Source organism: Denticeps clupeoides, chromosome 7 (genome assembly GCF_900700375.1).
Source record: "Denticeps clupeoides chromosome 7, fDenClu1.1, whole genome shotgun sequence".
In the NCBI taxonomy this organism is placed as follows: Eukaryota; Metazoa; Chordata; class Actinopteri; order Clupeiformes; family Denticipitidae; genus Denticeps; species Denticeps clupeoides.
This window is the reverse complement of record NC_041713.1, coordinates 3,571,560-3,642,962: the sequence shown is the minus strand read 5'-3', so window position 1 is coordinate 3,642,962 and position 71,403 is coordinate 3,571,560. Positions and strand designations below refer to the sequence as shown.

The 71,403-nt window shown below is 45.7% G+C and overlaps 3 protein-coding genes across 9 annotated transcripts in view; 2 read left to right on the top strand and 1 right to left on the bottom strand.

Moving 5' to 3' along the window:
- The window catches only part of lrrc4ba (leucine rich repeat containing 4Ba), a 28,182-nt gene extending 18,660 nt beyond the window's left edge, over nt 1-9,522 (top strand). The window contains exons 3-4 of the mRNA XM_028986638.1: nt 4,955-5,476; nt 6,543-9,522. Coding sequence (XP_028842471.1) covers nt 5,090-5,476; nt 6,543-8,525 — 2,370 coding nt within the window. The 5' untranslated portion in view covers nt 4,955-5,089 and the 3' untranslated portion in view covers nt 8,526-9,522. The remainder of the gene's footprint in view (nt 1-4,954; nt 5,477-6,542) is intronic.
- A 26,897-nt stretch (nt 9,523-36,419) lies between these two features.
- On the bottom strand, nt 36,420-64,920 carry mybpc2a (myosin binding protein Ca). 6 transcript variants are annotated; one of them, XM_028985391.1, is made up of 33 exons: nt 64,797-64,920; nt 56,335-56,367; nt 56,195-56,203; nt 54,109-54,132; nt 53,884-53,901; nt 52,885-52,899; nt 51,736-51,819; nt 50,750-50,898; nt 50,561-50,678; nt 50,424-50,472; nt 50,243-50,260; nt 48,081-48,137; nt 47,073-47,242; nt 46,879-47,011; nt 46,668-46,792; nt 46,459-46,564; nt 46,109-46,272; nt 45,431-45,596; nt 45,169-45,275; nt 45,059-45,088; nt 44,822-44,964; nt 44,340-44,499; nt 44,128-44,232; nt 43,338-43,526; nt 43,015-43,149; nt 41,882-42,049; nt 41,706-41,794; nt 41,353-41,548; nt 39,803-39,942; nt 38,763-38,922; nt 37,013-37,149; nt 36,719-36,905; nt 36,420-36,535 (listed from the first exon to the last, which is right to left on the bottom strand). In XM_028985391.1, exons 1-33 carry the CDS (start codon nt 64,816-64,818, stop codon nt 36,507-36,509), a joined length of 3,435 nt encoding a protein of 1,144 aa, XP_028841224.1. In that variant the 5' UTR covers nt 64,819-64,920; the 3' UTR covers nt 36,420-36,506. The 6 variants fall into 6 exon arrangements, with proteins under 6 accessions (XP_028841224.1, XP_028841225.1, XP_028841226.1 ...); XM_028985392.1 differs by lacking the exon at nt 50,243-50,260; XM_028985393.1 differs by lacking the exon at nt 53,884-53,901.
- Nucleotides 64,921-67,037: 2,117 nt separating this feature from the next.
- Nucleotides 67,038-70,705, top strand: emc10 (ER membrane protein complex subunit 10). 2 transcript variants are annotated; one of them, XM_028986985.1, is made up of 8 exons: nt 67,038-67,172; nt 67,552-67,609; nt 67,782-67,894; nt 68,061-68,174; nt 68,334-68,518; nt 68,925-69,018; nt 69,461-69,553; nt 70,431-70,552. In XM_028986985.1, exons 1-7 carry the CDS (start codon nt 67,083-67,085, stop codon nt 69,545-69,547), a joined length of 741 nt encoding a protein of 246 aa, XP_028842818.1. In that variant the 5' UTR covers nt 67,038-67,082; the 3' UTR covers nt 69,548-69,553; nt 70,431-70,552. The 2 variants fall into 2 exon arrangements, with proteins under 2 accessions (XP_028842818.1, XP_028842817.1); XM_028986984.1 differs by lacking the exon at nt 69,461-69,553 and having other exon boundaries at nt 70,431-70,705.
- Nucleotides 70,706-71,403: the final 698 nt, after the last annotated feature.

The window sequence follows — 71,403 nt, the reverse complement described above, 5'->3', positions numbered from 1 at the left end:
TGGCACCACGGCAGCGGGTGAATCTTTAAAAAAATGCTGGGGCAATTATAGGTTTATAATTTTTCATAATAACTTCAATGTTAGTAGGAATGTTGAATTCTTTTTTCTAATCAGTGAAGGGTAAATGTATTATTATATTACTAACTTGCCCAACGGGACGTGAAAGAGGGCATGAATTCTGATTTGATCTGTATTTAAGACCATCTTCAGGAATGTAGACTGTGCAAAGAATTCTCAACTGTGTCGCATTAAGGCAAAAAATCTGACTCAAGTCACCTCAGCCTGGCAGGGTGAACACACACAGGGCACAATCTCAATCAGCCTCATGTTTTATCTCCTAAATCGATCGCCGCAAGTTCTACGTTTCCCGGCTCCACCTTTCAAGCAGCCTGCCGGCTGGCTGCCTGGGGTCTGATGGATCCTCAGTGAGCGTGAGCGCTGCCACCTTGATGTCGCCTTCGAAATCGGAGCTGGGGAGCCAGTCCGGCCTTCCGTAGTTCTGGCAGACCCTCGGACGTAACGACCAGGGATCTGATGTGCACCCGTCTGAAGCGTGCACACACGTATGGACCTCTGGATCCAGAGCAAACATCAGGTTATGGATGTCTGTGTGTGCAACTACAAGGCCAGAACCATTTCTTTCTGGTTAGAGGGGTCAGGTCCTTGCAAGGATATAAAAACTAGTGTGTCTATGTGTGATCGTGTGTTAAAGAGGGATGAAGGGGGATGGTTGCATGTGAGGAAACCAGCTGTAGAAGGAGAGAGAGGAACGAAGGGAGGTGTACGGAAAGAGGGAAGAGTTTTTTTTTTTTGCAAAGGTAGCCATGGAAACGCCTCTCGTCGCTAAGATTTGAATTGAGGCAGAGGGAGGTGTGTTGAGGAGGGATGGTGGATCGGGGAGTCCTCGACTCTCGCCACCGTCCCTCCTCCTTGTGTGAAATGCTGGGCCGGGGGTTGGGGGTTAATATGTGTCAGTGGAGCAGGTTAATCTTTCATCAAACGGAGGGGTCACAGCCGTGCACACACACCAACATGATACTCTTGCAAACACACACACACCCGCACGCACACTCACACTCACACTCACCAGTTCACATGTGTACCCAACCGCCACAATAAAACAGACATATTCCTTCTCTCTGTACCCTTGTGCTATATGTATACATTTTATTTGTAATATGCAGATTTTTCTAAGTTGAAATATTACGAAATGTAAATTCTGAATATAGTCTATGCTGACATGTATTTATTTTCTGAAGGCCTAATTTTTTTTTTTTAAGAGTTTTCAAGGTTTATTTTCTGTATTTTTATTGCTTGAACTTTGAACCCTGACTGGTTGAGACAAGAACGAGAAAGAGCGTGATGGGTGATGAGCAGATGGTTAGTGCAAGCTCACATCTAGCAAGGTCTACAATATTAGTGACGGTGTATGTTGAGAGTTGCCAAGGTAATTCAGGAAGACGTCCTGGCCGCCATTTTAGTTACGTTGGCGAGACGCGCAGTTTCGGCCTGCACTGTTAAAGACGGTGAACGTGACTTTCATCTGGACGAGGTGGTTGGTCTGAATTCTCAGGCACCTGCTCCGTTTTGTTTGCCCAGTGAGTGAAGCAACCGCACCAGATTTTGGGTCTCACCGCGCCCAAGCATCGGAATCAGGCCCATCAGGTATTTTATTTAGTAACATGTCAACATAGGGGTTTAAAATGCTGGTTTGAGTTTAGAATTACTAAACTGAGTTTAAATGCAAACAAATATACAAAGAATAACAGATTTTCATAAATATCTTATTTTGTGGTGTCTGTATATAGTTTTATTCTAATTCAGTGCTGCGTGAAGTTGATTCATTTAATAAAACATCCAGTCCGGTGAGAGAGCACGTAAACTGCTTGATGAACACGTATGATTGTATGAACACAGGACACTCCGTAGTGATGATAATTCTGTTGCAAGCCTGTTCCAGTGGCATGGGGGGGGGGCGCTACATCTCTCTCTCTCTCTCAAACGCTCATACATTCAGACATGGGCTGACCCTGATTGGCTGAAGTCAGGGATGGTGCTACAAGATGCTGGAAGAAGGTGGATGGTTAAGAGGAATTGGTTTGACGGGGTGCTGGGGATGGAAAAGGAATGCAATGCACATTTTCCATCAGCCTCGTGGTCGATTCTGTTCGTCATCAGCATCATTTGATTGCCAATTGACACAGGGTGTCTCTCAAAGTCAAGAAAGGACCCTTAATAGGATGCATTTCAAGGCGCCAAGTCATCAAATCCCACCAGTCAAGTGTTCCAATGTCACTCAGGGAACTTTTCAAGGACGCACAAGTGTGGATGCAACCACAGTCCAGTACACACACAAGGGGCCTATTACCTGACACTAGGTTTGAAGGACCCATTTTGGAAGTACCTCTCCTACCCATCCTGGACACTGAGAATTACCATTTGCATTTACAGCATTTACATCAGACGCCCTTATCCATAGCGCCTTACAATCAGTAGTTACTGGAGACAAAGGAGACACTGCAGAACAGCACACGGTGCACGCAACGAAATTGGGGAGCTGTGGGCAGCCATGAAAGGCACCCGGTATGGCACTTGGCTCAGTGGCACCTCAGTGGCAACCTTGCCATTTTGATGCTGCTTCCTTCCAGACTTACATGAGAAATCTTGCATGAGTTCCTCCTTTTCAAAAAGGCAAGCAATATGATTATGGGGTTTGAACCAGGGTCTTCTGGTAAATTGGCGAGTGAGTTACACACTAGGCTACAAGGACGTCTCTTGGACATCTGTGATATGTCAGGTGGGATGAGGTGGTTTGAATTTGTGATAATAGATTTGTGGGATAATTAACACATGCTGCTCCTCAACCTGGACTGATGAAGGAGACATGAAGGTAATAAATCTGGTCATCGGCCAACTGGACAACAGGATAAATATGATAAATGGTTAAATATGAATATAATATTAACGCAGCCTGAGTTTGGTTGCAATGCAGTCTAATTTAATTGTGGTCAGAGCTGGCCTCTCATATCCTCAATAACAGTATTTATCATTGTCTAGATCATATTCATCAAATACTGTGCGATGCTAATGTGTAGAAAGTGATGAGAATAACAACTAACTGCACCATGAAATGATGGGGCAGAAACTGGGCTAAAATACACTGTCTACAGTACAATTTAATCAAAGCGGTGATGACATGATGTTTTGTTGAGCAGCCCCATCGTTGAAATCCACAACTTGGTTTCCCCCAGGTCCTGGCCTCTGCAGCTGTTCTGCACATCTGTAAACAGGAACGCTGCCCGGGCGGGATTGCAGAATCATCGCTTTGTCCTCTGCACTCAGACGAGTTCCAGCACATTTGTGGTTAAAGCGAAAGTAACAAGAGATTATGTGTTGCAGAAATGCAACGTTTGCAGTGACAGCTATCAAAACACAGGCGTGTGTGTGTGTGCGTGTGTGTGCATGTGCACACAAACGCATGCAGGCGGGTATTTTTTGCAGCTTACGCTGCAGATCTGATACGGCCCGGTGTCCTTGCGTGTGTGTTTTAATGTCATTGCACCGTGCATGTGCACCGCTGATCAATCTCACCTCTTCGTTCCGCTGTCCCTCCCTCCATCCCTCCTCCGTCCCTTTACCACTCGCCACGGCGTCCGTCTGCTTTATATGCATCTCTGTGTTGTCATCTCTCCTCCTTCCATCTTTCTGCTTTATATTCGACTCTGTGTCAAGCCTACCCCTCCTTCCTTTTCTATCTTTTTCTTCCCCCCTCTCTCACTCTTTAGATGGAATTATTAATATTTATGTTTCTGTCTCTACTTCTCCCTTTATCTCTTTCTTCTCTTTCTGTCTACAACCTGTCTTCCTGCCTATCAGATGCTGTCTACATTTTCTCCTCCCTGCTTTATTCCGTTCACCCCGTCTCTCTCTCTCTCTCTGCAGCTGTTATGTATTCATCTATTAGTGTTGATAATTCCATCCTCTCCCTGCAGCTGTACAGTCATCTATCAGTTTAATAATTCCACCCTTCCTTCCCTCCCTTTCGCTCGGTCTTTCACAGAGTGCCGGCGTGTGTGCGTCGGATGAGTTTCGCGTGCGTCGCGGCATCATCATCATTAATAACCAGGCCGCCTCCCTTGCGTAAGGTTAGCCAGGTCTAAATACCCTGCAGCGGGAGGAGAGGGTTTCTCTCCGGGGGTGGGGGCCGTCGGAGTTAGCCATCCATCAGCCTTCACGCAATGCACCATTCACTGCCATACTAGCCCCCGAGGGCTACCAATTATGGCATGGTATGGACATAAGGATTAACGCAGTGGTCCAAGTAGGAGTGTTGTTCTAGTGCACACTCGGGGATTAGTTTTGTAATCCCAGCACTGATAATTTATGGCCTTGAGGAAAAATATGGACCATTGCTTGCTCCGATATGGGGAGCCATGCATCAGCAATATGAGCAACGTGTTCTAGTTCTGTTGTCTATGTCCTATGTTCGTGAACAATGTTAACTTTGGGGGGATTATGCATTATTTTTTTTCCCATGTAAATGTTGCTTGCATAATGTTAGATACTAATTTACCACACCAGAGCAAACTGCCGTCTGTATGGGGCCGAGACCCACTTGCACAGACGCAAGAAATACTGTGGTTAAGTGACACACACACAGCTTTTTATTAGCCAATTTTGGCTAGATTGGGATCTTTGGGATAGCACTGCACTCTTAAATGCAGTTTAAGGAATCTACAGCACAGCGAGCCTTTGAAAAGCAGTGCAATATAAAAGTCCCATAAGCCGTGATGCAGTTATCATGTCGGGATTTTCAAGTGAACTTGATCGTTATCGTTTGAAGTGCTGCAGTATTTGCAATAGGCGCCCACTGAGAGCTGCTCTGCAAAGTCTGCGTTTAGCTTTGCTAATCTATATTCTTTTTATTTCTTTCTTTCTTTCTTTCTTTCCACAGTAACACATCCAGTCCTCTGAAAGATCCACTCAAATCCACCCAAGGGATGCGCAGAGTACACTAATGCAATTCTCGAAGAGAAAATAAATAAGGACGAAAATAACAAAAGGAAGATAGAACGCTAGGCTACAGTCAATGGGAAAAAAGAGAACCCATGGATGGTTGAACAGGAGCCTGCATTTAAAAGAACAAGACAAGAAAAGGGCCAGCATCCCTCTTTCTGAAGTCGCCTTATCAACACTCAAGGAAAAGGGGCAGGGTCATGACCCAGTTGCCATGCGCATCACCACGGTGACCGGCCTTCCCAGCCCCACTCCCCTCCTCCTATTGGCCCAGCTGCTTTTGTGGGTCCTCCCCTCAGGACGAGAGACGGCAGGGGCCGCCTTGACGACCTGCCCCTCCCCTTGCACCTGCTCCAATCAGGCGAGCAGGGTGATCTGCACAAGGCGGAGCCTGGATGAGATCCCCGAGAGCATATCGGTCAACACGCGATACCTCAACTTGCAGGAGAATTCGATACAGGTAAATATTGACTAGTCTACTTATCTTGGTGTGTGTGTGTCAACAGCTTTGTGGCTTAAATTGATGCTGTTATAAAGGGGCCAAACAGTGAGAGCAAGCAAATGGCGCTGTGAAAAAATAAGATTATTGTTTATTCACGCAAATCTTCGCTTTGCTCTTATAGTTGTTGACAAAAAAAGCTGCATATTAAAACTGCTCATTAAAAAAAAAAATAAAGCTATTAATCATGCTTCCCTCTTAGCGTTAAAAATTCTGATTCGTTTTGCTGTATCCTCGAGCCCCACTTGAAATGATTAAAAATCTAAAAATGTTTTAACACCTGAAGGCATCCGAGATTCTCTGGCAGCTTTTTCTCCCTCCCTTCGCAACGCGCCCAGAGCGTACAGCTTTGACAGACCGCCACCACCCCCCCCCCCCCCCCCCCCGAGTCCAACACCCCCACCCCTCCATTTAACACCCCGCCCAACCCCCACCCCACCCGACAACACTCTTCGTGTTCCATATACAGGGAGGACACTGTGGCGTCATGCCAGATGAACACCACCCAAGGAATAGAGCCGTGGCCACTTGAATTGCGCTGAACATGTAGTTCCTTGTGGCGCTTCGTATGTGTGAAATGTCTTTTGCTATTTAGGTCTTATATGGCCTGATCTCGTCTTCTCTCCCCTAAACGGCTCGTTTTAATTACTCCCGTGAGGGAACTGCGTTGAGACTGTCTTGTGTAGCATGTCTGTGGAAACTGCTTTAATCCCTCATGTTCTAGTTCTATCTTTTTTTAGGCCTTTTTGTGCTCTGTAAATATTTTTTTCTTCTTGCTCTCTCTGGTACTATATCAGCATTAGAGTAACATCACACACCTGCTTGGCTCCATTGCTTTACATAGAAACAAGTGTGCACACATTAGCTCACACTGCCATAACCAGTTCAAGAGCGAACGTTAACCTTGTCCTCCTCAATTACCTTCCAGCATCTGATGGAATACGCCTAGATTGCCTTGTGTCTGTGTTGTCTCATGCATAACAAGGTGGAAAAGCTAACAAACAAATCCCGTTTCTTATGCTCTCAGGTGATCAAATCGGACACGTTCAAGCACCTGAGGCATCTGGAGATCCTTCAGCTCTCTAAAAACCAGATTCGACAAATTGAGGTGGGCGCTTTCAATGGCCTCCCAAACCTCAACACACTGGAGCTGTTTGACAACCGCCTCACCCAGGTGCCATCAGGGGCCTTCGAGTACCTTAGCAAGCTACGTGAGCTCTGGCTTCGCAACAACCCCATTGAGACCCTCCCAGGCTATGTCTTCAACCGTGTGCCCTCACTCCGGCGCCTTGACCTGGGCGAACTCAAGAAGCTTGGCTTCATTTCTGATGCCGCATTTGTGGGCCTGGTCAACCTCCGCTACCTGAACCTGGGCATGTGTGGTCTGAAGGAGATTCCCAACCTGACACCACTGGTGAGACTGGAGGAATTGGAGCTGTCAGGCAATCGGCTGAAGACCATTCGCCCGGGGTCTTTCCAGGGTCTGGTGTCCCTTCGCAAGCTTTGGCTGATGCACTCGCAGATGTTGGTGATTGAACGCAACGCCTTCGATGATCTCAAGAACTTGGAGGAGCTGAACCTGTCACACAACTCACTGAACTCGCTTCCTCATGACCTGTTCACGCCGCTTCACCAGCTTGAGCGGGTGCACCTTAACCACAACCCCTGGTTCTGCAACTGTGATGTCCTGTGGCTCAGTTGGTGGCTGAAGGAGACAGTGCCAAACAACACAACCTGTTGTGCCCGCTGCCATGCTCCTCCAGGCCTGCGGGGACGCTACATTGGAGAGCTGGATCAGAGCCACTTCACCTGCTACGCACCTGTTATTGTTGAGCCACCCACTGACCTGAATGTGACGGAAGGCATGGCAGCCGAACTCAAGTGTCGCACCGGCACATCGATGACCTCAGTCAACTGGATCACCCCCAATGGCACGCTTATGACCCATGGCTCCTACAGGGTGCGCATCTCCGTTCTGCATGATGGCACGCTCAACTTCACCAACGTCACACTCCGTGACACGGGCCAGTACACTTGCATGGTGACCAACTCAGCTGGCAACACTACTGCAACAGCCGTGCTCAACGTCACCGCAGCTGATGTCAGTGTCAACTACACTTACTTCACCACTGTCACTGTGGAAACGGTCGACCCTAAGGAAGAAGATGGAACCCTGGCTTCGCCGATCTCCCCAGTCCACCGTGGCTTCAATGAGACTATCATCCGAATTCCAGGGCCCACTCCATTCGGCGTGTCTGACATAATGCCCACCACAGCCTCCTCACTCTCAGGTGCATGGTCTTCGTCATCACCCCATTCCACCAGACCAACCTTCACCGTACCAATCACGATGGACCCTAGTTACAAGGGTCTTGATGATGTGATGAAAACCACCAAGATTATTATTGGCTGCTTTGTGGCCATAACCTTCATGGCAGCCGTGATGCTTGTGGTGTTCTACAAGCTGAGGAAGCAGCACCAGCTGCACAAACACCACGGCCCTGCCCGTGCCATCGAGATCATCAACGTGGAGGATGAATTGGGACCCGGGGCCAGTGTCAGAGGCAGTGGCATCTCCGGAGGTTCCACTGTGACCCAGAGTGGAGGGAGCAGCGGAGGCAGCCAGAGCCTGAGGCTGCACCACCCGGAGATAGTCAACCTTCCCAACCTGGCCCGAGCAGAGCATCTCAACCAGTACTACAAGGCTCACCACTTCAACAACAACATGATGGGCCTGGGGCTCGGAGGAGGCTCTGGAATTGGCCTCAACAACAACAACAACCCCTTGCCCTGTTCACAGTCCACCACCCCCATCTCCTGCACCCAGGTCCCTGTATCTGTGGGTGGTGGCACGTCCATGCCAATTTCTCTGCCCTCCCCGGTTCCTCTGCCCCAACTGGGCATCCATGGTTCACTTAAGGGCCTCATTGGGAAAGGGCAGAACCCTCAGATTGAGCCTCTGCTCTTCAAGAGTGGCTCCAAGGAGAACGTCCAAGAGACTCAGATCTAAGAGTGAGAGCGAGCGAGAGAAAGAGGGAGAGGGAGAAGGAGAGAGTTACGAGATTGAAGAAAAAAATTGCAGGTAGTGTTTGATGGATTCAGGTTGTGCACTTGACCCCTGTGGGCAGATTTGAGAAATCTTTGCGGTGGATGACCCCATCATGGTGTGAATTGTTATGTACAGTATGTGGTGGAGAGACGCTGGTAAGACACACCATAAGCCGCCGTGGTGAACAGCCATAAAGCCTGCGTTCACTGAGGAAGGGAGCGAAGTGCCAGTGCAAACACACCGCTGGTGAAACATGCAGCATTGACCAGCACTTTTCAAAATGTACACAAGATCAGATTGAGCGTAAACGTGCCAAATCTGCACCAACCTGTGCCAAAGTAGAGCCATTATGCCGCAATGTACATCAGCATACCCGGAACAAACCAGAATAACCAGAAAAAACGTGGATGTATCTCTGGATGTATCCAATTATGCTCATGCTCCATGCTCGGAGATACTTTAAAAAGACAAGAAATTCTCGACTGTAAGAATTCCTCCTGTACGCACAGTGGTGCAGAAGCATAAGAGTACGTATTTACAACCGAGTCACTTGGAACCAGACATATCAGAGTTTATACAGGAGCTTGCGGCATAATAGAGTTCATAATGTCTCAGATCAGCTTGCAGCCGTCCGCAGGGCTGATCTACCTGGCCAGAGAGGAACTGAGACAGGTGCAGAGCAGGATATCGGAAAAGGGGGAATAGTGGATACGGCTCAATCGGCTACGCTCCTCCTCTTGTAGGTTCCTTAACGGGTGGACTAGAAGGGACCTGTTTTCAAATCAAGGAACACAATAAATGGCAAAAACAAACAGTGGAATATATATGAATATATAAAATAATAATAAACAGCAAAAAAAAAAAAAGAAAATTCACAATATATAAATATATTTTCATTCAAAAGAAATAAATTATGGAAAGCCACGGTGTTTTGAAGATTATAGGAAATGCTGTTGTAGCGTTTATCCCTATGATAAACTCTGGCTTTAAGACGAAAAAAGAAAGGGAAACATACGACTCTTCTCTATTCCCCGTGGAACTGTGGGCCAACATCAGAAAGGGGAATAATAAACTCTGTGTTTTAATTCAAGTTTGGCTTAGATATTTTTTGCAAGTGACAAGCATTCCCTTTCCTGTCACATTTACATAATCAGGGTTATCGGTGCGTAATATTTGACATTCCCCCATTTATTGCAGTTAAATGTAATTAGCATAAAATGCCTTGCAACAACACCCAATAATAATAATAATAAATGGTCAAACCATAAAAACTTGCAGTTATAATAAGAAAGCATTTTATACTTTATGATGATGTTGATGATGATCTATTATTATTATTATTGTTGTTGTTGAAATGCACACCGAGGGGGAGTATGTCATGTATATGTTCTATAATATATATTTCTATATTATAGGCATTTCTATATATTTCTGTTTTATGTCCACTTGAAAGTGCTGTTTGTATTCCATTGTGTGAGAGGTGGTTGTCTTCTCCGCCAGTGGCCATAGACGCCATGCAACCCCAACCCCCAAAACAAAATGTCCACCCCTGTCTGCAACTGAACGTCGGCTGGAATGGCGTTAACAGCCCTGAAACCACCTCGCCCACCCCAAAAGAACGGGGTGGGAGAATGTCTCTCCGCCCTTCTACCCATCTCTGTTTTGTGGAAGAAACTTGGCCAGCCAGGACCCCAGTGTTGCTTTATTTTCCATAAATGTCTGCAGCGGATGTTCCGGAAAACAGCACACGGTGGATTATATAGCGACTCAGACTCCGAGTTTGTGCTCAAAGCGCTGAAGGAACTTGACAGAGTGGAGATACTCTACCGAGTGCAATGGAGGGGCTCTCCAAGCTTTTCACAGGTAAGGAACTCTCAGTGGGAGGCAAACAAGAGAATCTAGATTGAAATACTGTTTGTCAAGTCTTTTTTATGAAAAAAAAAGGACAAATAAATAAAGAATATAGAAACTTATAGAGCTCTTTTAAAAATGGAAAAAATATGAATAAGTGTCTTTCATTTTTGCTTTTCTCTAGTTTATTATTTTTTTTCTTTTTTTAAAATCAAGTGTTACCTTAATTGTAATATTGTTATTGTTATTATAATTAGCTAATATTACACTCGTTATTATCATGACAAATGTTCTGTTAGAAAAAAATCACTTCGAAAAATTAAAACATGGCACACAAAATGGCGGTTGAAGTGTGTGAAGCCTGCTGCCGTTTGGACTGTGTTTTTTGGGGTCGAGACGGTTGGTGGTCGGGGTCGCTCCTCTCGGTCCTCGCCCTCCTGGCGCTTCGTAGAATGTCGGCAATTAGCAGTGCCGGGAAGTGCGACTGCGCCACGTCAACACCCCTGTCGCCTTCGGAATGGCCGCACCAAACGGCGCCGGAGATGCTGGGGTGCATCCTCGCGGTTCCTGACGCCGGGCCCCCGGCCCACTCCCCCTCACACACACCTCCTCACAGCGAATCAGCTGTGCGCCCTGAACGCACACGCGCACACTCCGTCCGTATGCGATAGGAGCTAACGGGCCGACTCGGCGTCCCCGCAGGTTCCTGCCGTGTGGTTTCCCTGGCAACTGTTGCTGCTGCGACAGTGCCTCATCACGGCACTCAGGTTTTCTGATGCAAATCGGAAAGCGGAGCCGGTGAAGAACGGCTCCTGCGATGCCGTGCGGCATACCTGTGGCCCCCGGTTCACTCTTACCCCTCAGTGTGCTTGTGCATGATTCATATTCATGTCACATATTCACACACACACACACACCAGCCAAAGCTACGCCTGTGATCAGGTCTCCACCATTGATCTGAAAACATGAATATGCATGGCGCCTCCAGTCATTTAAATATTCTTTTTCCTAACGGTGTCGATTTACATATCCCCATATGTTTCCGGATTAATTGGTGTGTACAGTACATGTTTGTGTGTGTGTGTCGATTTAGTCGTTTCTGCGACCCGCGAAGGGTTAAAAGCTCATAAATAAGTGAGCAAGGCTCCAGCTGCAGTGATTGTTTATGAGGAAGGTGAGATTATAGGCGGCTGAACGCGCTCGGCCCCCCAACACTGCAGCGACTGAGTCCCCGGCGGGGAAACACCCCACCAGACGTGCAGACTCCGCCCCAAAACGTCGCTGTAGGTGTGCGTTTCGCAACCTGCAGGCCCACAAACGTCAATCTGCGTTTGCATTTCCAACGCCTTCGTTCCCTCTTATCGCACGGAGAATTTGTGGGCCCGTAACTGTCATCGCATGTTTGTTCTTCCTCTGTTTCGCTCCCCTCTTTCATCTCCTCATGTGTGCACGCCAACGTTTATGTGTGTGTTGGTGCTGGGGGTAGGAGCAGGGGGGGGGGCACTGAGACATCCATTTTAAATCCCCATTTGAAATCAGTTCAGACCATTTCCCACCGCTCCGGGCTGCCGGATGATCCTCTCACTGATGTCCTTACCCTGAGTTTCGTTATAAAAAAAAATATATATATATAAAAACTGGGATTTGGTTGGCACTGCGGGGTTTTCTTAATACCCTGCCAAAGCGGCAACTTGCTGCTTCTCACTTCGAGATTCCCTCGCATGCCGGGAAGGCCCGCCCGATCCGGGCCCCGATGAAGAGCCGCTTTCCTTTTGTCTCTCCCTGGCAATCCCGGCAGGCCTCAGTGGATCAGAGGACCCGTCACGCGTCCTATCTGCTGCGGAGACGCCGCGTTTAGTTGTGTACGCCATTCTGAAATGAATTAATTGAAATCATTAGTATTCCAGATGCTCTGCTTTTAAAGCTAGCGGCGTCGTGTTAGTTTAGCAGGCTAACGCCCGACTCAAATTCCCAAGACAGCCGCGTCAACGGGGTCTCAAACCCCAAGCAGAAATCTTCTGGTTCCTTCTGTTCTTTGAATTGTCAACTGCCTCCTTTTCTCATCCAGTCCCACAAAGGAATGAGAATCAAACATTTTGGCAAACGCTGCGCTTACAGACAGGGCCAAATTCTCCACACCTCAGTATGTCTGAGTCAGTCAGTGTGTTTGTAAGATTTTCCTCTTGGATCAGATTCCTTTCACACAAATCTCAGGAGAATTTGTTGGTCTGCTTATTGGTCAGATGTGTTGCCACAGGGAAGTAGATCTTCTGCTGTGGACTTCTACAAGTTTGTGAGAAATTGCGTCTACACAGTCATCAGACTACATGTCTATGAGGCACTGCACCTCCTCACAACTCCAAGTTTGTCCGTAATATCATCTTTACATGATGTTAAGTGTACGAACGAAACAAGCACACTGAAATTTACCCATAATTCACTGTTCTCAAATCATGTGATTCGAGATCAGCTTTTCAGAGTCAAGTGTGGGGGGTGTCAACTGTAGGGCCTATCAAAGCCCATTGAGACATGCTGTATGTGATTTTGGGCTATATAAGAAATAAATTTTGTTTTTGTTGTTGCTTTTTTGTGGGTTGTGGGTGATGCAGTTGCTTTGATGCGCACCCAAGTCTGATTACGGTCTTCACACTGAACGAAATGTGTCCTCTGCTTTTAACCATCACCCTTGGTGAGCAGTGGGCGGCCATGACAGGCATGTGGGGACGGTGCTTTGCTCAGTGGCTCCTCAGTGGCACCTTGGCAAATCCGGATTCGAACCATCAACTTTCTGATTACGGGGCCGCTTCTTTAACTGCTAGGCCACCACTGTCCAAGGAGCCTGAGTTTGAATCAAATGGACTAAAGCCTGTAGGTGTGAAATTCAAACATTATGAGGCGCTGAAAAAAAAAAGTGAACATTGGAGAAACTTTTAAAGTGTAATGAATCTGTCACACCTAATATTTTAGAATTGACATAATGTTAATAGACCAATTGAACATGATTTCTGCACATTAATTATGCTATTGCTAAACTATTAGGCAGGACAGATTAGTTTAGCCCGTGTTAACTTTTTATAGTGTCACTGAACTAGCGAATGTGTCATTGGCGAACATTCCCGATGCACTACATTTTATAGCGATATTGTGTATGCTTTATGTATTGTGGGCCATTTTTGATGATGTGGGGGTCCTACAGGCTCTCTGTAATTTTGATAGTCATCCACAACTTTTTTTTTTCGGTTCTGCTCCTCACCCTGGGATGTAAAAATAGCTGTGGAACAGCAGTGGGGCACGATGCATTATTGATATATGCGGTCAGTGATGCATGTGATAGTGGGACAGGACTAATTTTATTCCCGTCCTGTTCTGGAGGACTTTTTTTTTTTAACCAAGCTCAGACAGCGGAAACCGCTGTTGATTTTGTTCTTGGGAACCACAATTCTTGATTAATTCCCATCAAATTTGCATCGTGTCTCAAAGATACTCCTAGAATGTGCTTCTTCCAAATCCAGGGCTTGGTTTCAGTCCTCCCGGAACTAGGTTAATGATGCCATTTAAGCCTTCATAACATTTGTAGAACACTTTTGTAATTATATTAAGTGTTATTGGGTTAGATTAGATTCACCTTTATTATCGCTGTAGAAGTGTAGCGAAGTGCAGTTTTACACCTTAGCAGAAGTGCAAAAAGTCCAATAAAGTGCAGATAATGATATGTCCAGGAGGTAATATATGCACTATTAGAATTTATACAATTCATATAGGGGTTAGAGGTTATAAGGCTATATTAACTAGAAATATGCACAGATGATTAGTGTGCCCAGACAAAGCATTAATTAAATCAGATATGATTAAAGATTAGAGGGAAGAATGTTACATACGGGTCAAGACAGTTGACTCCTGTATGTTATTGTCATCATCATCATCATCATCATCTTCAGACCTAGAAATTGTGAGAATGGGTTTGATGGCCGCAGGTCACAGTGAAGTAGGCAGAGAGAAAACATTCACAGCATGTGTGTGTGATCAGGTGGCTGGCTTGCGTCATAGGTGTGAAGCCATACAAAAGGCCAGAGCATTTTGTCACACACTGATTAGCCTCGAAGACCCAGACACACAGACACACGTGCGTCACTTCACTGCTGTGTATTTATGCCGCAGTTTGGAAATCTAACGTGATTAGCCGGGCCTGCGTGCTGCCGGGTGTTTTACTGCCTGTTAATCCGAAGGAGGGAAAAAATAGTTAACGGCCTATCAAGGTGTAAACAGAGGATTTACACACCCGCGCTGACGCCGACAGATGCTGCCTCTTATTGCCACGGTGTGTATTAATATCCCCCTGTATTCAATTCCCCCTCTTTAGCCGAGAACGGATCTGCGGTTCTCCGACAGTTCTTGCGGATCGCCGCTGTTTGATGGGGTCCGGCCACCTCGGTTGTCACGGTGCTGATGTGCCAGGGTGGTACGCTGGCACGTGGCGTTCGGGACGAGCACCCATGAGTCACCCCTCGCTGTCCCGGACTGGCAGTTGTTTGAGGTCAGGCTGCGCGTGGAGGAATCTATTCTGGGGGAAGACGTGCCGGAAGAAACATGAAAATATTATCTTGTTTTCATACCCCAGAAAAGTAAAAAAAAAAAAAAAAAATCCAAAATCAACACAACAGAAGCAACAACACACAAATTGCCAACTTAGTCATAATGAATCAGTGACGCCAGAATGCATTTGCGTTAATCTGCCGCATTTCCTGGAAAGGTTTCATTGAACGTCGTTGCCCTCCGCTGATGTGAAATTCTGTAACGTTAAATTTAAAAGAGATGGTTTATTGAGCACAATACAGAAATAAACACATTTTGTGATGGAGAGCTTCAAACGTCAAGTCCTAAAGGTCATCAAAGTAAATTAATTAGTGTTTCGTCAAAGGGTGGAGCTTCTGGGGAACACCAGTGATGACTAGGGGTGTTGAAATTTATCGTACAATCGATGCAGAACACAATCGATTTTATCATAATGACGTTGCTTGGTGATTTTCTGGCGCCGGCATAAAAACTCTGGTTAAAAAGTAGGTCCGCTAGTTTCTTTGGCACCCGGTGACCTTGTTCTCGGTCATTTTTGAACTTTGAACGTTGACCGCGCAATGACGCATTTTCGTGCAACCAATAGAATCTAAGTGGGCGAGTTTGCTTTATGCCACTTCGAAACGCAGGAAGCAGGAATTTAGAAAAGACTGATCTTTCTCTGGGTGTCCCGAGATCTACAACGCAACATTAACGTCTCACCGAAAAACACGCAAAACCAGGCATTTTTCTGGGGAGTGCGGACTGAACACAGACCATTTTTCTGCTCATTGTAGCAAACCCTAGCATCCACACAGGGGTACGAGACCTTAACTGTTGTATTTGATAATGTAGACAATTTCGTAATGCATCGATATTGAGACATTTGTCATCGTAATCGATATGGAATCGTGACAGTGTTCAATTCAACGTTTCACTGGCTGAACCGTAACTACTGAAGCAGGTAACAAACCTATAACTCCACAGCAACAAATTGAACAGTCAACCGTAGGGAAACAGGCGCTCTGGTCTCCTAACCATACCTGTCTCATACCGGCCATTATGTTTTCGTGCCCAGCTTGGTTGAGTTATAGCTGTGGTTATGTACAGCGTGGGACAGGAATCGATCGAGGTATCAATGTCCGACTGCACTACATGATTTTGTTTTGCACTTATTCTGGTGAATAGACGAGAAGAAAACAATAAGTAAACAGTAAAGCTCTGTAAATCAGCAAATCTGTCCAAATATAGACAGGTTTGGCTTTCAGTCTCTGTGCAGTTCAGAGAAAGTGACTTCTTCTGTCAATTCCTGCCAAAGACAGGGAATTGCAGAACATGCGCTAGAATGTCCATAGGCCAATTTGGCTCCATCACTGTGAGCTCTCTGACATGGTGCAACCTGTGGGTCCCTCATACATCAGTGTCACCCAGCTCTCCCAACCAACCTGAAACTTGACAGCAACAACAAATTGCCCATCTCAGTGCAGTTGGCTTCCCAGTGCCGATCTTCCTAAATCCCAGGCGATCACAGATCCCATTGTTGGCCTCAGATCAGGTACCTGAGAAACTGTTCCCTTCTCTCTGGAGTTTCTCGCCAATTCATAATTAGCCAACAAATCGTTGCAGATTATTAATAGGGGCAGTGGTGGCCTAGCGGTTATGGAAGGGGCCACGTAATCAGAAGGTTGCCGGGTCGAATCCCGATCCGCCAAGGTGCCACTGAGCAAAGCACCGTCCCCACACACTGCTCCCCGGGCGCCTGTCATGGCCGCCCACTGATGGGTTAAATGCAGAGGACAAATTTCACTGTGTGCACCGTGTGCTGTGCTGCTGTGTATCACATGTGCCAATCACTTCACTTTCTTTCTATTTTGTTCGGTGCTAACGTAGTCAATGCGATCTCACTTCAACACAGATCATTCCAGGAGCACTCTTGTCTGCTCCCATTTGGAACTTTCTGGAACACTTACATGTACTGTTGTGACGGGTCGTGTTCCACACTGCAGCGTCAGATCACTGGACGCACTGCAGGAGAGCGGTGCATGATACGGCAGTGCCGTTTACTCGACACATTTCTTAAACGTCCTGTCTGTCGGGGTCGGGCGCCTGGCGGAACGACGCGTCTGTGGGGACCAACGCTCCGCGGCGCGCGACGTTGTGCAACAGTGGGAGAAGCTGCCGGAAGAGCCGGGCTCTATTAAATATTGTGCTGAGCCAGCGGTCATGTTTCCCCTCACCAGAGCACCGGGGACCCTCCCCTCTCTCTCGGCGCGGCTCTTTTCCCCCCTCATCCCTGCCGCCCATCCTGTCCCTGCGCCGTTCCGGGACACTTCTGATGTGGACGTTGGGGACGGTGAGGTGAGACCACCGCGGCCTCAGCTGGCCAGTTAGCTCAGAGCGACTCTCCGGCCCGGGAGTCGAGGACTCGGTGGAGTCTGAGGAGGAGGAGAGGGAGGCCGTACGTTGACCCAGATACGATGGAACACACACACACACACACTAAACCTGGAAACGGAGATGTATAAGGTCCTATTGAAGCCGATGACTTCATCCCTCGGCTCTTCCGTATTTATTCCCTTTCTGTGGGAAGACATCATGAGAAACACAGATTGTGAAAAACAAACCAAAACAAAGGTTTCGTTTCGTTTGCTGCTGCTGTTAAATCTGTTGATCAGAGCTCTTTGTCATGCAGATGGTTTATTATGGAGTCACCACTTCGCAACAGAGTAGAGAACGAGGCGCAGCAGCACAGGGAAGGAGGACGAGAGAGAGAGAGAGAGAAAGTGAGCGAGCAGGCTGGCTGTCAGAGGACACTCGGAGATGTCCTGTCACTTTACATCCCGTCTCGCTGAGAATGTATGTGTGTGTAGTAACGTTGCTTTCGTGTGCGCGTTGCGTTGGTGTTATGTGTTTGAGTGTGTGCTCTGTGTGGGTGTGTGTGAATATTCATCCTGTGTGTAATGCGTATTTATGCATGACTGTGTCATGTGTGAATATGCATGCGTGGTTGTTATGGCATTGCATGTGTGTGTGTGTGTGTGGTATTAGTGTGTGACGCTGACATGTGTACCTGTTTTGTGTGCTGCGCATGTGTGTGTGTGTGTGTGTGTGTGTGTGTGTCAATGTTTGCTGGATGATGGCTTTGCCGTTGACCGGCAGGAGTGACAAGAACACGGCTGACTTCCCAAAACACACATACACACCCCAAAACACTCCGCCCACTCCACGCCCCTCCCTCACACTCAGAAATGTATGTAAGGCTCAGGACCCACGCCTGTCACAGCGCCATTCATTAGCCTGACTCACCTACACACACACACACACACACACACAATGCCTCCTCCGCTGTACCTTTTTACCTTCCTCAAAGGCCCTTACCACTTTTATTCATTTATTCGTCCTGACGTGACTCGTTTCCACACTCGCCGTGATCTCGCCCCTGTTTCATTTCTGATTGGACAAAAACAACGTGTAAAAGTGAGAAAGAAAAAAAAACACAATACAAACAGCACATGAGAGATTCACACCCCGGCGTTCAATAAAACATGGCAGCCATCTGTTCCACTGGTTCACTGAGGATCTTCTGAAAAATTCAAATGGATGGAATAGGGGGAGTTTAATTCTGACTGTTTTAACCATGGGAGCGTGTGTGTGTGTGTGTGTGTGTGTACTCATGCTGATGAGGAGGGCAGATTTGTTCTGTCTAAAAGGTTCTGTGTGTGCCAATTTTTCTCCCCGACCGTCATTCGATCTCTGTTCATGTGCCATACTGAGGAATTTATGGAATACATTTTTTTCCACAAAAAATGAAACAGACCTGAAATGTGGGTGTTATTCTGGATGCATTTAAAAGCCATGGCTGGATGATCCTGACAGAGTGTGTCAAGTGTGTGTGCGTGTGTGTGTTTGCACTCAGAATGTGGGTGCATGGATAAATGGATGTATTTGTGTGGGTTTGATTCAGTGGGAAAATTTCAAGTAAATGTGTCTTTCTATGTGTATGTGTGTGTGCAGGCCGTGAAGTAGGTGTTAAAATATCTCTGTGTTGCGAAAACTTGTGCTGTGTAAGTTTGTGCACTACTGCGCTTTAACGTTTTATTTTTTCTTTTGTTCACTAATTGATTTCTGTGCATTTATTTTCAGACACCAATACATCTATGTGTGTGTGTTTGTTAGTGTGTTCACATTCAAATTTCTTAACAAAATAGGAAATTATTCATTTTCAGTAAAGCCATTGGTCACATATGACATTTTTTTTTATTTTTACAGACCAATATCAACATGAAAAATAATAACATGTTAACAGATGTTAAATTTAAATTTAGAATAGGCTAGAATAGGCAATTAAACTGTTTCTGTTTTATTACTCAGCAATTACATAGATACTATGGTCCAATCCAGGCAAGGACAAGCAGTCATGTTTGGAACAAAATACCAGGAAGCAGTTCATTTAGTCACTAAATATTTTTCGATTTTTTTCCAACATGAAAAATGCAATGCAGAATTTTAAGGCCAAAAAAATAATTAGTGGATCCTGAGCTAAATTATTCACAATTTTCAAAGTCTTGTTTTCCTTATATTTTTTACTATTTTATTTTTCAAGAAATGTTTCTGTGAACGGTATTCAATTGCACAACGTGCAATCGTGTAAAAAAGTTTCAAAAAGCATCCTAGTTTCTGCTGCCAGGGGACACGTGCAGCCATTACTGCAGCGCCTCACCAGTGTACACCAGTCCACTGACCAGTGGGTCTGACCATCAACTTTCCATCAACACTGGACAAAGCGCCAGTCTGTTGCTGTAACTCCCATTTAGTTGTGTGTGTGTGTGGCAGTGTGTCAGTGTGCTAGAGTGACTGTGAACCATCATCAGGGTGGATAGATTCTCCCTGATGGCTAATTTGGGTCTGTGTGTGTGTGTGTTTGTGTGTTGATGGTCACTGCGCCTACTGCCATTGTGGCTGTTTCCCAGTGCTGCAGGCTTGGAGTAACAATCATTGTCCAACCCAAGGGTGTGTGTGTGTGTGTGTGTGTGTGTGTGTGCATTTTTGTCATCCTTAGCAAAGCAGAAACTGTCATTAGCTAAAGTCATACAAAAAAATATAAAACAGCTTATCTCATTCATCTCAAGACGTCACATTATTCTGGAATAAAAGTTTTAATTTGAACCCATGGACTCTTCACACTCACTGTCTGAGCGAGACTGAGTCAGTGAGTTTACTGGGCTGCATCCTGTTCACCATTCTACATACACATTACACCCTACTCCCTGCTCGCTGTTCACCGATTGGCTTCTGGGCACTCTGTGAAGCGCGGTGACTAATTCTTCGACTTTCGTCAAAGTGACGAACCACCGTGCAGCCCGAATGCCCTCCAGTTCTTTACAGAGTACAGGCATCTTGTCTGTTTTTACTGGTGGGGAAACAGTAATGCTGGGTCTTGGGCCTTCTGGGCTTCTTTCTTGCTTGTTTTTTTGCAAGTATTTCTGTGTGTGACTGAATTTTGTGTTTTATGTGTTTTATGCTTTTTTCATGTTTTTTTTTCCACATCTGCACAATTCCTAAAAATATTTGGGTTGAGAACATGCTGGTGTTAGAATATGCTAACACTAGAACTCACACATATCAGTCGTATGATATGAACTGGCAGATGTTATTTAAGTAATGTGATTCATATTTACTGTGTGTTTCAAAGCTTTACAATGTTGTGAGCATTTGTTGTTTTTTTTTTGGCATTTTTTGCATTGTTTCAAATTTGAGTACAATGCTGATATGCAGTGATTTGATTGGCCTGTGTCCTGACTGGAGAAACAGAAGATGCTGAAAAGATGTTGGTTCAAAATATTCACTCATCGATTGCCCGGTGGTGATTGATCTTGTATTGCCCATCTATTCACCATGAGAAAATTGACCATGTTGAGCCAACACTGCACTTGGCCACAGGTGAGTGATCATTCATCTAATGCAAAAATGTGGTTTTGTGCTGCACACTGAAACAACATTGACTCAGTGACGCAGGCCTAATTGGGTTAACGGAGCAAAACTCATTGGACCAGCTTTGATCAGATATCAGCTACGGCGTGAACAAAAACACACACAGTGGGGACCGTTTAGCGCCACTAATTAATCAAAGGAAGCAACGGCTCATCTGGTCCGCCAGGAAGAAAAACTGAAGGGATGTCATGAAATATCCATCTGTCACATATTGACTCGATGTTATTCGTGAATGTAATTTTGATGTATTTTATTGTAGTCTGTAGTCTGTAAATAGGCCTTCTGAACTAAATGATCCTACTCATGTGACAAGTCATTTTAAACTTTAGACATCATCTGGCTCGGTCCAGTGTTGACATAAAATAACCCTTTGCAACTTGGGGTACAATTTTCAATATGGCACTAAGCACAGCACTAGGCGTGGGGCTACCTCAGTACCTCAGGGTCATAGGCATTCTCGAGATTTACATAAATAGCAGAAACAAGAAAGGGCATCTTGAATAAGATGAACTAAGAACACACTGTGTTGGTGTGTAATTATTTCTGTCAACCAGATTTTTCATGCTGCTTTATGAACACACCTAAAAATGGGAGGAGCCTGATGACTGACAGTTCTCAGTTACTTCCTCATTCTGGATGATTTGAACCTGCGCAAACATCATTATAGATTTAGATTTATTTGTGCCTTGGACCTTACACCAGCTTGCAAGCTCCACATTTAACGCATATTGCTGTACTTAGCGTCAGTATGGAAGTAATGGCCTTGGAGTCACGATCCATATTTGTGTCTTTTAACCCAATAATTACCTTCATTGTTGCTCTATTATTATGAAATGTGTCCTCTGCTTTTACCCATCACCCTTGGTGAGCAGTGGGCAGCCATGACAGGCATCCGGGGAGCAGCGTGTGGGGACGGTGCCTTGACCAAGGGTACCTCAGTTGTACCTTGGCGGTTTGGTATTCAAAACGGCAACCTTCCGATTACGGGTCCGCTTCCAAACCTGCTTGGCCACCACTGCCCCTTATTATTTACTTGCTTTCTGACTGCCTGCCTTGACTGTGTCCCAACCCGAATCACAAGGTGAGTACAGGACCTGGGCGTGCTTAGTCGATGCAAATTTATTTGTTGGCCATTGTTAATTCCATAAATGGCCAATCCCATGTGTAACATCAATAGCAAATCGACAGAGGATCTTTTAGTCAGATTCCTAATCAATTTTCCTAATCAATTTTCTTCAGCCCCATCCAAAAACCATTCTTATTGAAGCCCTGATATCAGCATTGACTATCACCTTCCCAGTGAATAACTTGCCATACATCAATCCGTTCTGGTTCAGTGTCGATGTCGCAGCGGCGTCATAAATCAATCCCTTTGACCGTAATCACTTTAGAATCAATTCCACTCTGCTGTCTGGGGAGTCGATGGCTACGTGGAATGCAGTTGGCTTAATTTAAAAGGCTGCATACAAGCTCCGTCAAGCCCCTCCCCCGCCTGGAAGATGACCGCCGGTGTAAGACGAGCCCTGCCAGCGTGGGGAAAACGAGCAGCGAGTGAGGAACAGGTCTGCAATGGATGCGCACCACCGTGGGCACATGCCCTTCAGGGTGCTGATGCAAGCCAGCACTTACCCAGGGTGCCTTTCTGCGCTCTCTCCCGCGCTGAATACATTATGCAAACGGATAAACAATCCTCATTCGCACCTCGCCGGGAGCAGCCGCCGATGCAGAGCGGCAGCAGCGACAGCTGGATACGTGACCAGGATTAGCACCTCCTGGTTAGACTCGTCTTCTAGCCACGAGCCAGGGCCGCAAGTGAACCTGTGCTAAACACTAACCGCCCATCCATCTGTTGACCTTTAAACTGTTAAACTGTTCACAAACAAACACATACACTCTGGCAACGACGAGAGACTAACACGCTACCATGCCATAAACCAAGCAGTTGTGGCAAATTAGAATGCACTTACATTTACAGCATTTACCAGACGCCCTTATCCAGAGCGACTTACAATCAGTAGTTACAGGGACAGTCCCCCCCCTGGAGACACTCAGGGTTAAGTGTCCTGCTCAGGGACACGATGGTAGTAAGTGGGGTTTGAACCTGGGTCTTCTGGTTCACAGGTGAGTGTGTTACCACACTAGGCTACTACCACCCACTTAATTCTACAACGATGTCCCCTTGATGTTTCCATTTCATAGATTGTGGGATGTGGTGTGATGAATAAATAAGACTTCACGAAAGCAACACAACTGGAGAATCTGGAGAGACTTCACGGGGGCTCCGATCCCAATCGGCTCTGTTCTCCTTCGTTGTCCTTGGCTGGTGGAACAACTTGCCCGGCTCCATTCGAATAGCTGAGACCACCACCACCTTTAAGAAGCAGTTAAAAATTCACTTGTTTAAAAAGTATTTCAGACGAGTCCAACACACACACACACACACACACTAAATAAATAAATAAATAATCATCTAACACCTTAACAGTTCCCCTGCACGTTCTATTCATGACAAGTTGGGCCTTATCGGGGCTCTCAGTTTTGTAACTCACAATCTATAGAAACCGAATGAGAATTGCTGGTGTCTCCCTCTTGTAAGTCGCTTTGGATAAAAGCGTCTGCATTTACATTTACATTTACAGCGTTTACCAGACGCCCTTATCCAGAGCGACTTACAATCTGTAGTTACAGGGACAGTCCCCCTGGAGCAACTTAGGGTTAAGTGTCTTGCTCAGGGACACAATGGAAGTAAGTGGGATTCGAACCCGGGTCTTCTGGTTCACAGGCGAGTGTGTTACCCACTGGGCTACTACCACCCAGGCCTCTGCGTCTGCAGAGTAAAGTAAAGTAAAGAATCACTGACAAAGAAAGTCCACCAGAAAACAGAAAAGCTCTTTTACTTCCCCTCCATCATCTCTCACCACTTCCAAAAAGGTCACATCATGCGCTTGGCCGGAGTCATTTTCTCGCCGTTTTGCAGCCTGTCACATGTCACTCTTGTTTCTCTTCATCTGCCCCTCCGGTCCACCCTTTGTCCTTCCCGCTTGGTCTGGCCTGGACTCTGGACGTGGAGGTGAGGTCTCTCTCCTGTCTGGAGGTCATGGTCAGGTTCAGCCTCTTAACGCTGGGCGCGCTTGATGAACTGCTTAGCCCTCTAATCTCTCTCTCGCTGCTCGTCTCTGGTCCTCCACCCGCTTTGCTGTATTCCACTCATCTGTCTCCTCTCCCCCGTCTCCTTTCGCCTTCCTTTGTTTGTCCTGCAGAAGGACGTTTGTTTTCCTGTGGGGATGAGAGAAATCGACGTGGAGAGATGAGTTATTGATTCGGAGGCGCGGGGAGGGGGCGAGAATGACGGGCCGACGCACTCTGCCTGATGGCCACGCTTTCGCGCGTTCATACTGTACACGGCTCACGCACCGGCACGCGGCCGCGCGAAGACGCGTGTCCGTGTAAGCTAATGACGGACGCGGGTACGGCCTGGGCACATGGCCTCTCGGGCTTCTTGCATGGCCGCTGGTGGTGATGCATTCATGCTTTGCCGAAATAGAAAGGTTGTAATACAAATATTGGGCAGCCTGGCCGGCTCAGGACATGCTGGCACAGCACTGGCCAGCCACTGTTACCATGTCTGTCCATAAGAAGTGACCAAGCAATTGTTTTCCCATGAATTAACTCAGCAATTGACAAGTAGTTGTATGAAAAATGTGAAGTGATTGACACTTGTGATGCACACGGTGAAATTTGTCCTCTGCATTTGACCCATCCCCCTTGGTGAGCAGTGGGCAGCCATGACAGGCGCCCGGGGAGCAGTGTGTGGGGACGGTGCTTTGCTCAGCGACACCTCAGTGGCACCTTGGCGGATCGGGATTCGAACCGGCAACCTTCTGATTACGGGGCCGCTTCCTTAACCGCTAGGCCACCACTGGCCCAAAAAAGCCTTAATTCACCAAAATGAAGGGGATATCCAGGGTGGCAAACCTGCAAGCTAACCCCAGTACAGCAGTATTGAGTACATGCTTGCCTGTAGTTGCTCCAGTCCATCATAATCTGTCGTTTTTGGGTTCATGTTACTGGACATTTGATTCCCACAATGTCTGGCTACCCTCGAGTCAGGCTGGAAGTCAGGGCCTCTTGAAGCTGAAGCATGAAATTAGCTTCAGACAATTAATACTGGTAGATGATGATGATGCCACAGGGAGCTGTAGCTCAGTGGTGGAGCTCATGCTCTGCAGGTCCCCAATATTCAATCCCTTTACAGGGTGGTAGTAGCCTAGTGGGTAACACACTTGCCCATGAACCATAAGTGGGTTCAAAACCCACTTAATACCATTGTGTCCCAGAGCAAGACACTCCAGGGGGGGACTGTCCCTGTAACTACTGATTCTAAGTCGCTCTGGATAAGGGCGTCTGGTAAATGCTCTAAATGTAAATGATGCCAAATACATCTTGAAAAAAGGGGGTGTCCTCCACATTCAGGCCAATAATGAAGAAGCGGCCACTTCTTGGGTCCCGTCCACACGAGAACGTTTTTCTATTAGATGGTTTTTAGGTTTCGAAAAACACTGGCGACGCAGAGAATCTTAATTCCCGTGGAGTTCTCTCTAGTTCTAAACTGCCAGAACATGTCCTTCTTCTCCAACCTCGGCGGGAGGATTTCTTGCCACAGCCACTGCAGCAGAACCCTGAACGTGTTGTCCACGTGTCAGGTCGGGCTAATACGTCTGTGCTGTGCTCCGAAACTCATTGTTTTCTATGGCCCTTGTGCATGCTGCGCGGTCAAAGTTGAAAATTGTTGGAAGGTCAAAGTTCATGCCTATCTGTAATATCTTTTTGCACTGAGCGCATGCCACGTTAGGTCTGAAGGCGGCTTTACTCCATACAGCCGAGCTGGTTCGAGATGTTAATACGGTTTCGCGTTCCGCCTTCCCAGGGCGTCCTCCGGTGAGTTACGTGACACCGATACGCCAGCGTTTTCAGAAATGTTTTTTTTTTTACCCTTTTGGAGAATAAGGTTCTCGTGTGGTCATGTCCTCTCAACTCCAGACAATCTGCAGATCTGATAATCTGAAAAATCTGCTTTTCGGCTTTATGTGTTTATGTATAAGGTGGCCACTTGTACCGTTCGTCCACACGACCTCATTAAGACCCGTTATACTTCACCTGATCTGAACACCGTAACACTGCGGTAAACTGATGACATAAACTCGTGACATTATTTTAAATATGACATTTTGTTTGTCATTGTGAAACTTGTGTTGAGAACCTCGTCATGGCAGATTAGCTCAGTGCATTCCGTTTACATTTACGGCATTTACCAGACGCCCTTATCCAGAGCGACTTACAATCAGTAGTTACAGGGACAGTCCCCCCCTGGAGACATGCAGGGTTAAGTGTCTTGCTCAGGGACATGATGGTTGTAAGTAGGATTTGAACCTGGGTCTTCTGGTTCATAGGCTAATACCACCCTTGTAATGCATTTTATGTTTTGATGGGCGATTCAAGCGGCCAGTATACAGCGTGTAAAACCACACACATGCATACACGCTCACAGATTACGAAGGTTGAAGGAAAAGGCTCCGGCCGTGTTATACTCATGCATTCTGAGCTGCTCTGGACAAGCAGGCTTCCAGCTGGACGTCACCGATGGCGGGTGCTTGTGACACCTCTGGGATATGGGCAGAGGAAAAATATCCATCCAATTTGCCGGACTGTCAAGGAATACCGGTGGACGCAACAGGTCCCCCAGGGGTCCCCGGAGTGAATGTGCATGCAACAGGTGTGTGTAGTGCATCTCACACACACACACACACACACACACACACACACACACACACACACACCTGTAGGTAACCTGACTGTTTTTCCAAATGCAGCTTGTTAAATAAGTTAATGCTGAAGTTGTGCGTGTGAGCGTGAATTTAATCAGCTGTTTGGCTGTGGACACACACACACACACACACACACACACACACACAGGCCACGTTCACACAGATCGCCGCACTCAATCAGGGTGAGGTGAAGGCTCTAATGAGGCTGCATTATTTATAGATCAATCTGACAGCACGACTCCGCCATTAGACTGATAATGAGCGCTTTGGATATTGATGAATGGCCGCCTATGTCTATCGCGAAATGGCACACAACTGGCGATCAGTGCGCGTCGCATTAGCATTGTTCGCGCGTCCCCTCCCTTCCTCCCGCGGCCTGGCTGCAGCGTTGCCATGGCGACCGGGAAACGTGGGAATACCGGCGTCCTTCAGAGAGGGAGCGCGGCGCGACGTTAAAAGGCGTCGTCTGATGCGATGTCGCCAAAAGAAAAGAGATCTCGGTGAGTCAGGCGGGACGTCGCTGGACGCTTACTACCCTCCATCCTCGGCCAGGCCACCGTTACTATGACAACCGGCGGACCAAAATAGTCGGACTCGCACCCTCCGCTCTTCCTCGGCCTGCGTGGACGTCCACGGTCCCCGCGTCGCCCGAGATCCCGTCCAAATTCTCTTTTATTGGCAGCTTGTGTTTCCATGGAAACGCCTTGCAACCATGGCAACTGTTTGAACTGAGCCAAGCAGCTCTTTCAGAACTGCTACACTGGTGCCCTTTCTGCGTCCCTCCCTTTCCTGCTGGCCGTCCCTCTACGTCCCAGTTTAGAGGTGTGTGTGTGTGTGTGTGTGTAAGATTGTTCCCATGTGCATCTGTGTACTGTATGCAGCTTCTATCAATACCTTGGACCTGAGGTCACCACAGGCAAAAACGATTATGCCTCCTCATTTACGATTAAGATCTCCGTTTTGGAAAAGAAACGTGCGGCGGCGTCTGACATTTACTTTGTACGAATAAAATGATCTGTATTCAGGGAGGATTCAACTCGTGCTGAAAAGAGCACTTGCTGAAGCTGCACTTTCGCTCTGCAAGGCCCAGCTTCCAAAAAAAAAGCAGAACGCACCGAAATATGCCACCCTTTTGTTTCTTTTCTTTTCACCCCTTCTTAACCTGTTTGCTGAAGTAGTTTCGTTTGGCCAGGAATATCACTGCTCAGTCTGTTTCTACGTGCCAGTCTTACGGTGACTTGTGTCATCAATTCGTTTCAAAAGGGTCCAATGGATGCTGTTCATGTCTCTGTGTTGCCAGATATTTTACTGTCTCAGCCCATTATCGTCGGAAAATGCACTAAAACCCCCCCAGACCTGCCAGACCTGCATGTGTGATAAGTGTTTAACTGCAGTGAGTACTTAAACTAGTACTGGGTTCCACCGCAAATACTAACCAGATGATTATATTCAAGACCCTTCAATCTGGCAATAACAAAGCAGCCTGAAAGTACTGAGCTGAACATTTCTCTGTACGTTATGATTGAATACATATATGCATTTAATAACATGTTCTGTAAATTATTTTTTAAGTATGATAAAATACAATCAAAAACACTTTAATCAAGATTCAATAGAGGTCTTGAAATGCTGCTTCACACAGATCCTCCATAGTGCAATTAGTGAAATGAAAGTGATTGTCATTTATTAAACACTGCAGCACAGCACATGGTGAATCTGTGAAATTTGTCCTCTGTATTTAACCATCACACTTGGTGAGCAGTGGGCAGCCATGACAGGCGCCCGGGGAGCAGTGTGTGGGGACGGTGCTTTTGCTCAGTGGCACCTCAGTGGCACCTTGGCGGCTCGGCATTCGAACCGGCAACCTTCTGATTACGGGGTCGCTTCCTTAACCAGTGGGCCACCACTGCCCCAATATATTATATATTATAAATATGTACACATATTTATAATATATTGTCACTGTGTCATTGTGAGAATGTGTCCTCCGCTTTTAACCGTCACCCTTGGTGAGCAGTGGGCAGCCATGACAGGCGCCCGGGGAGCAGTGTGTGTGGTCGGTACTTAGATCAGTGGCATCTTGGCAGTTCGGGATCCGATCCGCAACATGTACAAACAGTACGACCGTCTGTCTTGCTGGACCAAAATGTCCTGGAGCCCGTCCGTCAACCTCCACCCCTACAGTGTCCAAGTTGCTGCAGGACGAGAGGAAGTTGTCAGGGGGGTGCGGTCGTGTCGGTCATGTAGTGACAGAGGATGGAGGGCTCGGCAGATTGCTCATTTTCAGCAGCGCCGAGCCGTCGCAGAAATAGTTTGCACTTCACAGTGGGATCGTATTTATATCTCTGTGTGCGATGAATTCCAAATAAGGAGAACTGGTGCTTTGGAAACGCACTCTCCTCCTCCTCCTCCTCCTCCTATGGCGACTGGTACTACTCAAAAGCAAATTACGTAAAAAACAGATGCAGGCATCGTATAGCCCGGATTTATCCGCAGATTCCACCCAGACACATCAGACGTTCCAGCTCTACAGGAATGAAGCCAGCAGGGACCAGTTGCATAAAACCCCACAGAGCTTCATTTCCATCAGGTTTATCCTGAAGTCTCCATTTACCTTTTTTTTTTTTTTTTTTTTTTTTTTAATAAATCTTACGCAAAGTTTAATGGTTGCTTTGAGTGAAATAATCATAAGCCTTTACGTTTTTAAACCCCATAAGGATTTGGCTTTTCCTTAAGCGCTTTAGCTGACATTTCTCCATTTCCCTCCTCCAACCAGATCTTCCAACCTGAACTCGTCCAGGGGGAAATGGAGAAATGTCATTTTCTTTATTCCTCCGTCACGTCCCTCATCATTTAACACCTTTTCATGCCTTTCATCCAATTTTTAAAAATTTATTTCTGGAATTAACAGTATGAAACAAGCTCTACATTTCAACCAACTCCATTTAATTTAGATTTTTTTTCCCACACTCATATATTTGTCTTGTTAGCTGTTTAATTTTAAATGCCAATTAAAACAGTTTTTTTGCTGCCGTTAATCTTTAATCTTTATCTTCCCTCACCTGTGCTCAGGTACGAGTAAAAGCACAAAAAAAAGGCTGCTTTACACATTGTAGAGGCTCCTCACCTTATATAACATGGCAAAGCTGCACACCTTGTTTGAACCGTGCAGAAATGTCAGGACTGTCTTAAAAAAAACGCCTTTTGAATCGGAAGACGTAATTTCATCTTTGAAGACATTATTTCTTTCTTTGGAAAAAGCCGCGATGTGCTGTGGTGGAGAACAGACAGCAGCAGCTGCGAAACGACAAACCGATCCTTCATACGTAACCTTACCTGACCACGGCAGCGGCAATCAGGCTCCTCTTCAGAAGCAAGAGTACATTCCATAAATATCCACAGTGTGAAAAGAACACACTTCGCTGCAACACTTCCTGGCAAATTAACGATACTCAGTAATAAAATAAAACAAACATTTCATTTAGAGTTTCAAACACACACTGAAAAGACAAAAAAATGGATTTTTAATAAGACCAGACAGTATCAATTCCGTTTGTCATGCCACATGGTGAAAAAGGAGGCGCAAACGCTCACCCCGTATAAAGAAGAACATATTTAAGAAGGATAACGAAGACACCATCACGATGGCCAAAAACCATCAGTAAACCCACACTGAACGAGCAGCAGATGGGGGGGGGTCAGAACCCTCGCGTGCACCCGGCTCGTCCAGGGCTGCCTTGCCATCCCATTCATATCGGATTACACGGTGCTATAATGTCTAAGCAATTACTTCACCTTTGCTTTTGGACCTTATCAGCATTATGTCTGGGGTGATAGACGATTTCTAAAATAGTCCTACTTTCATCAGAATTAATATTGTAACCCCTAAACCCCTAGGCGGCGGTGGCCTCGATGCGGACAATTTAGCCCCCACGCCAGTACGGGGCAGTTACTGGGCGGTGGCGGCCTAGCAGGTAAGGAATCACCAACACACACTGCCCCCCGGGCGTCTTGAATAGGCTGCCCACCCCTCACTAAGGTGATGGTTCGAACCGTGTGCTGTGCTGCAGTGTTTCACAGTGACAATCACTTCACTTTCAAATAAAAATTTGCTTCCTTGATGTTGCATGATATCTTACGCTAATAATAAGCAGACTCTCCTCAAATGTAATAATGTGTGTAATTACAATATATAATTTAATAATATTTTTATGAACACAGCCTGTAGGCATGATTGACAGCTCACTACGTCCTCATTCTGGTCAATTTAAGCCCCCCTCCTGCCAATACTTCACACGTCACACGATACGTCCACCTTGTACACTGGGGATGTTAAAAAACGTGACCACGCCCACTACCAACACCAACATGCAGATTATCAGCACTTCTGATTGGTGAATAACTGAGGTGCATGCTGGATCAGGCCCATCTGGTCCGGTTCTGAGGGGTGCACCGTTGCCTGGACGATGGCAACCGGCAGTTGGTCCGGGGGCAGGGCCGCCCGGGGGCCTTGATGAGGGGCGGACTTCCAGCCGCCGCTGAGGTCCTGTTGCACAGCACGGGGGGCTGTGGGCGGAGGACACATCTGCGTGCACCATGAAAGGGTTCTCACACGCCGCCTGGGTATCTGAGTGCCTCTCGGCCGCCCTCGCTCGCCACAGCCCTGTGTTGGCATTCAGGTTTATTTGCTCCGGCAAATCAAAAGTTTCCCTTTGCCCGTGTCATGAGCAGAGAGAGAGTTGCGGGATAAAAATACGGACAATTTCTTCCGGCCCACTTCAGACCAAGTCCCCCAAGGCACCCGCCGCTGAGACGCTTTCACTCGTTTCAATCGGGCTTGAACCATCGCCGGTCACGCGAGTTTCTAATATCCGCTCGTTAAACAGGGCGTTTAAAAAATGAACAGATATCCTCAAAAATTCATGAAAAATTCCGCCCCCTGGGAGCCGGCGGGAAGGGAGGAACACTCCCCTCCTCGCTGTAATCCCGCGTTTACGCTTTCTTCATTCCATCCATTTTCCACCCCCCTTTGTTTTTCTCCACCCTCCTCCCTCTTTGTCTTAAAACAAAAGCGACCCCCCCCCCCGCGTCCACTACGCCGCAATTAGCATAATTCTTTTAATTAAAAGGCCGCGAGGCATTTCCCCCGCAGTCTGCGGCAGCAGATGAGCCCGTGCACCTAACGCGGACACGTCACCGACGATTAGCCTAATGGTCCAATCGGCAATTTCCGTTCTGGCCGGGCTCAGCCAAGACCTGCGCTGTGGCCGCAAGGCTCTCACGCACCAGGAAGATGTTCCTCTTCACTGTCGTTTTGTGTTCCGTGGCCTGATTTCGTCCAAAAAATGTCCAGGCGCGAGAAGGACGGCAGTCAAGGACAGGCAAAGATGGAATCAAGCCGTCACCCCTTCTGTCCAGGCACCGTTTCACTCTCACTGGAACACGCTGCGTTTGGAGGGCGTGTTGCATTCCAGCCTGCAGGAAATAACACATCAATGCAGGTGTTGAGGAGCAGTGAGGACATTGCTGAACTGCCGCCTCACGCAACGATGTGTTTCACGTGGGACGTTTCACAGATACACGTAGACGTTACATGGTTGGTAGGGTGGTAGTAGCCTAGTGGGTAACACACTCGCCTACGATCCAGAAGACCCAGGTTCAAACCCCACTTACTACCATCGTGTCCCTGAGCAAGACACTTAACCCTGAGTGTCTCCAGGGGGGGACTGTCCCTGTAACTACTGATTGTAAGTCGCTCTGGATAAGGGCGTCTGGTAAATGCTGTAAATATAAATGTAAATGTAAATGTTACAAGCGTGTGGACTCAACAGCCAACTAGAGACCTCGCTGTCGGTAATGAAGGGTTGAAAAACAGGATCACGCCAGCTTCGTCATCGGCGCCTGGACAAGGACGCTTGTTTAGAAACCATCTTAGCCTTGTACGTCACCAAGGTTTAAAGTGAGATACAGTTGTTTTCTGGTGAAACACGTGGCGTGTCGGGGCCTACAGGTTCTTTCTTCTACACGCGTGCGAGCGAAGGCGCCCTGAAAGACGTCCTCTACGACGTTGTGGTGTGTCGGGGGAGCGGTGACCAGCCTGCGCCCATGAATGTTTGTTGAAGCATGTTTGCCAGTTGATTGCTGCCCACTGAACACATACTCAAGCATGCAACTCATAAGTGCCGTGTGTGAACATGAGTGAGTCCCTGTGTGTGTGTGTGTGTGTGTGTGTGTGAACATGTGTGAGTCCCCATGTGTGTGTGTGTGTGTGTGTGTGTGTGTGAACATGTGTGAGTCCCCGGGTGTGTGTGTGTGTGTGTGTGAACATGTGTGAGTCCCCGTGTGTGTGTGTGTGTGTGTGTGTGTGTGTGTGTGTGTGTGTGTGTGTGAACATGTGTGAGTCACCGTGTGTGTGTGTGTGTGTGTGTGTGTGTGTGTGTGTGTGTGTGTGTGTGAACATGTGTGAGTCCCCGTGTGTGTGTGTGAGCCACCGTGTGTGTGTGTGTGTGTGTGTGTGTGAACATGTGTGAGTCCCCGTGTGTGTGTGTGAACATGTGTGAGTCTCCGTGTGTGTGTGTGTGTGTGTGTGTGTGTGTGTGAGACCACGCTCTGGCCTTCCCATCTGACAGACACGTTTGTCTCGTTGCACAACTCAGCGCAGCTCCCGGACTTTAATTAATGAGCAGGCAGAAAAAGTCACACTGTCACCTCTTCAGGATCGCAGCAAACATCGCGTGCACACGTGTGTTAATAGATGTGGACACAATGCGCATTTTTACACAGAGCCGGAAATCCTTCAGAGGGACAAGACATCCACAGTCCCCTGCCAATGTGCACATTCCTATTTAACAAATGTAAAAAAACGCAATAAAACCCCAAAAAAACTGCCAGAGGTGATTTCAGAGCAGTGTTAGCAGGCGGTAGCAGGTAACACAGTCACCTATGAACCAGAAGGCCCAGGTTCAAACCCCACTTACTACCATTGTGTCCCTGAGCAAGACACTTAACCCTGAGTGTATCCTGGGGGGGACTGTCGCTCTGGATAAGGACGTCTGATAAATGCTGTAAATGTAAATGTTACTTATTTATCCTACCAGGCAAGATGACATGCAATATCTGTTATTGTTCAGAATTACATAGAAGAATCGTTATTAACATTATTTGTAAAATACATAATTAATTAAATTATATTTATTATTATAAAGTATTCTACAGTGCAGTCTAACCCCATCAGAAACATGGAACCATAAAAAAGCAGATCAGATATGGTCATAATGACATCATACCAGATCGGGCAATATCTATGTCAGAAATAAAAACACATTAAAATACATTAATTTTAGATATATGTTTTTTTACAGCGATTAAAGAAGCTGACTTGCAGGTTCAAATCCCGAGCCACCAAGATGCCACCAAGGTCTCCTTGATCAAGGTTCCGTCCCCACACGCTTCTTCCCGGGCGCCTTTCATGGCTGCCCGCTGCTCACCAAGGTCATGGGTTAAGGGGTAAGGGTGATGGGGAAGTGCAGCCTGACTGACCCCGGTTAAACCGGGAGCTGTGGAACCTTCATTAGGGGTATACTTTCTTTTAATAAGTTATAAAAAATGGATGCGTTCGAATGTCCTGAAAGCAACCCTCTAGCACTGCTGCTGGCATGAAGATGATGTATCACTGAGCTCAATACTGCATTTTGTGTGTGTGTGTGTGTGTGTGTGTGTGGACATGAGTGTGCAAATGAAAGTGCAGGTTTGTTTATAGGACGTGTGTGTGCGACGGACGGTGTGTGTTAAATTGGTGTTAAATGGAGACCGGCTGGATTTGAGGGATGTCTGTGCTCTGATTTTCTGTCGCGGAACTGCTGGAGCAGTTTGGGCATGAGAGCTCTGTGTTTTCTCCGTCTCCGTGTCTCATTTGGTCCTTATACTGTAATTACACGACTCAGGCTCCCTTCCATTTCTCTCTCCTTCCCTCTCTGGCTTTCTGAATTCATCTATAATTACTTGCATAATTACAGTTCTCTCCATCCCACTGTCGCAGGAGTTTTGTCTCTGTCTGTCTCTCCTGAGCTTGCCCCATCTCTCTCCCTCCCCCTGTCTGAGGAAGTGCACGACCAACGCAGGCGAGCGATCTGTAGGTGTCAGGCCCAAGGGACGCGCTTGCATGCGGTGGGCGTGGCTCTTTTCACGCCCCTTCCCCTCGCCAGGCCGTTCCTGAACGCGAGCCATTTCAGGTGCGATCACTCCGACCGCGGCTGAGGCCAACCCCGCCGACCACCATTTATCGCCTTGGCCGTGAAGCGCTTGCGCGCTGTGTGAAAACGTGTCACCCTCTTATATAGAAGATTTGTGTAAATAGACATTTTTTTGGTCAGAGCGCAGCATTGTTTGATTTTAGCACATATTCTCAGTCCAAAGTTGCACTAATTTTTGCGGATTCTTGCTGGGGTTAAGTTCGGGATTCGACCCAGAAGAGCTTCTGACCTACTGATGGATGTTGTTGTATTCATGTAGTCTGAATCCCAGATCGTAATAGGTTTGTACAGTAGACACTACTCATGATGGGTGCGCCACTTCACTCCCACTCTGGAACAGGGTAAATCGGGACTCATGACCAATGCTCCCGAGCCCAAACAATGCTCTTGTGCCTCCAAACATAAATGGATTAGCATCACTTTCATATGGCCACACGGCTGTTAAGTCCCAATCCGCTAATGCTTGTTTCTTCCTATTTGCTCATTTAATCCAGGTGGGGACTTTTTTTAATATACTAGGAAGTAAATAATAAATAACAATATTAAAAATTAAAAATTCCTTTTGGCCATGGCAAAGATAGTGGTTTAAATAGATTATGTCAGGCCCTTGAAATATTTAAAGTGCATGGCTCTGACCTAATCATCTGCATAATAAACGTCCCTTCGCATCACATCATTTTTGCCGTGAATACAGTATGAAGAAGTCGCGGGATTTCTGCTGGTTTTGCATTTAAAAAAAAAAAAACGTGCATATGCCTATGGCCCAAATTCCCAGCGTGCATTGCTGACAGTTAACAGCTTTAATTGATGTTTGCCGAAGGAGGAGCGGGCGCTGCAGCTCCCTGCCTCCCTCTGGTGGCCGCGGTTGGTCACTGCAGCGCCACCAACTCTGAATTATTAATCATCCAGTGACCCGGGGAGTGTTGTGTGGGGTTGTGGGGCCTCTGCTGGTCGGGCTTCTGCTGGTGTTCACCGTTGTCCCGGTGCAAGTAGGCTATAAGCCGGGGAGTCGCCGCAGACTCTCCTGGCGGAGAAGCGCGTGTTTGTTTTGCGGGTGTGTAAATTAGCCGTAATTCGTTTGCTCAGTAATGACGTGGGAGCGCCTAATTAGGGCAGTGTTGATGGGTGCGTTAATTAGTCTCCAGTGTCTTATGCTAATGAGACCCTGATTCAGCGTGCCCACCGATCCCTCTATGTGTGTGTGTGTGTGTGTGTGTGTGTTATAATCTGGAACGGTGGTTATAATGCTCAGGAAACGGGAGGAGATGACACAGACGGGGCCCCCTTTACGCTTAGGGTCACCGGGGGTCACCGGCCTGACCCTAGAGGGCGCTAGTTTACAGCATGGGAAGATCTGAGCTTCGAGATGGAGAAAGGCCACGACATCACCACATCCAATCATATTTATTGTTTAGGCTCCTGTTGAGCTTCATTCGAATTCAAGTTGTTCCTTCGTCCTCCCGCATCCTGGTTCACTTCGTTTCTTCTTTTTCTGTTACAACTGAAGAAAGGAGAGTTAAAAATGCTGCCATAATAATTTTATGTGGATTGCTGAGTTGTATTTATTAACTACATATGGTATGTTTAGCCTTATGGCAAGTGTAGCCTTAGTTGTGTCTTCTGAATTTATCTTAATTTGCTGTACGGCTGACACTGCGGCATTGTGGGAAATGTTGTCCCGTACCTCGGACCTCCAGCTTGCACTCCACCACATCCTCGCCAAGGTCATTGATGGCCTTGCAGGAGTACATCCCCCCGTCAAACAGGCTGGGCTTACGGATGTTCAGAGTCAGGACGCCCTGGTTGTTCTGCATGAGGAACTTGGGGTCCTCGCTGATGATGATCTTATTCTTCATCCAGATGATCTTGGGCTTTTGGAGAGAGCGAGAGAGAGTCGGGGGGCAGTAGGACCGACACACCAGTACGTGTGCAGAGTATGTAGAATCATCATATGGATTGATATGGACATTGCACATACCTTGGGGAAGCCCCGCACAGCACAGCTAATGGCGGCGCTGTAGCCTGCAATCACACACCTGTCCACCAGGGGCGTGGTGAACTTCGGAGAGCGGTTCATTTCCATCTCCTTATAGTGCACTGGGTTATAACGCAGGCCTGAAAATGAGATAACACTAACATCCATTCATGATATTCAGAAAAGCCTGAAGAAGTATGTCTGGGGAAGCGCAAAGCCGCATGAAACAGAGTTGGAACGATCGGTAAGCAAAAGCTATTACGCAAAGAGGTTTTGCTTACCGACCGTTCCAACTCTATTTCATTTGGCGAGAGGACAGCCTTGAATTTGAACTTAAATACAGCGGATACAAGGAAAAAAAAAAAAGAGTAAAGAAAGAAAGCTCCTGCGCACATTAAATTATGGACATTATGCGGAGGACTGCCAGCATCTGGCAGCTGCGTTAAAGGCTTTATGAAATTGATTCCGTAATTAAGTGGTGGGCTGCACCTCTCTCGGGAACGGCGGACCCATTGAGTGCGGACACTATAGAAAATGCATGTGGAACATTTGTGCTGTACAGATACAGTCTGTTGTGTAACGCGGTGCAGTAATATCCTGGAGATGGAAATAAGTCATTGACCCTCTGAGAACCACTCGGCACACAGATCCATCAAGGATCCATCAAGGATACACAAAGGACCCATTGAGCTGATAATCGATACTATGTAATATTATGGACATTCTTTCCATATCGTACTCCATATTCATACAGTAAAATCTGCTATTCATATTTTTATTGGCACCGACAGGTTTTCATTGGTTCAGAATGACAGTATGGAATGTTGAATTTATTAAAAATGGCTTCACAGATAGCCCTAAACAAAGTTGAGTGGTAATGAATGATACTTGATATTGTGTTGTAATTATATTTGGGATACATTATCATGATTATCAACAAATACCCTATTTTATCACATAATAAATATTAATAAGTAGGTGCAAATAAGTTGCTTAGCCAAATGGACTGTTATATGGAAGCAACACCAGATGGGGCTGTGCGGTGCTGCCGCATGCGTTGTGTGCTATGAGCACATGAATAAGAGGGAAAGGAAATGAGCGGGTTAGATGTAAATAGTTCAATGTTGCATAATGAGATGTGGGTTACATGGGGGCTAAACACGTTCTCATTAGTCAGTTAAAGTGGGTGTGTTGTACTGTTGACTCCGCCTACCAGTTTATACAAAAAAAAAAAAAAAAAAAGGCCAGAATGAGAGCAGAGGATTTCTTCCTCTCGCCACATTATTCGATTGTGGACACACACAGCATGTTTGCCTTGTGTCAAGAATGAGTCATGTATAAATTTTATTTATTCAAGGTAAAAAATCTTCCACACCTCAGGTGCAACCGAAATATAATCTCCAGAAACTAGCCTCCATTTCACCACCTCAGCATCCACTTTCACGTCTTTCTTGAGCTAATCAAAATGCATCACTTGAGCAGGGTGGATGCTAGCAAAAATTCCAATAGTGTGGCTGGGCAACCGATCCACTAGTGCGAATGGAAGTGAACAGGCGGGTAGGACGGCCACGCCGTGATGAATGTTTATTCAGCTCAAAAACCCGGACAAATTCTAAAATCTTATTATACAAAACATTATATAAAATATTATTTGCCTTTATAGTGGAATCATTAAAAAAGTATAGCATATGTAAATAATGCCCTGCTCCTCTTTCGGTCCTATTTTCGGTAAATGAACGATGTGACACAGTACCTGTTTTGGCGATGGCGGCCGTGTTCTTGCTGAGCCCAGCCTCCTCGCTCAGGCCGCAGATGTTTTCACTAAACACGCGGAAGCTGTAGTCGTTCCCCATAACCAGGTCAGACACCGTGCAGCTGGGCCTGCGGTTGTGCTCATACACTGTGAACCACTCCTGCAGAGCAGAGCACAGGAGAAGAACTCTTCATCTTCTGCCCCTTCGCCTGCTCCGTCTCTCCTGTCTGCTGAATGCTTCAACGGCGTATATGTCTGCCCTCGGCCTTTAAATGGTCTTTGGCAGGTGAATTAATTCTAATTTAATTCTAACAGGGTATTTACTACCACACACCAGTGCTTATATGGGTTCCAACTCACAATCACGCCCTATAATTACTAAAATCCTTCAGATATCCGAGATTGTTAGTAGTTTGTGCACATTAAGCATCTCTGGCGTTTTTAGCAAATAAAATAAATAGGGAACAAATAAATAGGGAACAAATATAGCAGCCTACATAGTAGTGGTAGTAGCCTAGTCGGTAACACACTCGCCTATGAACCAGAAGACCCAGGATCAAACCCCACTTACTACCATTGTGTCCCTGAGCAAGACACTTAACCCTGAGTTGCTCCAGGGTGGGGACTGTCCCTATAACTACTGATTGTAAGTCGCTCTGGATAAGGGCGTCTGGTAAATGCCGTAAATGTAAACGTATATCTACCATGCTAACCTATGAACACTTGGACAGTTTATTCCTATCTTTGTACAAATGCCTGTACAGTTTATTTTTTAGGAGTTTGCTATGGACCATGTTTCTATGTCATACATTTTTTAAATATGACTTTGTTTTACCATTCATGTTTTTGGAAGTTGTATTTATGAAATTACATAGTTGTTCATTTTGTTTCCTCATGGCCTGGGATGGTGCAAAAAATATGTGGAATACTCCAACTGATTCTTAAAGGACTATTCAATACAACTTTTTGGTTTTGTTCTGCTTAAGGTGTTAATATAAATACTTTTTATAAAAAACATTTTCTATTGTATGATTGAGGACCTTGGTCTTTTTATCGGCCTTCTGGATTGTGTAGCCGGAGATCTCGCAGTTGCCATTGTCTTTGGGCGGCTTCCACTCCAGGGCAGCATTGAAGCCCCACACATCAGTCACCATCACAGACAGGGGAGGTCCAGGCTTCTCTGTGCATCACCGTGGATATTGAGCATCAGAGCAATAAGGGAAAGAAAGAAAAAATTTATTTTTGCATTTTACAAGTAAAAATGCCAGTTTTAAGCATTATAAAGGAAAAGCCACAACTGTTAAGAATATTGTATGTGCAGCCCTGTGTCGAATTTATGCTTTTATTTATTCTACTTGCATAGCCCTGTCACTTAACATTTGTGATATGCCGTATTTTTTTGCTTCAGAATATATTATATTACTGAAATTGTAATATAATGTAAGATGTCATTTATACCACAATATTTTCTAACAATACAAATTATGCGTCAAAATCTACTGAACTAATTTTTCTATTTTTTTGGTGGATATCTAATTCACAATAGATTTTGGGACACAAGCTATTTATGATTCCGCTGATATTTCAGTGCTAAGGGAAAAAAACAGCAATGAGAGAAACAAAGAGACATAAAGATGAACGATAGATAGTCTGGAAGGCTGCAAACATTTGGCATTAATCCTGGACTGGCTGTAAGCATGCTGCAGTGCATGCTGGGAGAGTCGCTGTGTGCCAGACTCATGTGAATGGCTCGGCTCCCTCATTACCTCACCTCTCAGCAGGAGAGCCAGGCAAGGGTGCCCTAATCCCTGGGCTAATTTCATTCCGCACACAAGCTAATCTCAGCAGGAACCTGCCCAATAAGTGCCGACCTGACCAATCATCATCGTAAACGTTGCTTCCACCTCAAAGACCTCATCACGAATGCTTCAAACATCACAGCAGGAGGGAAACACCTGAGGGGGTTCACACGTGAGCAGGTGTAAGCGGTACAGAATGGTGATGGCTGCGATTCTGAGCATGTTCCAGGTGGGAACCATGAACCAGAACAAGCTCCATCTCATCATTCTCCATTTCTAAACACAGTGGTGAAGATACAGCTTCCACTGGGACAGACTTGGCACTTAACTCTCTTTGATGTGAGACAGAAGCACTGACCATCTGCTTTGGTTTTTACTGAAATAAATGACATCCGGCGACCTGTGTTTTTTTTTTTTTTTCCCATTCGTGTTTCCCGCCTTTGTGAACATGACAGACTTGCTTCAGATTTGGTACAAACGTTCCCTTGAAGATATGAACTGCCTTTCTGGGGCAGCGGTGGCCCTGCGGGTAAGAAAACGGGTCCATAATGAGAACGTTGCCAGACACCGAGGTAACCTTGAGCAAGGTACCGTCCCCATACACTGCTCCCCGGGTGCCTGTCATGGCTGCCCACTGCTCGCCAAGGGTGATGGTAAAATGCAGAGGACACATTTCGCTGTGTCACCGTGTGCTGTGCTGTGTATCACAATGACAATCACTTCACTTTCACTTATTGTTAAGGAAATGCTGCACTGGAATGGACTGTGACCTCCCATAGCACAGTACTGACCCACAATCTGGATCTCCACTGTGACTTTGTCCTCCATGTTCTCGATCTGCACAGACAGCACATACTTCCCAGAATGTGCCCGCTCTGCAGAGCGGATGAACAGGATGGTGTCAACATCACTGGTGCGAAAGTTCACCGCCTTGGGGTCGAGGGGCTCGCCGTCTTTCGTCCAGGTCACCACAGGCCGAGGCTTGCCCTGATTAAGGAAAATTGAGTTCTTCACTGAATACCAGATGGTATCCCCTTGGTGATAGACCCAACTTGGCAACAAAAGCAAAGATTCTCGTAATCAGGCACCACGCGTTTGGACAGCGGAACACAGATTATGTGTGTTGAGCATCTTGATCTCTGACCTGGAAGGGGATGACAAGGTTGACCTTCTCGCCAACCTTCTTGATGTATTTGGTTCTCAGCTGCCGAGGTAGGCGGATCTTAGGACGTTCTAAGAGAAAAGGAGAAAAGGATGTTCAGTCAACAGGGTCTAGAGTACGAATCAGAACACAAATCAAGCGAGCTGTGCTGTCCTCACCCATGATCTCTCTGATGGTGACTGCTTGCTGCAGGGTTGTAGGTGGGCTTCGGCCGGCGATGTTTATAGCCATCACCCTGAAGAGCATCTTCTCTCCGACAGGCAGACCTCTGACTTTGTAGGTGTTCTTTTCTACTGGTGCCTCATTGGCCTGCACCCATTCGGTTCCTACATGAGGTGTACATCACATTTCTCTCTGTCAAGGTGGGCCATTTGGAAAGGTTGCATACTATGCTGTTATAAAGTGGATCGGAATGGTTTCATGTTAATATACATTATATATATTGGTGTAAAAAATGTTTGCCCCACTCTGATTTCTAGCTTTTTTCCATGTTGGTCACATTTAAATGTTTCATATCATCAACAATGATCCTGGACATCATACTGAGATCCAAAGAAATTCAGGAACAATCCAGTCTGGAAATGGTTATAAAGCCATTTCTAAAGTTTTGGGACTCAAGCAAGCCACAGTGAGGTCCTTTTTCCACAAATGGCAAAACATGGAACACTGGTGAACCCTCCCAGGAGTGGCCGGTCAACCAAAAGACACCACAACAACATCAAAAGATCTTCAGGCCTCACTTGCCTCAGTTGCAGTAGTTTTAGGGTTCATGACGAATTCCGCTGTCTACCAAAAACAACCTGAAGGAGAAGGTCCAGTCATCTGTTGGTGACCTCAAGCTGAAACAAACTTTGGTTCTGCAGCTGGACAAAGATCCAAAACACACTAACAAGTCCACCACTGATTGGCTGAAGAAAAACAGAATGACTTTGGAGTGGCCTAGTTAAAACCCTGACCTGAATCCTATTGAGATGCTGTGGCATGACCTCTAAAAGGTGGCTCATGCTTAAAAGTTAGAATGAACAATTCTGCGAAGATGATGGGACAAAATTCCTCCACAGCGCTGTAAAAGGCTCAATGCAATGTAAGAAATCAGAGAGGGGGGCAAACACTTTTTTTACACCACGACATGTTAAATATTGACTAATTAGTATTAATTAGTAGGTCTGTAATTGCAAATGTATGAAATTACAAATACAGTTGTAAGTACTAGTGTTTGAGACTTGTTTCTGACTGTCCTCCGCACTTGATAGGAACCCATTGCACTGTGATAATGCAGCTCAAGTCTTACCGCCCTCCTTGCAGTACTCGATGATGTATCCGTCAATGCCTCCGGCCCCGATTCTCTCCGGTGGGCGCCACTTCAGCTCACACGTGCTGTCGGTGACGTCTTCCACTGTCAGATGGGTGGGCTCACTAGTGGGGGCTTTGGAAGAGTAACGCGAGAGGAGTGAGACAGGAGTCGCCAAATTCTCACGACACGAGTGAATAGGCACTAATGTCTTTTAAATGAACTGTAATGAATGTTTTCAGTTGAAGGGAGTGGGCCTGAGAAGCCGCACGTGGACCGGCAGGGAGGGTGAGGTGAGGAACGAGGAAGAGCGGGAGACCCACCGATAGGCATGAAGGGTTTGGAGTTGGCGCTGGGCTGGGAGATGCCGATGCCGTTGACCGCGAACACTCTCATCTCATAGAGCACGCCCTCGATCATCTTTTTTGCCTCATAGGTGGTCGATTCATAGACATCAAAGTTCAGCTTGGTCCACCTGGAAGAGCCTTTCTTCTTCCTTTCCATCAGGTAACCTGCAAATGAAAGTGATTGTCTTTGTGAAACACTGCAGCACAGCACAGGGTGACACAACGAAAAGTGTCCTCATCTTTTAAGCATCACTTTCTGGGGAGCAGTGTGTGGGGATAGTTCTTTGCTCAGTGGAACCTCAGTGCCACCTTGGTGGTGTGGGATTTGAACAAGGAACGAGAAAAGGAATCACTTCTTTACCCACTAGCCCACCACTGCCCCTCAAAGAGGGCAAAGAGGTCACACAAAGGGCACTTTTTGCCCTAACAAGAACATCATGTAAACTCATTTAGCAGCCGCTTCTATTCAGTCCTTTCAGAGTGTATTCTACCATAAGACCACCACAGACAAGAACATCCTAGACTGGGATTGCCTTGTGAATAGGGTTGCCAATAAATTTCAATAATTTGCATGCATTAGTTGATCTATTAAAACATTTTCAGCATTTATCAGACGCCCTTATCCAGAGTCACTTACAATCAGTAGAGACAGGGACAGTCCCCCTGGAGATACTCGGGGTTAAGTGTCTTGCTCAGGGACATAATAACCTCATAGGCACAGAGGCCAATAAAGCTGCATAGAGTGTCATAGGTTAATGGGATTTACCTTTAACTGGTGCACCGCCATCAAATTTTGGTGGTTCCCAGATAATCGTTGCAGTGTCCTCTCCCACCCCAGTGCACTTTACATTCTCAGGAGGATCAGGTACATCTAGGAGGAGAAGCGAAAGACATTTATAAAGTAACATTTTTCTAGAAGAAATGATAAATGTTGTGTCATAGATCCATGTTTGGGAAAAAGGGGCTCTTCTCACTGACCCACGATTTTAACAAAGATCTCAGCCTTGTCTTCCCCGGCAGGGTTGGTGACGGTGATGAAGTACTTCCCCTCATCGCTCCTCTCTGCGCCCTCGATGACGAAGCTGCTCAGGGTCTTCCTGTTGTCCACTCTTACCCTGCCCTCCGCATTGGTGATCTCCTGCTCAACATGCACAAGTCACGAGGGAGGGAGGAAAGATCTCCAGCAAATGTGAACATGTTCAATATATGCTTGTGATGTTTTTGGAAAATAAAGAATTATTCCATTTCACAGATGATGCAGTAGATGGATGGATGCTAAAAATGCTGAATGGTTGTACTGGGAACAGAATTACACGTTACTCATGTTTTAATCATAATTCCCGTGTCATGAGATACTGTATTTCATCGTTACCAATTAATATCAGTACAACGTGTTGATATTGTTGTTTTTTATACTCCTAACACAGGGAGAGCTTTGAATTGGGCGGGGTTGTTCTTACAGTGTCCCCTTTCTTCCAGCAGACAGTGGGGGCTGGGTCTCCTGTGATTTCCACGTCAAGACGAAGCTTGTTGCCAGCGACGACGATGATGGTGTTCTTGTTGACCATGCTTCCAGTGGTGTCCAGGTGTATTTTGGGTGGGTCTAATGTGGGTGGGTGAGTACATGTACACAAGTGATTTTATTATATTATAACCATTTTGGCATCAATATGTGGTAAAGTTCTGATTGTACCTACCCTGGCGGGGGACATAATCGATCTTGATTTCTGTGGAAGAGAGGTAAAGGTGGCTTCATGGACGTAGCAATGCACACAATTTGCATGAAAAGTGCTAAAACATCTCCTACCGAGAAAGTTGAGTTTGGCCGACAGAGACAGGGCATATCCATCTGGCACAAAGGTGTAATCTCCAGCATCCCCCGGCTTCACGTCATCGATCGTGAGCTTATGAATCCTGGGTGACAGGACGGCATCGTGACCAGGGCGACCAATAAGCTCGACATTTCACCAATACACAAACCATATTCTAATTGCAACGGTTTCCTTGGAAACGACACTTGAATTGCCCACGTCAGTAGATGTCTGGCAGGAAGAAAGCATGCTCATTACCTTCCCACGTGAGTCATCTTGATGCGGTTGTCGGCTTTGACCTCCACGCCGTCTTTGAACCACGTCCCAGTCACTTTCTCATCAGACACCTCACATTTGAACATGGCCTGCTCCGTCGCCTTCACCGTCAGATCCGCGATGCTCTGCAGCACCTCCAGCTCCTTATCTGGGTAGCATAGAGGAGAAGAACAGAGATGAAAGGCCCGACTACGCTCCTCCACGAACAGGAATACACTGCAACTGCTTAAAACTGCGAATACGAAAAAGGTCAATACAGTAGAATCGTCTGTAACAGAACAGATGGCGCGTATGGGTGGGTCTACAATGAACTGGAACACATAGCCATTAGCTCTAGTATTATACCAACAATATGCTAACGTTCCATCACCGTTTGCCCAGATTCACTTGTAAACATCTCATGTCTTAAGTATGCCATAATGATCACTAATCATTAAAACTGATTATCTCCTTACTGCAGTTGTTTGCATACACCTTCATACTATCCCTGCACTAAGCCTCCCTGATTTGGCCCCCACCCCCCTTTTATTGGTCAGAATGTATTATATTTATTATTGTCAGAGCAAAGAGAATTGAGATGTAATAGCCTCATGTAGTAATATTTTACTTGGGCCATCATAATAGCCAGCATTGATGATGATGATGATGATGATGAGGTACCTTCCACTTCCAGCTCAGCCTGGGAGTGTCCACCGTTGGTAAAAACGGCAAACATCCCAATGTCGTCCTTCGTGGCCTCGTTGATGATCAGCATGTGCTTCTTGCCATCCTTCTTAAAGCGGTACCCTCCACTCTCACGGGTCAGCTCCTCACCATCCTTCGTCCTGAAGATGAAGAAGAAAAATGGAGTTGTGAGGAGAGGCTGACGCGAGAGATGGATGGAGGGGGGCAGGGAGAGAGGGAGGACAGGAAAGGAGGTGCGACAGAGAGAGGGAGAGACAGAAACGGGGAAGTTTTTCTGGGCCTGTTGGGTGTTGATTGGCAGTTTAAACTGTTTTTTTTTTTCTCACCATATAACATTGGCTCCCTCTTCCGAGACCTCCACCTCGAACTCCACCCTCTCTCCGACCACCACGTGAACGTCGTCCAGCAGCTTGGTGATGGTGATCGGCGGCTCTGTAGATTGTAGATTGAGCATCATGCCGTCAAACGTAATGCAATAACGCATTCAGGATGCTTCTCTGACAATAAAAAGTCGTGCATTTAGGAACGTATTTACCCCTGACGAAGATCTCGGTGAAGCACTTCTCCTCGCCCACCACGCACTCGTAGGCGGCGTCGTCTGCCAGGGTGCACTTGTTGATGGTGAGTTTGCGCACGTTCCCCACGCTCTCGAACACGTACCTGCCACGTGAAAGACAGCCACCATGCAGGTCCTTAGTGGGCGCCATGGCGAGCGAACACACTCGCACACACACGTGGAGCCATACTTAGCCGAGGGCTTGATTTCCGTCCCGTTCTTCAGCCACTTGACCTGAGTGTCCGGGTCGGCCACCTCCACGCTCATCACAATCCTCTTGCCCTTGTCCACGGAGTACAAGTCTTCCAGTTTCCTCAGGAAGGCTGCGGCACAGCAGGATGTTCAGGCTGCTGCTGTGACAGCTGAACCGCGAACTGACCTCACCTTCGCTCTTCTTGATCTCCACCTTCCTCATCTTCTTCAGCCTCTTCAGCATGCCCCTGAGGTCCGTGATGCCGTACTCGAAAGCGATCTTCTCGTAGTCGCACGGCTTCGCCGCCGACAGGATCGCCCACACGTCCACTTCCTCCTTGGGCTCCTCCTGCTTGACCTCTCTGAGGGGGAAAGGTGGAAGGCAAGAGGAGGTAAATTTGCCTCCTGTCCTGTATTCTGAGGACGTGGACGTGCTAAGATGCAGCATCGTTAATTCATAGAATCTTAGGCCCGGTTCACATGAGAACGCTCTTCTCTAAATCAGGTTCTCGGTTTCTGTTAAACTTGCGTTCTCCTTCTTCAGAAAAGTCCCCCGTACAGGGGAATTCTTGTAGCTGCTGCAGCACAACCACGACCGAGCTGTGTGGTCCTCCATTGTTATATGTAGGACCCGTTTGGGGGGAAGTTGAGCTAATTGAGCTAAAAAAAAAAAGACTCTTTGCTGTTCGGCGGAGAACTCTGCAGCACCTTCGTCTGGATGCACGGCCAGATCGGAGAGAAACATTCACGTTTTTGAGACAGGGCCTTAGCTTGAATTCACTCAGCTAAGAATACATGTTCTCCATGATATTGCCGTTGGCCTTTCATATCAGGAGATGTTGAGAGTCAATTGATCGACGGCTTTGTAAAGCACGTTGGGTTTTGAATTAGGAATTAGAATTAGTTTTATGGGAAGAAGGATCCATAGCTATAGAAAAGTTGGGAATTGTGATTTGGTGAGGTGGGTAAGGACCCAGGTTCAAATCCCACTTACTACCATTGTGTCCCTGAGCAAGACACTTAACCCTGAGTGTCTCCAGGGGTTGTAAGTCGCTCTGGATAAGGGCGTCTGATAAATGCTGTAAATGTAAATGACTCGGAGAAAACCCACGAGTGTGTGCAGAGCGTGGAAATGTAAACCTTGCCTGAACCGTGCCCTAGGTCATGTGACACACAGCGCTTCCAGCGTTTCTCCCTGACCTTTTCTTAAGGAGCACGCTGAAGTCCAGTTCGCCCGCATCTTCGTCTGCGTCGCCTCTGAAAGACAGAAAGAGCCGGAGAGAGAGAGAGAGAGAGAGAGACAGAGGGAGGTAAGCTCCGGTCATCCGTTAAACGCGGGGTCTCACGTGTCCCGTTTCCACTCCATTTAACCAAGGCTGTATAACACGACATCTCCGGGCCGGGCGTAACGAGGCGCCAGGGAGTCTAAATCAAGGCCGAGCGTTACCAATTTATATGGCAACACAGGCGAGCACTTCGGTCTTCTCGGTGCAGACCAGACTGGTGTTTCCTGTTCTCATGTGGAGCATGTTCTCACGACACCATGCTGTTTCTCATTCCCCCCCCCCCCCCCCCCCCCCCCCCCCCCCCCCCCCCCCCCCACACACACACACACACACACACACCCACTCAGGATTATCTCGGTGCAAACACTCGTGCGTGCAAACATGCAGAGTCACAGACACACGCGAGCAACAAATACAGCATTTAAATGTACACGTCGGAGGGTACATCTCAATCACGCCACAGTAGAGCACATTCTGCAGGCTTCCTGGAATCCCACGGCCCGTTTCTGCGAAAGCTCCCGGCCGGGGTCACGGACCCGGTTCTCCCCGAGTTTCATCATGGCCGCGGACCTCACGGCCGAGCAAACCACACACGTTCCATGGAACACACGCCAGCAAGTCAGACAACCTGAGTTCCTGTTTGATTTGCCATTTGGTCATGACAACGGAAACACGAATCTTTTCTCAGGTACGCAAGGGGCTCGGACTGAAGCCCTCATCCCACTGCTTTAGGTGAGCTTTGCTGAAAAGACACTTCCACAAGGGGGATGACGATGGTGATGATGATGAAGACAGAGCTTTAGTGTAATGTGTAGTGAATGAGTAAAATTAGATCTGTGTGTGTGTGAGATTATCTTATCTTTATATCTTAATTGAATCTGACATGAATGTTCTATTCAGCCTCTCAAAAAATTTGAATACAGTCATTTGTTTTTGTAATTGAATTCAAAAAGACAAACCGTCATAGCTGCTAAAGTAATTAGCAAATGAAATATTTGTTTGCTAACAGCTTGTAATAATCAGAATATCAGAATCCCTATAACAAAATAAATGTCCAATTTCATTTATTTAGTCAGGATTGCAGGTCAACTTTTTGTGATTTAAATTATGAAAGCATTTTTCACCATATTAAAATTTTTGAGATGCACTTCTAATAATACCCAGACCCAAAAAAGATAAAATTGCTGCCGAAAGAAATGTTTTCTTCTAAATGCTTTTATTCCATTATCATCTGTCCCTCACAGTGGTGAAGTAATGTTATGAATTTGCCGTGATTTGTATTGTGCGCGGAAATTACGAGTCCTGCTGTACACCACAAAGGACACTAAATAACAGCCATGTTTGAAAGGGGCTCAAATTATAATTCTTGCAAAATTCAAGGTTCTCATTTATCAGAATGAGAACTCGATTATTTACCTTATATTCATGTGCTTTCCAGAGGACAAAACTGAAAAGTTAGGAGGATAAATAGAGGATAAATAAAATTACAGCTACAACCCTACATTCCTTAAATTAGAACAAAATGAAAACTAAAATACTTTCAATATTTTATTCACAGCAAAAAATAGCTAAGATAATTTGTCCATCTTTATCTACTAAATGAGCTCATTTCAGATTCGCTGCCTGCTACAGGTCCCCAAAAATTTGAAATGATCTTGTTTTGTGCCTGAAACTGTAAAATTTCTCAGTTATAAACTGTTCAATATTAAAACATTTGTATTCTATTGTGAATAAAATATTGACTCGTGTCATTTCAAAGTCTTTTAGTGTTTATTTTATTCACATAAAGAACGTCCCAACTTTTAAAGAATATGTGTGGTGTGTGCATGTGTGTATCTGAGTGGAAAAGCTGATGTGAGAATCTGATTGGCTCTTCATCATAAAGAATGGGAGGTCAGCGGGTCATGCACACTGTAACCCTTCTTCACCTATTCACTGAACTAATTCCCATTCTGTCCATCTGATGTTATTTCCCGGGGGCTACGCACATCCCCCTACAGCCCCACACACACACACACACACTCCAGCTGTATGAAACAGCGGTGTGTGGACGCCACCGCGGCCATCTTGTCTTACCCAGTTTCCTTCGGCTTCCTGAACAGAGGAGGAGAGAACTAGGACATTATACACACTCGCACAAACACACGCACACGCACGCATGTCCACAGAACAGAGAACATATATAAGTACACACGTACTGATAACGGAACGTGAACAGGACACGTGGGAATGTGCGCGGGCACGGCGCGACACTTACGATCGTTTGAACGCCTCCAGTATGTTGGTCTGCTGCTCCTCCTGTGCGGCTGAAATGAAAGGAAGAGAGGAGGACGGCAGGGATGAACCGGTGCGGCGTGCTGGCCGGGTGGCGCCATGCCAGTCCCGCGGACATACCTTCAACCGTGACTTCAAACGTGCAGCTGTCACACTTGTCTTTGGACGTCACCTCGCATCGGTAGCCGCCGGCGTCAGCCTCCACCACCTTAATAATGCTCATTTCGTACGTGTAGATCTGCAAATGCAAAAGAAGTGTTCAAACCGCAGCAGGAGGTTCCAATACGGCAGGAAGCGGCCGAGACGCACCTTGGTGTTGCGGTCGTAGGTCTCTTTGAACTGCAGGTGCTTGCCTGCCTTGCTGCTCAGGTCCAGCCATTTGCCTTTCAGCCACTTCATGGCGGGTTTGCGCAGCAGGTTGGAGGAGTCGACTCGGGCCACAAACGTCACGTTCTTCCCTGACGTCAACACAATTGTGCAATAGTCTCAACTTGGGGAAGGAAAAGCGAGGAATCTGCAAAGGATCTTTACATGAGAGCGGGAAAACGGGAACATTTCTATTCGATCTGGCCTTGCGTCCACACGGAGACGGCGTTTCAGGGGACCGAGAGCAGTTGTTTTCTAAATAGTGAATTTCTCTTTTTTCCGTTTATCCATGTGGACGACTGTGTGTCCGTGTGGACGACTAAGCGGCTGAGAATTAGCCCAACCTCCAGCATGACATATAACCCCAAATGCGTCTTACATACAACGATGGCGGATAAGACGTTTGTGGTTGTGCTGAAGTGGCTGCAGAACCTCATGGACGCCAAGCAAAGAGGGTGGTAGTAGCCTAGTGGGTAACACACTCGCCTATGAACCAGAAAACCCGGGTTCGAATCCCACTTACTACCATTGTGTCCCTGAGCAAGACACTTAACCCTAAGTTGCTCCAGGGGGACTGTCCCCTGTAACTACTGATTGTAAGTCGCTCTGGATAAGGGCGTCTGGTAAATGCTGTAAATGTAAATGTAAATGTAAGGAGAGCGGGGAGTTACAGTGTAAGTGCGTAACTGTGGATGAGGACATTTCAGATAACGCTCCCATGTGGATGTGGAGTTTTTTTGAAACCGAAGACCTGTTTTTGAGAAGATCATTCTCGTGTGGACGACATTGAGAAAAAAAAACAACAGTACAGAGAGCAGAGAGTTTTCCGAACAACTCTGTCTTTTCTGTTCAGTATGTCACGTTGAGTTGTCATGGCAACAGCAGATTGAAGCCATAATCTAAATGGGGGTGCGAGGATGGAGCCTCACCTTTAGTTGCCACGGTGCTTTCAGGCTTTTCCACAAACAGACCTGTGATCTCCGACATCTGACGCTCCTCTCCGGGAACATGCTCTGAGAGGGAAAGAACACAAAGGTCACGACCTGCCAATCACCTGGCCAGTTTTCACGGTACGTCCTTCTGTAGTCACCTTCTCAATAAAGCCCTATCGTACATTCAAAGCCTTCATAATTTGGGGTGGAAAGTATGACCATAATTCAAATTCGTGTTTAAGAAATGTTTGTCTCAAGAGCTTAGTGGGTAACACACTCGTCTATGAACCAACACGCCCAGGTTCAAATCCCACTTACTACCATTGTGTCCCTGAGCAAGATGTTCTAAGTTGCTCCAGGGGGGGACTGTCCCTGTAACTACTGATTGTAAGTCGCATATTACTGAATGTAATATGAAGGCTCATTTCAAGTGAAGTAAAATGAGCTGCTCTACTGCTTCTCTACTGCTGCTCTTATAGTCTAGAGGAGGCTCTACTGCTCTGATGCCCTCCTGAGATGCAGCTGGGCTCCAGGTTCGGTAGTCCTACTCCACAAGGTAGTTAATCAAACTACCAGTCATTAGCCCAATCGTCCTCACAACCGAGTGACACCAGTGGTCTGATCTACCCTGGAGGACAGCGATTTCAACACCCTGCCATAGAGCTGGTACCCAGCACCATTCATCATGGACATTTTAATCAGCAGCCTGCATGCTGATCTTATAAATGAGGCCTCCGGAGGTGCCCAGGATAAAAAGCTCAACAGCTTTCCTGTGCAACGCACATTTACATAAATTCCAGCATCCGAGACCAACCAGGCTGAATTGCACAATGTGCACCAGCAGCTAAAACTTTACGGTTCACAGTCTGGATATTAATGAGGGTTTATCTCTTTAGCCGGTTCTCCTTCTGACCCGCGGATTCAACAGGGATGGGAATAAAGCCTCTGGCTTTGTCCACTTACTTCTCACTCCATTACCCCTTTCCCCCGGGGTCGAGATTGTGAAATCGTTTACTGACCACTGAGGCATTGGGGTCTCTGCACAGCCCCCATATAGTTCCTTACTGTACAGTAAAAAAGTAAAAGGAATTTCCTAACATTCCATATGCTCATTCAAATACATGCTAATGTGTCAGAGTGTCTTACCATCTTCAGGCAACTCTGTATCAAAGAGAAAGAGAAGAGAGCAATTCAACACTTTATGTATTCATAGCTGATGTCTTCTAATTCAGTGTGTGCAAAATTGTGCCATTTTGGATTATTAGATTATAATATTATCATATGGGGCAATTGATTGAAGACATTTCATGAAATCAAGTATACAGAACATCCTTCTGCATGTGTAAAAGTTTAAAATGCACAGCCATTTGCCCAGCTAGGTTGAGAGGGTGGGGTCAGGGACATGCATTGAACCTCCATAAAACTCCTGCACTGCTTGTTTTATGGGCTGGGTTAATGACAGAGAGTTAGATTTGATCTCGGCTGGGGGATCTGCAGACCTCACGCTATAGACCATGGTACCAGTTACCATGTTTTGGAGGCAGACTGAGGGTATTTGGAAGAAAAATTCCAACAGATTCCATTCAAAGTGAAACATGCAACATGTGTACATCTATATATAATGGAATATGTGCCTATTTCTACACATAATCTAAGCCATTATAGTTCTGAAAACACTAAATGTCATTAAACCCACATAAAACATATAAAACTGAAATGAATATGAATAGTTTGCATACAGAGAGATGAAGACGATGTTATATGTGTTTCAGAATTAGATGAAATGGTGTTGGTCAGCATTCTGTATACATTATTTAAAAAAATGTAATTCCCATATTGCATGTCAAAGAGCTGTTAATAATTCATTTGATGAAATGCATTTCGTTTAGTGACAGTAAAATATGTAAGGCATGACTACAAAATAATCAACTCTATATGCATATAATGTCACCCAAGGAACCCTGGTGCATTTTGAGCAGTCCCATACATGACAAGTTGCTCATTTGCGTTGGTCGTGTGCCAGTCAGAGCCCCTGTGACGGACGTGAATTGTCCAGCAGGGGCAGTGACTGACGGTCACCAGTAAAGACACACTGTAAACCACCATTAAAACCAGCACAACCAGTGCAGCATTGCCATCCCTTACCATCTCCGCCCTCACTGGCTGCATGGAGAGAAACAATAGACGGACACGTAGATTAGTGTTGGGGGACAGGGAAGCGAGTTTGGTGATAGAGGGGACTCTATGTCTGGCGTATGGTGAAATGACTGTAAGCACATATGGTGGTGCACACATGTATGCAGCAGTTGAGAGATACAGATGCATACAACACAGTGGACACACACATGAGTGAGCGAGAATAGCGCTTACCATCAGTAGCAGGACTGGCGACTACTGTTAACAGAAACAACAGGTAATGATTATGCATAATGTGTCATAGTTCAACAGAATTATGCATAATGTGTCACATATGTCAATGCACCATGTATTGGTGTGCGCAAACACACACATGCACACGTATGCATTCTCTCTGTATGTATATGTGTGCATGTACAGTATAAGACTGCATTCTCTCACCTCACACAATCACATGAACTTTTCTTAATATTTCTAATTAATCATAGGGATCACTGTGAGTATTATAGTAGTATTATTAGCTAATTATAATTACACCTCTATCTCAAAAACTGCAATGGAGGTTGCAGGTTCAAGTCCCGAACCACAGAGGTGCCACTGAGGTCCTCTTGATGAAGGCATCGTCACCACACACTGCTCCCCGGGCGCCTATCACTGCTGCCCACTGCTCGCTAAGGATGATGGTTCAATGCAGAGGACACATTTCGTAAAGGTGGTAGGGTGGTAGTTGTAGGGTGGGTAAAACATTGCAAAGTCACGGGTCCCTGTAACTACTTAATATTTAATTGGTGTAAATATAATTGTAAGTCAAACAAATAGATTGACAGGGCTAAAATAATGTATATATATTACGGTTGTCTTAGATACACATTTCGTAAAGGTGGTAGGGTGGTAGTTGTAGGGTGGGTAAAACATTGCAAAGTCACGGGTCCCTGTAACTACTTAATATTTAATTGGTGTAAATATAATTGTAAGTCAAACAAATAGATTGACAGGGCTAAAATAATGTATATATATTACGGTTGTCTTAGATACATAATAAATATATTCAAATGTCAAAGTTCATTTGAATATGGTTTGTTCCCAGGTTCGGGGCAGGCAGAGTAAATAAAACATTTGTTGACATTTAAAACAGGAAAGAATGAATATGAGATGCCGCGAGAAGAGATTCCACCCTTGGGTTGTCCTGCTGCGGTCCAAATTTACATGCATATACATCTACATGTGCACAGTTATGTATTTACATATATGCAGGATTTAACCTACATACTCCTAATGGTGAATGGCTAAATTTTGATGACTTAGGACACACATTTTCTCTCTTGCACACACACAGAGACACACACACAATCAGACTCATTTGTTACTAATTAAGCACAGGCCATCACACGTTGGGATTTTTGCCCCGGCAGTTCTTCGGAGGGCTTCAGATTTAAACTTTAGGCAACATGATGCATTTCTCCACATGAAAAAGATCCCAGGTACCTGCATCTTTGTGCTTAATTAGAGACATGATTGACACAATTAACACAAAAAGAAAGGCCAGGGTGCGAGTTCCCCTCCCGCCTGGTAGCATTGAGGCGTCCCTGTCCCAGTCAGCGCTGCGTCCATTAAAATGAGCGGAGAGGAAGTGGTCATGACAGAGTGTTACGGTAATGAGGACGAGCCTCTATATTACAGACAGTGACAATAATACAGCATAAACACACACCCACACACACAGCGTACAGCCAGGAAGAACATTATCGAGGCCCCTCCCGTCAATAATAACGCGGCGGCTCATACGGCCGCGTCCTGCCATCGTCAGGCCTGCTGCATTACAGCAGCTGATATGGATGAAATACGAATTTATTGCGGCTCCTCCAGGCTCGTAGTCCAGCTGTAGGGATGTCGAACGCCATGGCCAACTTAGTCATGCCTACAGATGCAGAGATAAGCGGTGCAGTCGGGTTTCATGTGTTCTGGGACGGGACAGAATGACAGCAGCAGCACACGCAGCCTGGAAATAGTTTTAAACGACGGGGATGATGCTCATGAACAATCCGTATTCCGGAAACGGTAAGGGCTGAGGAGGAAATGACAGCAGGTGGGGGTGAGTGTGGATGGTAGTGGAGTCAGATTTGAGAGAATGGCATTGTGGGTCATGGGAGTCGTGCGTGATGACAACATTTTACGGTCAGGGCCCACACCGCGAGGGTCAGTGTGTGGCGCTACCATCGTCCTCGTCTGGGCTTTCTGAACGAGAATAAAACGCACGGCTCAGGTCAGCGCGGAGGAAGCACATCGGGACATCTGGACAGACAGAGGATCACAAACTCACCCTCCGACTCTGTGGGGAACAAAGAAAGAGAGGAACCAGATTACAGATCGTTTCATATTTTCTCCCAGATACAAGTCCAACATTTCCTTCAGGTGAAATCAGGGGTTTATCGTTCTACTAATGGGATTCTGTGTTCTCACCAGGAGGAGGCGCCGCCTCTTTCTCTTTCTTAGCTGCAGGGGACAAGAGAGCACAGAGAGGATCAGCATGGCAATGGTGGATAATGTGGTCACTATAAAAGGTTTCTAGTCCAGTCGTCTTACAGGATGAATCAGGAGAAACCCCAAAAGACTTTTACTTTTATTCTGAATAAAGTTGTCTACCTGTTCATTAAAACAGCATTACACGTTAGGAGAATTTTCTTTGGGTAACAGGAATAAATTTGCAGTGTTTTTCTTTTATAAAAAGAGATATGCAACCAAACCTCTTAACAACAAAAGTAAGCCTTTTTAAGTTTTTAATTTTTATTGTTCTATTATAAAAAAAAGAAATGTTATCAATTTAGGACACCACATTCATAGTGCTTAAGCCACGCTAAGCGTTTTCTTTTTTTTTTTTAATCAGTTTCGTCTATTTAATGTCTATTTTCAGAATCGGAATCGTGTTTATGTGAGCAAATACATAAAAGGAATTTGTTTCCGGTCGATGGCGTCTCTCAAGCACAACAGTATAAAACAACAAAGATATACAATATAGTCAAATGTCTTTTATAAAGAAAAATACAAAGATTACAGAAATAATACCAACCTGCAATGTGTGTGGGGTTCTAAGTTCAGCTGGTTAGTAAGGTGATAGCGTGGGGAAAGATTCTTCCCTGAAAGCATATCTTTAAGCATTTGGAACCATCACTCCAGAGCTAAATGCCTCAAGCGAACCTCATTGTTAGGGATAGAGGTAGACAGCAGCAGGTAAAGACAGCAGGGTGCTCCAGATCTGGACGCTGATGTCCACGTGATAACGGGTCATCAAAACACTCCTGTCCAGTTTCACTCATAACTTCTTCTCCTCGCCTTACCTCCCTCACACCGATCCACAATTAACCCCAATGCTCTGGGCAAGTGATCATCCCACATCTTCAGCGCTTGGGTTACAAGATCCCAAACTTGGCCTTGACCCCCAAGGGTCGCGCTACGGCAGCGTGGCATGCGGCGAGGGCCGACACCTCTATTTCTGATAAGGTTTGTCTTTCAGACTGCTGCCGGTTAATGGGGTATCAGTGTGAGTGGGTTGAGCTCAAGGTCTCGGGGGTGGTGGTTGGCGATGGGGTGAGGAGGTAACGGGGTGGCAGGAGACTTGCCAGGCTGTAAATGCTTCCTCTGACCTCAGTTCCAGGTCTTGGCTCTGAACCTTGTCTGTAAATGGATTGGTCACAGGTCTACTGTGGATCTGTCGCGTGAATACTGAAGTGAACTGAGAAGGTACGCTAAGCTCCCTCAAATTAAACTCAAATTTTTTCTAATCACCCTACATCTTGTGATTTTAACGTTGTCACAGTTGAATAAATGTCCGTAATCATTGAGGCCGGAATACAAAACTTGCATAAAAAATGCATCTGAAAAAGTGATGCTGTCTAGACAACAAACACAATACAGATAGATGGTGCCATTTATTAGGCTACGCTATTACTGGTAATGGGTTACAGAAGCCAAGCAATATCTTTGATTTTATATCTAAACTTTTACTGTTTACTTTATTTGTTGACAAATAAAAACAAGACTAAATATGGTTGACAGAATAAAAACTATACTAAAATGACGTTATTTCCGCTCATTTAATCGCGTTGTATTTCTTTTTCCTGTGTCTCTGATCCAATCACACAGATGATGTCACTTCCTCAATCACCATTTGTGGCATTATTTAGATTTCAGGACACTTGTGGTGGGTCAGCAGATGGATGGGATAAAAAGACAAAGTAATCTTTGGACGCATTTTCTTTACAATGAAGAAGAAAAAATGCGGCCACTTAAATGATGTAGAGTATTCAAGTTTACAAAATAACAATAATATAATAACTAGAAACCAAAATTCCTGGAGAAACTTTGACAGTCCCGTCCGGGGTTCATTCTTGGGTTCATTCAAGTTCAATGGAGCAAATGCAAATGTACACCCCGGATGCTAGAATGGGGTTCGAATCAACCCCATTTACTTGTTCAGGGTGTATGTCTGACCCACCATGCAAAATTTGTTGGGTTTTGATTGAACCATGTGCAAGAAGGACACAAGACCATAATGAGAGCAAACCTGAATGTGATTCACTGGAAATAGGGACGCCGGAAAAAAGGACGACGGGTCCAAACGACAGTACGCACACGTCGAGAGAGGCGAGATCCAAATTTTTTAAACATGTGTGAGCAGGGGTGTTTTTAAAATGCTACCAATGCTAAAATTAGCATTCAATGCATTTTTATAGGGATTTAACCCTTTGACCATTAATGGCCCGGCCACGCCCACTCAGATCTCTTATTAAAGTAATAGCACACCTCACACAATAGAGTACAAATTTATATATATATATATAGCTTTCTGGTGTGCATGCTCCAGTACGACCCGCATTAATCACCAAAAAAGGGGAAAATAAATAAATAAATAAATAAAGTTTTTCCCTTCTTGAAAGTTTTTTTTTTTTTTTCAACATTGTGCATGATCTGTAAGCCAAGCAGAGGCAAGCCATATGTCAAAATGTTGGTCTTGGCATGTTCTACGAGTCTTTGTATGTCTAACCATGTGGCTGCAAAAAAAAACAAAAAAGTTGATTTTAGTCCATCTGTAGGGATGTCGAATGCCGTGGCCATCTTATTTATGCCTACAATTGCAGAGATATGCGATTTAGTAGGCATACAGCATTTATTGTCCATTATGTTGACAATTATGTCCCTCCTCTTAGAATTAAAAATGCACTCTTTTCGAAGAAGAAGAAGAGTTTGCTTTCGCTGGGAACCCTCAGGCTTCCACTCTGCCACTTCTGTCCCCTCTCTTTGTGATGTTGCTATCTCTGTCCAAGCATCCCGACATGGAGAAAGCTGCGGATCTACAAGTCCCTGGGCTACCTCCAGCTTCATACGATCTGCTGAAACGCCTCCCTCTGAATGCGCTGATTCAGCACTAAGGCTGGAAAGTGAGAAAATCCCCTGAGATCTCTCTGTCCAAATTAGTCCTGTGCTGTAAAACATGGGGGGAGTGCAGATTCTGGGGGGGTGGGGCACGATTGTTTATCCATGACTACCGTCTCATCCCTCGCATCCTGGATTTCAGAGCTCCGCCCTTCCACCCAAAGTGCTCTCTGGTTACAACCTGTCAGCACATGTCATAGGATATTCTGATTTTAACCTCAACTCATAAACACAGACAGACACACACAAAAAACACACACACACACACACACACTCCATCAGTAGCTCTATATCAGGTGTTAAATTGGAGTAAAAGCAGTAGAAGCTATTCTGAGTTGGAGCTGGAGCAAACTGATGATCCCGATCCAGGGTGGCTGAACTGATGCAGTTTTTTTATTTTATTTATTTATTTATAATAATGCCGTTATATTAGCAAGAAAATAACCAGAACAGACCCAGAAGTGTGAGCAATCTTATTATCACCCTTCAGAGACCTTGCAGCACAGAAGCACAGAATTCATACCTTCTAGCAAATCTTTCTCTTTAAATCTTGAAAATTAAAACACACTAATTATCCCAAGGCACCACTCCAATGTGAGAGGTATCTTTATTCATCGTTATATGTCTCTATAAATAACGGCCTCCGCCTCTATTTCATTATATAACCACTTTGAAGCACTTTGTTTGGACAGATGATGAAGGCCTGTGTCCGTATTCAAATATATGTTAAAAAAAAAAAAAAAAAAAAAAAAAAAAAAGAAGAAGAAGTTGGAGAGGGCATGAGTGTGCAGTCTAACCTCTGAGGAATGTGCGCCTGGTTAATCCCCCCTGACATTTACTCCTCTTCCCTCTCAGCCTTCCTCCACGCTCAGCAGCGGCGCTGCATTAATCCCCAACTGCGGAGCGCCGTTCGCGCCTCGGCCCCCATCAAACAGGCCGAGCTTAAAGACCCTGGTCTACGGCAGATACGATCCGAAGTGATTAGCTGTAATTCCAGGATGTTTCTGTAAGTAGGTAGCATGTTAACAAGGAGCCACCAATCACGTCGCAGTGTTTATGTGAACGTGAGCGCCAACGCCACAGTGTGTTAATGTCTGCGTGCACCGGATGACTTCTTCACCTCCCTAACACACACACACACACACACACACTGCCTTCCATTTACAGTTCAAAATTGTTGTAATGCGTTCCAGCCCAAACCCTCAAACACGAACGTTGTAATTGACATGTTACGTGTTACATCAGAGCGACAGTTACAGGGACAGTTTCTCGCTGTATCATCGCAGATTAGAAAGATGCTGGATGAGAAAACACGTCCTTTCGCGAGCGATTCATTCAAGTGGACAGGATGCTCACGCGTGTGACGAGGGTGTATTTTTAACGTCGTTCAGCCCCTTCGTGCAAAGCAGCAGAGGCGCTGCGCACTGGGCCCAGGCACAAGGTAGGCCCTTAAAGAAATTATATATAGTGCGCCGTGTGTGGGTGAGTATCAGCGGCATTAAAGGAACTTGGCCTGAGTCCACGACCCTCCGGCTGCAGTCGGCTGCAGAGCTTTTACTGTTTTATGGGGGGGGGGTACACTTAAGCCGACCGGACCGATACATCACTCTATCACTGGCCTGTGCGCTGTGACAGCGCCGCTGATGTGATTTACAGGGCCACCCCGGTCATAAATACATGTTTTCAATGCAGAAACTGGAGAATCAGTTTTGGATGGGTGGTTGAGGGCCAGTCACTATATCTTTGGTCTAGGCTGGTCTAGGTCTAGATGGTGCCTTCTAAGCCCTGGCGTATTGTGAAGCCAGGCCTTTGTCGCACTAGCTGTGTTATAATACAGCAGAGGTGTTGGTCAGTAGTTGTCACAGCTGCTCTTGCTATTTACGGCCGTGGTTCGGTAGAAAAGAAAAAGAATGTTTGGTGACGATATTTTTCTGTAACCTAGGCGCCATCAAAGCAGCTGTCACCATGGTTTGATTAGACTGTAATTTTAGAATTGTGGCCTGTGCATCTACCAGCAGGGCCTGTAGGGTCACTGCAAATAAGGGATATCAGAGGTTTTGAAGGGAAAATGTTTAAAATATGAATTGTTAATAGACAACCCGTGGCCTAGTTAACTTTCAAGGAGAGTTGGCTCCAAAGTTAGTTGGAAATGTTAGTGAAAATAATAATTTTTCTAAAGATTTTAGAAAAGTAAATCAGCAATGTGTTCTTAAAAATGTTTCTAGCCGTTTGCCCATTGCAAATTGTTGGCTAGCTAATTTTCAAGTGAGTAGCAAGCTAGCCACAAAGCCACGCTAGGAAAGACCTTTGAAATGTTATAGAAAATAAACTTGTGTAAATGTGGCAAATAGAGACTCTGTAACCAAATGTAAAAATACTGTAGCACTGAAATGAGCTAAATGCTAACTGCGTTGGGAAATGCGTCATGGGAGCCACAGCGCAAAGTAGCCTAAATCCTTTGTGTGTTCTTGTTAAACAGTAAGACAACGTTAACAACGGTGCCATAAAGGTAATTGCGTCTTTACAAATCAAGATTCTGTTGTTGCCGGCCATAAAGACGGCTGTATTGCTGCAGAGCCGAATCCAACGTTCACCCTTTTCTGCATGACGTTAGCCCTACTCGCCACAGCTAACCAACATGAAGCCATTAAATAATTTACTATTAAGGTGTGGTTCTACATTTACATTACATTTACATTTATGGCATTTATCAGATGCCCTTATCCAGAGCGACTTACAATCAATAGTTACAGGGACAGTCCCCCCTCAGAGCAATTTAGGGTTAAGTGTCTTGCTCAGGGACACAATGGTAGTAAGTGGGATTTTGAACCCGGGTCTTCTGGTTCATAGGCGAATGTGTTTCCCACTAGGCTACTACCACCCCTAATCTAAAGATAGAGAACTGCAAATGTTAAAACTCTCCTGATGGCTTGGTAAATAACATATTGTGGCCATTATTATTAAATCAATGCCGAGACTCTCCATCTGTCTGTAATTCATCTGCAGGAATGGTGCATGCCGGTGGGGGCATGAGGAGGGTGCTGGCATGAGGTAACTCTAGCCTGTCCAGGGCTGACCTGGCAAAGGCGGCGTCAAGGGAAAAAGATTCTGTTTCACCACCGCTGCCTGCGGATTAGGAGGCTGGGTGGATCTTGGCGGACCCTGACTGTGATGCGCAGGTTTTGTGCGGGTGCTCATCAACCCGGGTGTAGTAGTGAACCGCCTGCACTCTAATGACCAGCGCTCGTGTCACCGATGGCTGCTGGGGATGGTGATGAGCATGGAGAGGGTGCAGTCTTTCAGAAGATCATCTGTCCAGTGGAACCAGTGGGCATCCCGGCCTTGTGTAGCAATGCAATTAGCGAGTGTAATTAGCTCAGCTTGCCCCATTCCAGGAAGGGGTGGTGATGCGGTTCGCTTTGAATGGCGGGAGCGTCCTGAAGTCAGAAATTCCCTGGAGGTATTTCAGCCAGGATGAGTGAAGGCTGCAGGATGGACCGATGACAGGACATGGACTTGATGTAGATATAAACTGACAGACAGGAAATCCAAGTCATTCCTGTGACTGGAATAAAATGCCTGTGAACAGGCCTGTGATGAATCAGGTTTTTTTTTAACCCAGTTCGATCATAAAACAGTGTCCTCTCAATGACCCAGCTGTATTGTCTATTTATGTTCATCTTTAATCTTTATCCAGAATCTTGAATCAGAATCGGTGCACTGGGGCATGGGGGAACGTATGTGCAGTAACCCAACTTGGGGGTCAAATCTACACATCAAGCCAATAAGCCTTTTGTAATAACAGGTGCAACTGAATTATTCAACTCCAACCATCCCGGTCTGTGTTCATGGGGAATATCAGCCCACACTTATCCACTCACTCCCGACTGCTGCTGTCCGCCTATTCTATTCTTACGGCTGTTTATTAAACAGACGTGCTTTCTGGGTGTCACCGCAGTCTCGGGGTGGCAGACAGTCTTAATCATGGGAGTCAACACTTCTCACAGGACGGAGAGGGGACATATGAGCCTTGGGGGGTCGGGGGAGATACAGATGGTGTTGCCAGGTTATCCAAACTTAAGCAAGTACATTTTCAATGCCAATCAAAGCTATGCCTTTCTAGTGCACTCACTCTTTTAAAAAAAATAACACAGTAATATGTGTAGCATGCTTCTGAAAAATCAAGGCAAGTAGAACAAATGGGAAGAGAGATGGCTGCTTGAGATCTGGCAACCTTGATGACAGCGTCTATAGTTTGCATTGTGAGCAATGTTTGCACGAGTAATCTGATATATGTGATGTCATGCATAAGTAAAAGTCTGTGTGTGTGTGTGTGTGTGTGTGTGTGTGTGTGTGTGTGTGTGTGTGTGTGTGTGTGCGTGTGCATGCTTATTTAACTGATTTAAAGATCAGTGGTGTCAATTCAAGAAAACGAACTTTGGCAGGTGCTGAAAGCAGCAAAAGTAAAACAAATGGGAAATGAAGGCCTATAAATACAGGAGTCCACATTAAGTGAATGATGTAGCTTGCCACTAGCGAATGTCATTACTTATATCAACATACCTGAGCAACTTTTGATTTTCTATTGCACGCCCTGTACGTGGATGGGAATGCTGAATGTGGCAGCTGCAGCCATGGTGATTGTAAATGAGGGTGTAACATCCACTGTTAACCGATGAAGAATGACCTGTTTACTTTACTCTTTGGAGAGACCAAAGAATTAAACGAGGAACTTTATTCAACCAGTTGTTTTTTCTGAATTGAGTCCAAACTCAATTGGAGTTCAGTCTTTAATATCTACTCCCCACGCGCCCTCGTCCGCCCTCCCGCCGGCTCATGCTCTTTGAGGAGTCTTATCAGATTACCTGGCGCCCCAGGATTTACACCAACACAGGGCAACTGCTGAAAAGTAAGACACACAATCACCGCTAACTACTGGCTATAAATTTTCTTTACATTTACTGGGGCAGCCTGAAAACACGGTCGTATTTGAAAAATGCAGCTATGAAATGTGGCCCACGCTGGAGTGGATGTTCTTTCCCGGCCCGTCCCACTCCCACGTCCTGTCCCAATCTCACACGAGCCACTCCCATCCCATGCCTTTGATCATTGTTACTGCAAATTAATACAAATAAAAACTGATCTATTGTTATTATGTTTCCCTCTCCTGGCTCCTCCCGGTTCACTGTTACTGGGACTGTTAGACGTGTATGTGTGTATTTTAGATGAAACCCATCTCACAAATACGTAGTCCATGCAGTTTGGCGGGTTAAAACGAAAGACATATAGGCACATTGATCTCTGTCGTTCATCACGATATCACAATGTAGTATTCTGTTCTGAGAGCTGAGCGAATCGTCTATCGGTCCCTCACTCGCAGGGTGTTAAAAAAGGAGATGTTCCTGCCCTAGTCTTAGTCTTTTGGACTGCGACAGAAGCCCGTTAGATAGAAAGCGAGACCAGAGAGAAGCTGAAGGTGTCTTCCTGCTCACCTGGCTTCTTGGGTTCAGGCATGGCTCAGTCTGCGCTTGTCGGTCGCTCTGCACTCGTGCAACTCCACCACCCACGTCCTCGAGTCTCTCTGCTTTTCCTCCTTCATCCCTTTTTATGCCCCCCTTCCCCACCCACCCAATCTTCCTTGGATCACAAGACCCTTCTCCCATGGTCAGAGGGAGAGACAGAGGGAGATGGTGACAAAACCAGCGTCACTTGAGACCTTAAGGGAATCCAAGTTGTAAAAGGACAGATGAGCGGTGGAGGAGAGAGTAACAGAGACGGAGAAAGGACAAGAACCGACGGAAAAGATGCTTAATGCCTTCAGAGACATGGGATGGTTACCTGGGTCTGGTACCTTAAAACAGGCGTGTACCTGAATCAAGGACCTGTGCGTGCTGAATTCAGGATTTGGTCAAATTCCATGATAGTACATGTTTTGTTGGTGCACTTTTCTCAGCACTTCATGGTCAATCTTTCCCTGCAAATTTCAAATACAGGTTGCCGTGTCTTTATATTTCGGAGATTTGTTTGCAACATGTGTGAAACCAAAAGACCGTTTCATTGACAGTTTTCCACGTCCCCAGATGCCCTCACCCACATTTCAACCACCAGGCTCTTATTGCTGTTTCCACAGCGCAAGTGCCAGGCGTCCTGGCCCGATGCTGCACAGCGGCTCTGCCTTCTCCTTTGAACTTTAATTTGGGCAAGGGTGCCCTAAGACAGAAAGATGGCTAAAGACTGACGACTGCATTATTTTTAGTCGCTGCAACTTGAGATTAGGTGGTGAGGGAGGGAGTGGGAGAAGGCAAAAGGATGGCCAGATGGTGAGGCTCTAACAATAAGTAGCCTGCGAGCTGAGGCTTGGGCAGTGAAACGAGAGACAGTAATTCGAACAAAAAATGCTGATCCGAAGATGGGTGATGATTTACCAAACATAATCCAGACGATCAGCGGCAAATACCTTCACGTTAACCACCTGCCTTTTTTTTACATGACTATCTAAACTTTCTACACTGTAAATCTTCACTAAATTCAGTTCATTTGAGTCCATAGCCAGTGATGCATTTAACCATCACCCTTGGTGAGCAGTGGGCAGCCACTTCTGTACCTTGGCAGATCAGGATTCGAACCGGCAACCTTCTGATTACAGGGCCGCTTCCTTAACCCCTAGGTCACCACTGCCCTGTGCGGCCTTATTCTGTTTAATGTTAACCACCACCCCTTCCAGCCTGCCTGCTCCTGTCCTGATCTACCTCAGAAGAAAGCCCGCTGCCCAGAGGAGCCAGTAACATCCCCGTTTCAGGAGACGGGAACATTGTAGGCCGGAAACAGGGAAAAAAGGAGAGAAATCATGTCAGGTGTCATCAGACCCCCGAACACACAGACGCCTGGAAGACATTCACAGATCCAGAAAAAAGGGAGACTTGAAAGAAGAAGAGCAATACCAACAACAGCAACATCTACAAGGAGTATTGCTCAGATGGTGACAGAATGAGTGTGTGTGTGTGTGTGTGTGTGTGTGCGGAAGTATGGAAACACAGAGGAAACGCAGGTGATGAAACAAACAGCCAACTTGTATTTGCCCGTTATCGGACAGGGCCTTGATGTACCTGACGAGGTTTTTGAAACGTGTCTGCGTCCCTCATTCCCACTGCCACATTCTGCATGAGTGGACAAAATTAGGACGGACTTGAAGGTCCAAGCATTCTATACAAAGCAGTGCCAGATTAGCCATGCAGAACTGGATCTGTCTGTAGATTTGCCAGAGTTCAGGTTTTCAGCTTATTACTTCTTTTGACTTGTTTACTAGCTTAGTATATAAGCATTTTTAGGGTTTGTTTCAAATTAGCTGAAGTCAATATTACTCATTTCATCCTTTAGGGCAGGGGTGCAGACCTTTCTTAATATAATGATTATATTTCATATACTTTTAATTAGCTGATTGCTTTTTATTGTAGGATATGATGCAATTACTGAAGTACTGTTTTATAAATCCTTGCTCACTGGTCTCACTTGTCTGACAGTATAAGTAATGGAAATAATATTTTTTATCTTTGAGGGAGCTGATTTAATATAAACGTTCCATCCCATTACGTGGCACGGCGCATTGTGCATTATACAGTGAAAGAACAAATCGTTTAAAAACTGTGCTGTTTCTGGCAGTGCGCTATTGCCCCCTGTTGAAAGCAACGGGTAACTACCGTCGCCGTTTTGATGACGTAGATTGTAGTCAGGCTGTAGTTTTCTTTGGTGCTTCCGGTGACGTCGATAATGCCGACAAAATGGCTTCGTTAAGACAACCACTGTCATCCCTCTTAACAGTTTTATTACTGATCTGCACAGAATTCGTCCACTGTAATACTAACAAAAGGGTAACTGCCTTTTTTCAATCGTTCTTTCGTTTATTACGGTCGCGTGGTGCTGTGCACCTTGTTTAGCTTGTTTGCTGTTTACGATTCCGTGCTAGCTTAGCATTTTAGCCAGTACGCCGGTGGACAGACAATCTGATTTGTAATACAACGTTAGAATTCAGTCAGTAGCATTTTATATAGCATAACAGTGTAAAAATTATTTATTCCTGTCTATTCGTTCGTGTTTGTAAAGTGTAAGTGCCACCCAGTTAGCCATTATTTTAGTTATAATAGTATCTTGTCTTTATTTTTTTGTAAATATCCTTAATATTATTAAATTGTAAAATTACGTATACAACCATTTTAAACTGCATAATATATTACTTTCTGTTTAATATAGGCCACAGACGGGCAGGATGCAGACTTCTCTGTTCCTCTGGAACATTCATTTGAGATGGGTGAGTCCTGTCTGCTGTAATAACCACGCAGCTCTCTCTTTCTCTTTCTCTCTCTCTCTCTCTCTCTCTGAATATGGTCCTGTGTGGAATTATTTGCATTATTGAACTACACAATTGAAAGAAGTATTGCATTCCTTAAAGAGTAAAAAGCTGTCCTTGTGGTCATCCGTAGACGATGTTCCACGGTTTCGCCGGCGTGGATCTCTGGAAGTACGGGGCGGGAGGGAGAACGGTGTCTCCATCTCGCAGGGCCAGCTGAGTGAGGAAGACAGGAACATGTTGAAGGTGAGAGGGGCTATACTTATATTTAGAACCTGGTTAATGGTCTCAGAAGCTGTAAATATAAAAAAAAATCTTTCTGTTATTAGTTGATATTAATTTATTTGAATGTTTTATAGTTTTTAGGCTCAGTTAGAGGTTGTATAACATTGTTTTTCTGGGTTCCTCGCAGGAAGTTGCTTCTGTTGATGGTCTTTATAGAATCCGAGTACCCAGAGTCTCTTTACAGGCAGACAGACAGTCTGAAAGGCAAATAGATGGCTACCTGACAGCCTTTGTGAGAGCAGTAGGTCCATTCCTCTAAATATCCGTATCTATGTTTTCTTTCTATTTATTATTATTATCAATAAGAATAAATGATTATTATTATTACTAAAGTCATCCTGGCAGATTTGTTTTGTGAATTGCTCATTTTTGGGTCCAATTTTTCCCCCTGTCTCCTTAGTGTGCTCTGGTGGAGTCTCATCTCAGTGATGTCATCACCCTCCACTCAGATGTTGCTGGCTCGCTCATTGGCGTCTCTATAGTAACCATCCCAGGGGCGTGCCGCGGGGTGGAGGTTGAGGATGAAGTGGACCTGGACGTGTTTAACACCACGTTGAGCATTATGGCTCCCGTCACTGCCCCGGTGTGAGTGGACACCCAAAAAAAACATTGTCCGGGACATCTTTTCACCACAGACGATTGCCACTGGCTTTAATCCTATGAGTGCTTTTAAATATTTACATTTCACGGCATTTACCAGACGGCCTCATCCAGAGCAACTTACAGTCAGTAGTTACAGGGACAGTCCCCCCCTGGAGACACTCTGGGTGACAATGGTGGTTCATAGGCAAGTGTGTCAGCCACTTCTTTGACAAATCTTAGAACAGTCATTATTTATATAGCACAGACTTTGTTTAGCTACAGATGGTAATGGTGAATCTGGAGATTAAAGCCAGCGGATCCACAAAATCAGTCAAATTTGACATCAATATTATGTTGGCACGTCAGACCTGACACTTGAAAATGTAATCTCATTTGTCGTGGTCTTCAGCCCAGAGACCGCCCTCTTCATTGAGAAGATGGAGCAGGAGATGGAGAGAAAAGGAAAGAATCCTCAAGAACAGAAGTCCTTCTTTGGCAAATACGTAAGTGCCTACCTTTCACTTCATGGCACCAGACAGACCTTGTGTTGATGTAGATGCCATTTAAACCATTCATCTGGGATTAATGGCTGATTTATTGGATTTTAACAGAGATCACGATTTGAATACCTTTTTTTCATGTGCTGCCATGCTGGGTTGGCTGGATACAGTCAGTGAAGTTTGAGGGGGGAAAAAATCGCAAGCGCAACATCTGTCAAATAAATTGCGATAATAATTTTTTTTCTTTCAAATGTTTCAGCCCCAGCACCTTGTATGTTGTGTTTCAGTTTTGTTGTCTGCAGATGACTGCGAGACGAACCTTGTTGGGTGTTCCATGATGCAACGGCGACAGAAGGATCCCAGCTGCCTCATGGGATACCCAACCTGTGCCGCGTGCTCGGTGTGGGCTTTCGTTGACTCTGTGCCGGTCTGTGCTGTGTTCCAGTGGTATTTGATTCTGGGAGGTGCAGTGTTCCTCATGGCCACCAGTTCGGCACAGCCCCCGGCAGGGGGAGACAGGCAGCAGAACTGATTTCAAGTACTGGACTCCCCCCTTGTCCTTGCATTGACCCTCTCACTGTGTGCTGCCACAGACTCACCCAGTAACCTCTGAACTTCCCATCGCCGTTTTGTGTGCGTCTGTGTGTGTGTCCGCACCTGTTTTCTTGCTTTGCGCCATATTAGTTCGATTTTTATTCCATGTAGGGCTGGGCTACCATCCAACTTCTTCCAATTCCAGTCCATTTCTACTTAATTGAATGTTCATTGTTTCTGATTGCAGTTAACATGCGTGGTCAGACAAGAGTTTTTTGGAACCAGTTAAGGAAACCAAAATATATTATCTGTAGATGTGATCGGTATTTCATGCAAAAACTAAAAAGTAAAAATTGCCCAGCCCTAGATGCATGTGGTTCATTGGATTTACTGATTTAATCCTAATTATTCCTCCCTCTGATTTAATATTTGTGACTTCTAACCTAAAGTAATACTTATGAATAGGAATCAAGAACCGGTTTCAAATGATCTGGTCCAGAGTGAACGTGATTTTCTGACTGGCACACATCCACAAAATCCACATATACATGATGCTGTGGCTGGACGGAATGAGTAATAGCTCAGGGGGAGTCATTACTCGGAATTCTGACCTACACCTGACCCCGGATCTCAGACCACGCAAGGCAGAACTCCGCAGCGAATTGCTTCTGTCAGAAGGTTCAAGAATCAAATGCAACGACGGCTTTGATCTTCCTACCCACTGTGATCATTTGTGGCAGTTCGATTAGGGCGGGTGGTATCCCAATGCATGATGGGATTTCTTTCTCCAGTCCTCAGGCACGGTGATCCCTTCCAGTGTTCCCTCCTGTCTAACCTGTTTATATCCTTTTCTCCTTTTCTCTCTCTCTCTCTCACTCTAGTGGATGTACATTGTTCCTCTGGTCCTCTTCCTCATGATGTCAGGAGCGCAAGACCAGTCCGGGGGTGGAGCCAGCGGTGGAGCAGCCAATGGTGGCAGCCGATGATTGCCATGCATGTTCTCTGCAGATTTCTAACTTTATGCTGTACAGAATGATGTAATGAGACATTAACTTATACACCTCGCTACACACACACAAGTAAATTAATACACAAGCTGCTGATAAAAATGCACTGATGTTTTTAATAACTGATTAATAAAATACATCTTAAGCTGCTTGTTTTTGTGTGTTTTATTGAACCTCGTGGTTTCTCTCGGCTTTAGAAAGACAAGACAAATAACTGACAAGTGTTGAGGTCACAGGGCTGAGCGATTACCCGATCTCGGACAATTGTTTGAGACTATTTTCAGTCTCAAAAAGAGGACATCGGGTCACCCTATTGGTTATGGCCAAAGCAACATGGAGTAAATGAAGCTGCTGTGTAAATTTCAGTTTGGCAATATCAGAAAAAAAATGTAATAAAACTCAAATCATTCAATAATGAGACAGTATATTGTAATAATTTTGTCAAACAGCCCAGACCTAATTGTTATGGGTGAATTTTTTAATGGAAAATTAAACATGAACTATAACCGTGAACTGACTAATCTGAATTAATCACATGACTGTACAGTAGAACCCATCATGCACAGTCCCTGCTGTATGGTAGGACCCATTAAGCACAGTCCCTACTGTACAGTAGAACCCATCAAGCCCCCTCTTTACTGTACAGTAGAACCCATCAAGCACAGTTCCTACTGTACAGTAGAACCCATCAAGCCCAGTCCCTAGTGTACAGTAGAACCCATCAAATCAAGTCCATACTGTACAGTAGAACCCATTAAGCACAGTCCTTACTGTACAGTAGAACCCATCAAGCCCCCTCTTTACTGTAGAGTAGAACCCATCAAGCACAGTTCCTACTGTACAGTAG

What these genes read in the sequence shown, in the direction of transcription:
- mybpc2a (XM_028985391.1), bottom strand. Translation starts at nt 64,818, where the DNA reads ATGCCTGAACCCAAGAAGCCAG. An exon ending in CGATTATGTCCCCCGCCAGG is followed by an intron (nt 44,965 to 45,058) that starts GTAGGTACAATC and finishes CACCCACATTAG; the next exon opens with ACCCACCCAAAATACACCTG. An exon ending in GATCTTTGTTAAAATCGTGG is followed by an intron (nt 44,233 to 44,339) that starts GTCAGTGAGAAG and finishes TTCTCCTCCTAG; the next exon opens with ATGTACCTGATCCTCCTGAG.
- emc10 (XM_028986984.1), top strand. Translation starts at nt 67,083, where the DNA reads ATGGCTTCGTTAAGACAACCACTGTCATCCCTCTTAACAGTTTTATTA. An exon ending in ACTGTAATACTAACAAAAGG is followed by an intron (nt 67,173 to 67,551) that starts GTAACTGCCTTT and finishes TGTTTAATATAG; the next exon opens with GCCACAGACGGGCAGGATGC. An exon ending in AGTCCTTCTTTGGCAAATAC is followed by an intron (nt 69,019 to 70,430) that starts GTAAGTGCCTAC and finishes CTCTCACTCTAG; the next exon opens with TGGATGTACATTGTTCCTCT.